This window comes from Nyctibius grandis, chromosome 9 (assembly GCF_013368605.1).
Source record: "Nyctibius grandis isolate bNycGra1 chromosome 9, bNycGra1.pri, whole genome shotgun sequence".
Taxonomy (NCBI): domain Eukaryota; kingdom Metazoa; phylum Chordata; class Aves; order Nyctibiiformes; family Nyctibiidae; genus Nyctibius; species Nyctibius grandis.
Genome location: NC_090666.1, coordinates 34372684 through 34444772, shown reverse-complemented (window position 1 = coordinate 34444772; position 72089 = coordinate 34372684).

The window sequence follows — 72089 nt, the reverse complement described above, 5'->3', positions numbered from 1 at the left end:
ACACTTGCACAGCAAAACCAGTTGCTGCCAGAAAAAAGACATTATCTTTGCTCATCTCTGTGCCATGCCTTTTATCCCCATTATCTGCAATGTAATTAAACAAGGCACAGTGACATTAAATATGACACAGAAAAACTCGGGGATTTCCCCAACATCAGTCATGAAATCTTCAACAGATCTGGCAAGAAAAGGCAGATCCCAGTTTTAGTCTAGTGACAAAACAATCTTTCTAAGATCTGCCAAAACTGATAAGTAGTCTTCTGGTCACCAAATGAGCCCTCAGAAAGAGGTTAGTCTGTATTGCTGTGAATTCCTACATTATTATTTTCTATTTAAGAGAGTCTCATAAAGGTATATTAACTAAGCTTACAACATCCCTCCCCACAGTCAAGTATTCAACCCATCAAGTACTTTGGTTGCAACAGCCTAGGGAAGTATTATACATCAAGAAAATGCCATAAAATTTTTCAAAATATACAAATGACTACTTTCAGTTTTAAGATGAAATCTGTGCAGTGGACATGATCTATCCAGCCTCTCTGGAAATTAATCTTCTTGAAAAACCATAGGAAAAATAATACTTCAAATGTCACTTAACAAGATGTGCCATTACTTTGGTTTGTTTTGTTGACCTTTTTTTTTTTTTTTTTTTTTTTAAGCAAGCAGCCCAAGCCAGCCAAATCTTAGCTTTCAGTCTGAGATTCATTTTGCAGCCCACTGCTAAATCACCCTTTCCACAGCAGAGGCATGTCATACCTTGGGCACAGTGTATCTCCCCTGACAAAAATCAACAGCAGCAGAGATGATCTATCCCAACTGTCAAGTCAGGTAATGCAAGAGAACCCACAGCACTGCAGAGCCACGTATGCACTTACATGCACAGACTATTTTGCAAAGCAGCAAGAAGGCAGGACTGCTCCTTGTGCTCTGTGATCTCAGGCAAATTCTTACATGATGGGACAGTGGAAAGATGAAAAGTTTGAAGACAAATATGTAATCCATGGTATCCCAGTAGGAAATATTCAAAGCAGTTTGATTTGCTGCAGATGCACAGAAACCAAAGTAGTCACCATTTAGTAAAATAACAGAAGAGACTCTCAAACATATACTCAAGAAATCAAAGAATTATTATAATCTTTGTCTGGTTTCATTGTTGTTTTTTTTTCTTCTGAGAGAAATATAGCCTGCAAAACTAATCTGGAATCATATCCCCAATAGGCAAGCATCACAAAATTGCCAACTAAAATGACTTTACATAAACGGTAACACCAATGACTATGTTTTGGAAAAAGATGCAAAAAGTAATTACGAAGCACACTTCTCTTAGAAGTCTGATCTAGTCCAGTAGAAAAATGAGAGTAAAAAAAAAAGATGCAAAACAAATCAATTACAAATCAAATACTCTAAAATGGAAATGACTAATTCCTGCAGTCAGCGCAAAGTAATTGAAATACTTTTTCTACTTGGTTATTTTCAGAATTACTTGGAAATGAAGATGAGCATTCCTTCCTGTCTAACTGCAGTTTGTTCTTTCACTATATATAAAATTGTTGTATTAGATATATAGTAACTAACATGAAATCACAAACTGATTTAGCTGTGTTCTAGATGTTACAATAAAGCTCCCTATTACATCAAACAAGCAGACTGGAATTAATTCATGTACTGATTTTATGATACTACAGTGAACATATCTTAGCAGTAATTGATCCAGCAGCAGGTGTGTGTATAAAATCTAAACACAGGTTTAATAAATTAGACTAGCTTGCTAATTTTCACTTTAGGTGCTCATTTATAACCATAATGTCTCAAACATGCGTCACCACATATCTTGAAAAGCCTATTTCTGGGCTGTCAGCCTGTTCTGCAGAAGTATATCTGCTTGGCATGTACCAGAATGCTTCCATTTGTTATTAGTGAAATAAGTATATGCTCACAAAATTAAGACAAATTAACTGTGTCAGTTTTGTAGAGCAAAACACAGCATTTTCCTGTGGCTTCATTCACAAAGCAGGGCATGCACTGTGCCTGCTCGGTGGGGGAAGCACCAAACTGGGGCAGGAAGGAGCTGGGGAGGGAGCCCAGGAGCACGCAGAAAAGCTAACTTCAGCCTAGCGAGGGTAAGATGAGTTTCTCCAGAGAACAATTCTGATCAGGAGCCTAATGCGGTTGTTTTGAATTGCCTGTCTCTCCCCATTGACTAGAGGAGGAGTCTAAAAAGATCAGTTTTAGTAGAGTTACCCCCAATAGCTGCTAATGGACTAAGACATATGTTGAGAATCATTAAGAGCTTGATTCTCCTTTATTCCGGCAGTATCAGAAAGCCCCAACACCTCCAGATAACACAAGGTTCCTGTTGGGCACATTTAAATTACAACACTAGTTTAAGACAGTCAACACTGGGCAAGCAGTGGGCTGTTGGGTTGCCACAGAAATCTGCTGTACTACTCCTTTTCCCATCTGCTGCATTGCCACCATACGTCCAGTGCCAGGGGAAGAGTTTAAAGCCCAGTTTACAGACTAGATGCACAGGCAGTAAGTTCCTAAAACCTCCAACATGTACACTGTGATGCCATTTGCACTCAAGTGCAAATACAGTCTGGTATCCCACACAGAAAATGCACTGTTCTTTTAGGGATGTACCTGGTGAGAAATGCCAGCAAGCAAACAAAACAGATGACCGTCAAGTCTAAGTTGAGTTCTGTATGCAGAAATGAATATTATAGTTTTTCTGGGTAAAGATATGAAAATATGATCCTCGAAGCTGGATTTGAACTATGGAAAGCATATGTAAACTACATATTCTTACACTACTTGAAGCTGAAATCTGACAGCCTCTGCAACTGCAGCAAAGATGAAGAGAAGCTGCCTTGAGGCAAATAGTGAGAAATTGTTGGCAATGGACCTGCCTGCCAGTTCTAGCACTGGTGTCGCCTCACTTCCTGAGAGGACTAGCAAAGTGCAAGCTTGGCGAATTGCAGGAATAGTGCAAATGCTGGTAGAAAAGCTGCTCTGTGGGTCAGACACTAATTTCCTGTAAATGAGGAATAACTCCAGACACAAATGCCACTCCAAAAGCTTTCATCAACCCAGAATCTTTGGTTTAAAACTCATCATTGTCAGAAACCACTGACCAACAGGGGTCTTCAGGAAGGCTAAACAGGAAAACTGACAACAGAGGAAATACATCAAAAACATTTTTGGAAGAGCTATCTATCCCAAGTAAAACTACACCTTCAACTGCAGTAAACCATTGCAATTGAAAAAGTGGAAAATTCCATTCCTGAAAACTTTTTTTCTGAATTTTCAGAATTATTCATGAAAAGTATCCAATATCTGACAAATCAGAATACATCCTTAACTAGAAACTGATATCACTGAACAGCTGCTGGGACAAGTTTATCTAAAAGCCTAGGAACGGTGTTCTTCCAACTCTTTCATTGCAGTAATGTATTTGGGTTTTGTATCATTGGCTGACAGTAAATGAATCCCATCTGTTCTATATGCCTTTCAGTCATGAATTACCAGCTGTCAGCTTTATTCTTGGTATTTTGGGGCAAACTTAAAAGTTTTTTTAAAAAAATTATTTTAAAAGAATAACAAGTACCTCCATATTTTGTTTCCCTGATGCCTCTGCCTCTGTCTAAGCAAGTAGTCTGAAAACATCTATATTCCTGAACTCAAATAAAACAACCTATGTATAACTGCTAAGGTACTTTTAACATAGCTGGTTAACAAAACATGTTAAATAGCAGCTACTGATGAATAGTTTACGCTGCTCAGGTGTTTAGAAGAGATTCCTAAAACAGATGAGTAGAATAGTGTCCATTTTCACACCATAGCAAGTGCCTGCTGTGATTTCTCAGTGCTCAGTGTGGCATCAAAGCTGCTCGGGAAGCCTGCGAGGATCTTTTGTTATCAGTGCTGTTTACTGAAAGATGTATTACAGAGCACCATGATCTTCTCTCTGACGTCCAGGGAACACAGCACTTTTCAACCAGAGCCACTGTTGTGTTGCAATTGCTAATTCTGTGTCTTTCAGGCAAGGAATAACCTTGTGGTATTGCTAAGGAACAAAAGAATTATATACACTGCTATTCTTCCTTCTGTTTTGCTCTTGCTCTTTTACTGTCATGACAGAAGGGTACTGAACTTTGATGCTGGTTCTTCAGATGCCAGCAAGGTTGGCGTTTCGTAAAGGACATGCAATCAGTCAGCAAGTAACTTCTGTAGTTTTCAAATTATTATTCTTTGTCCCAGTTCATCTGTTGTTTCTTTGGCTCTTTGATACCACTGAAGAAAGGCCAGTTTATGCAGTGTGGATTGCAAAACACAAGTGCAAATTAGAAATCACAGAACTGGGTCTATATAACACAGCAGACTGATCTAAAAGCTTTTCATCTGATGGCCTTGAATCAAATCCTTATGTCAGAGCGACCACTCAATAAGATTGTAGATGTCTCATCCTGTTCTGGGCCTGACATTTCATTAGGGCACTACATGGTTCAGCACACTAGGGTTCCTGTGAGCAGCTGTAGGTTTTGACAGATTTCAGAAGGAAGGTCCAGTATTTACCACCAGAAAGGCAATACTTGCTAAAATACTTAGTTACCCCACTCTCCTCAGTTAAACAGGAAAATGTGGTATTTCACTGCTAAATAGGCCTATTTTCATTTTGGGAGATAAGAGCAAACATGGAACAAGAGTCCCTATCCCTGGTTGCAGGGAAGAGGTTCAGCAGCATGCCAGGAGTAGAACCGGCAGTCTCCCTTCCAGTCCTGGCTGACCCCTGCAATCCTGGGTAAGAACTACTCAAAGGCTCTGGGATCTTCACTCTTACCTCTGGCCAAAAAAAAAAAAAAAAAGTAAAACATTTTGTATCAAAGGCATAAATAAGCCAATACTGTAATTTACGTACATAACTTCATTTATAAGAGGTGCATAAAATGCACATTAAACCTGATATTTAGTGTGATGGCTATATGCCTATCTTTCTGACTGCTTTAGGTGCTTACAAGCCTCTTTTTATTAGAGATTCATAATATTTTATGAATGTATCCTCAGAAAACCTTGATAGTAAGGGTAATGTTATTACCTCCATTTCAAAACTTGTGGAAATGAGGTACAGGCAGACCAATGTTAAGGTTAAATGGATGAATTCAGGAGCTTCACGTGGGATTATCCCAAGACATCAACAAGGAAAATCAGAAGTCCAGATAACATGAGCTTTGTGAGGAAACGTCAATAAAATGAAGTTTGCTTAAGTTTAGGAAGAGACTATTGATTATATATATGAGCTCAAACTTTAAGAAGAATGAGTACTGGAAGAGATGCCTGAATCCTAAAGGCTTTTAAGGTGAGATTAAGGAGACATTAGCCTAGGAAGGCCAATGAAGTTGAAGATGAAGTTGGGTTTACTTTTGTGGAAGAGAGATGGACTTACTGACCTCGGGAGGTGCTCCCTGATGTAAGCTGAAAAACTCTGTGCCTTCAGAGTGATTTGAGTTCAGATCTCGGTGACGTAACACATTAAGGATGATCTCAGTGAGAACTCAACACATCCCAAAGTCATCCTTTTAAACTCAGTACAGCCTACTACAGTAGTCATTGGGGTTGGTAAATCCAGGCTCATCCCATGCAGTCTTTTATAATTCAACAAAGCTCAAAGATGCAGGCCACTGCTGTTGGTAGGTAATGCAGATAGACAACATAATCATGCTGTACAGCATATATTAAAAACAACAGCTGATGCACTGGCTTGTTTTAACATTAGGAAATAACAGTCATTACAGATCTGAATCTCAAAATGCTGAGCATCTGCAGATAGGACTGAATTCTGCTGGAGTTATTATGAGCCCACTGCATCTGTAAATTAGACTTTTACACATCTGGCCACTGTGGTGATTATTATTATTATGAAAAGAGAGTACAGAAGAGCTAAATAAAACACACAATGATGCTCTTGATCATTCACTTATTTCTTTCCTGTAGCAGCCTACTGTATTGTTAAGACAAAATAAAATACAATTATTCATAACACATAACATTTAATTAGCTGTACAAGAAGACACTAAGCAACACACCGGATGCTAATGAAATCCTGAAAGTCCATTTTGTAATGAAGCACATACGTACTAACATATTTTAATGTCAAACTGTTTTAGAGATTACAAAGAGAAATTGGAAGTCTGTCACGGTTTAAAGCTGGGCCAGCTATTAACCAGGTGGCAGATGCTCTCTGTTAACCCTCTCCCCCCCACCTAAGGGAAATGGAAAGGGAAAAGGGAGAGAGACTTATGGGTTGGAAAGTTAAAACAGTTTTAATAAACTATAATAATGAAAAAGAATATAATAACAATAATAATAGAAATAACCAAATATATACAAATATGTACAAAACCAAGATCAAGAGCTTGGAAATCCTCCTCAGGCAGAATTGCTCCCCCCAGTACAGGCAGAGGGGAAAAGGCAGTACCTCCACCCAGCACGGGCAGAGGGGAAAATGCAGTAGCTCCACCCAGCACGGGCAGAGGGCAAAATGCAAAAGCTCCACTGCCATCACACCTGCAGGCTTTTAACTGGAGATTTGGCAAAGCTGGTACCAATCAGTGGGAGACAGGAGGGCCCCTCCCTCCTGGGCCCCACCTCCAGGAGGCAGTGGGTTAGTGATAAACAGGAAAGTGAGAATGACATGTATGGGATGGAATACCTTGCTGGTCAATCCTGGGTCACCTGCCCCGTCCACTACTCCCTGCAGGTACAACCCCCTTCGGCTCTTTACTCGTAAGCAGTGACCTTGGGTTCTCTAAGACTATTTGGCCTGGTTTGAGCCAAACCAGGACATTCCACCCCTTATTCCATACCATTCATGTCATACTCAGATCACCACTACCTTTTCATTTTCAAATATATATATACATATCACTAGTCTATGATTCATCTTTATGCAAAAAGTCCATCAAGTTCATTTGGTTCAGGATTGTGGGTTTGCATCTGGTTAGCAGTCTCTCAGCAGTCTTTCTGGCTAGCAGTCTCTCTTTTGTCATGGTTCGTGCCCACGGGTTGCAGGTTAAAGATGTCAGACTCGAGGAGGTTACTGGACGCCACTTGATGAAGCTAGCTCCGGTCGCATCACCACTGTCTTAACCTAAAAGACACTTATGCAGCAACAACATGCAGTTCAGACTTAAGTAGTCTCACCCATAATCAGATCACCTTCAGGGACACATCGGACTTCACCATCTTGCAACATCACCCACCAAGTACATCCAGGTCCCTGAGCAAAAGCAATCCTACGAATGGGTTTACCTTTGCCCGTTGCAGGAACAATCCAGACAGTTTTTCCCAATAGATTCCTTTCATGCACCACAGGGACTTTATCTCCTTCTACTGTATGTAGAAGGTCTGACTGAGCAGGGCCAGCTCGATTGATAGATCCCCTGGTGTTAACTAACCAGGTAGCTTGTGCCAGATGTTTATCCCAGTTTTTAAAGGTTCCACCCCCCATTGCTTTCAGGGTAGTTTTTAACAGCCCATTATACCGTTCAATTTTCCCAGAGGCTGGTGCATGATAGGGGATGTGATATACCCATTCGATGCCATGCTCTTTGGCCCAGTTGTCTATGAGACTGTTTTTGAAATGAGTCCCATTGTCCGACTCAATTCTCTCTGGCGTGCCATGTCGCCACAAGATTTGCTTTTCGAGGCCCAGGATAGTGTTCCGGGCAGTGGCATGGGGCACAGCGTATGTTTCCAACCATCCGGTGGTCGCCTCCACCATGGTAAGCACATAACGTTTACCCTGGCGGGTTTGAGGGAGTGTGATATAGTCAATTTGCCAGGCCTCCCCATATTTATATTTCAACCACCGCCCCCCATACCACAAAGGTTTTAACCGTTTGGCTTGCTTAATTGCGGCGCATGTTTCACAATCATGGATAACCTGTGCAATAGAGTCCATGGTTAAGTCCACCCCTCGGTCACGAGCCCATCTGTATGTTGCATCTCTCCCTTGATGACCTGAAGTGTCATGAGCCCACCGAGCTAAAAATAGTTCACCTTTGTGTTCCCAGTCCAAATCTATTTGGAACACTTTAGCAGCTTGATCCGCTTGTTGGTTGTTTCGATGTTCCTCAGTTGCCCGACTTTTAGGTACGTGAGCATCTACATGACGTGCCTTCACGACTAGTTTCTCTAGCCGAGCAGCAATATCTTGCCACAATTTAGCAGCCCAAATAGGTTTCCCTTTGCGCTGCCAGTTGCTTTGCTTCCACTGCTTTAACCACCCCCACAAGGCATTTGCCACCATCCATGAGTCAGTATAAAGATACAGCCTTGGCCACTTTTCTCGTTTAGCAATGTCTAAAGCCAGCTGGATGGCTTTTACTTCTGCAAATTGACTTGATTCACCTTGTCCTTCTGTGGCTTCTGTGACTCGTCGTATGGGACTCCATACAGCAGCTTTCCACTTCCGATGCTTTCCTACAAGACGGCAGGATCCATCGGTGAACAGGGCATACTGCTTCTCATCCTCTGGTAGTTCATTATATGGTGGGGCTTCTTCAGCACGTGTCACCTCCTTTTCTGGTGGCATTCCGAAGTCTTTGCCTTCTGGCCAGTCCATGATCACTTCTAAGATTCCTGGGCGATTAGGGTTTCCTATTCGAGCCCTCTGCGTAATTAATGCAATCCATTTACTCCATGTCACATCAGTTGCATGATGGGTAGTGGGAACCTTACCCTTGAACATCCAGCCTAGTACTGGTAGTCGAGGTGCTAGGAGAAGTTGTGCTTCAGTACCAATTACCTCTGAAGCAGCTCTAACTCCTTCATATGCTGCCAGTATCTCTTTTTCAGTTGGAGTGTAATTGGCCTCGGAGCCCTTGTATCCTCGACTCCAAAATCCTAGGGGTCGACCTCGAGTCTCCCCGGGCACTTTCTGCCAGAGGCTCCAGGTAGGACCATTGTCCCCAGCTGAGGTGTAGAGCACATTTTTAACATCTTGTCCCGTACGGACTGGTCCAAGGGCTACTGCATGCACAATCTCTTGTTTAATCTGTTCAAAAGCCTGTCGTTGTTCAGGGCCCCACTGAAAATCATTCTTCTTTCTGGTCACTTGATAAAGAGGGCGTACAATCTGGCTGTAATCTGGAATATGCATTCTCCAGAAACCCACAACGCCTAAGAAGGCTTGTGTTTCCTTTTTGTTAGTTGGTGCGGACATTGCTGTTATTTTGTTGATCACCTCTATCGGGATCTGGCGACGCCCATCTTGCCATTTAATCCCTAAAAACTGGATCTCCCGGGCAGGTCCCTTGACCTTGCCCCTTTTTATGGCAAAACCAGCTTTCAGAAGAATTTGGATTATTTTCTCCCCTTTGTCAAAAACTTCTGCTGATGTATCACCCCACACAATGATGTCATCAATGTATTGCAAATGTTCTGGAGCTCCACCCTTTTCTAGTGCAGTCTGGATCAGTCCATGGCAAATAGTAGGACTGTGTTTCCACCCCTGGGGCAGTCGATTCCAGGTATACTGGATACCTCTCCAGGTAAAAGCAAACTGTGGCCTGCACTTTGGTGCCAAAGGAATAGAGAAAAAGGCATTAGCAATGTCTATGGTGGCGTACCACTTGGCTGCCTTTGACTCCAGTTCGTATTGAAGTTCTAGCATGTCTGGCACAGCAGCACTCAGCGGTGGCGTAACTTCATTTAGGCCACGATAGTCCACAGTTAATCTCCATTCTCCATCAGACTTTCGCACTGGCCATATAGGACTATTAAAGGGTGAGCGAGTCTTGGTAATCACTCCTTGATTTTCTAATTGTCTAATCAGTTTATGAATGGGGATCAGGGAGTCTCGATTGGTGCGATATTGTCGTCGGTGCACCGTGGTAGTAGCAATTGGCACCTGTTGTTCTTCAACCTTCAGCAACCCCACAACAGAAGGATCTTCTGAGAGGCCAGGCAAGGTAGACAGCTGTTTAATGTCCTCAGTCTCTACAGCTGCTATACCAAAGGCCCACCTGTACCCTTTTGGGTCCTTAAAATACCCTCTCTTGAGGTAGTCTATGCCAAGGATGCACGGAGCATCTGGGCCAGTCACAATGGGGTGCTTTTTCCATTCATTTTTAGTTAGGCTCACTTCGGCCTCCAATACAGATAACACTTGAGATCCTCCTGTTACTCCTGAAATACTGATAGATTCTGCCCCTTTATGATCCGATGGCATTAGGGTGCACTGTGCACCAGTGTCTACCAGGGCTCGATACCTTTGTGGTTTTAATGTGCCAGGCCATCGAATCCACACAGTCCAATAAATCCGGTTGTCCCTCTCCTCCACCTGGCTGGAGGCAGGGCCCCCCTAATTAAGAAATGGATTCATGCTGCTCACAGGGACTGGACCTTCATTTCTCCTATTCACACTTGGGAAAAAGTGATTTGAGGCCCATCTCCCCTGACTGGGGTCCTGCTCACTGGTAACTGGAGCAACCATCCTCCTAGAAAAATTCTCTCTGGTATTTCTTTTAGCTTGCAACTCACGTACTCGTGCCTGTAGGGTACTGGTAGGTTGTCCATGCCATCTGCTCATGTCCTCCCCATAACCACGCAGGGCAAACCACAGGATACCTCGTGATGTGTTCCTTTTCCTTTGAGCTGGTCCTGTAGGAGAACGTTTTCTCTTAACAGCTGCAACGCGCACCTGTGTAGGTAGAGAGTCAAGTTTATTCTCTATCATGGACAGTTTGTCTGACAGTTGTTTAAATGAGTCCTTGTTCTCCTTAGTCAGTTTTTCCACAGCCGAGATGCGTGCCTGCAGTGGGGAAGAAATACTATCTTCATACTGTCGCATACAGTTAGCCATTTCGCCCACACTAGATCGTGCCATAGCATCTTCTCCCCATACTAATATTGACAATGTATGGGTATATGTCGGTGGAGCATTCTTCACAACCTTCCGGAACATGGATCGGTTGCATTCCACTTCATCAGGATCTACAGGATCTACAATGTCCCGTGGGTGTCTATAAATGATCTCTTGCACAGCCAGTTCTCTAAGGTAGTTAATACCTTTTTCTATAGTGGTCCATTTGCTTAGGTGGCTCATAACATCATCTTTATAGGGATACCTGCTCTTTACAGCTGACAAGAGTCGCCTCCAGAGACTGACAGTGTTTGACTTTCTTGCGAGCGCTTTATCAATACCACCATCTCTGGACAGGGATCCCAACTGTCTGGCTTCTCTGCCATCCAATTGCATGCTGTCTGCCCCATTATCCCAGCATCGGAGCAACCAGGTAATAATAGGTTCACTGTCATAACGGCTGAAGTCTTTCCTTATATTTCTCAGGCCTTCAGGGATAAGGAGTGGTAGGTTATCTCTACGTCCGAGTCCTCTTGTGATAGTTCTGCTTTAGAAGGGCCTTTCTTCTGTGATGGGTCTGCTTTAAAAGGACGATCGAGGAAACCCCCATCTGTGTCAGGCCCTAACTCTGCCTGAGAAGGGCCCTCACCTGGGTCATATGATGGCTCTGCCTTAGAAGGCTCCGAGTCATCATCCTTCACTTCACGAGCTGATTTCTTTTGGTATTTCTTCCTGGTTACAGGAGCAATTGGTACAGATTCGATAGATGCTGGAGTCTGAGTAGATGCAGTGGCTGTCGTGGGAGTGCTGAGAGTCTGAGTAGCTGCAGTGGCCATCTTGGGGGGTGTAGCAGCTGTGGTACAGGCTGCTGAGGTTTCAGTGGGTTTAGTGGCTGTAGCGGCAGTACACACTGTAGGATCTGAGGTGGCTGCATAACACCTACAACTGTCCCTGCATCGATATTTAATCTTATCCCACATCAGAAACACATTCAGGACAACCAAAAATAAAAACATGCCACCTAGACAGCACCATCCTAATTTCGCAAAATCTAGTGGAATCAGCTTGGCAGAAAAGGAGAAGGTGCTATTTCCCAAAGTAAAACTGGAAGTGTAATCATTAACAGAATCAGCTAAAGGACGCTTGGAGCGTGCAGATGAAGTTGCTGCTACTGATTCGCGATTAAAGCTGCCCATCATTGTGTCATAGAGATAAGAGATCGGAATATTAACTGCCCAGTTTATCACAGCATAAATCAGTATCAAACCCCATACCAAAACAATACATTTCGACCAGCGCCCACTGCTAAACTGCATGTAAACATTCATAAGAAGCAAGCAATAACACAGTGCCCACGGCAGGTAAGGCATCATTGCAATACTCAACTGTGAAAGAAACTCCATAAAAAGATGAGATAACACAGCATTCAAAAATGACATCACCATCTTCACTATCTGTTTTAACTTTCCAACCCCTCGTAAATCTCAAAGGAAGAAATGTGATATTCTCTCAGCTGAGCTCTCTGTGTCTCCTCCCACCAGAGCCAGGATTCAACTTATCAGAGTAACCTGTTGGAGCTTCTCTCGAGCCCCACGTTGGGCGCCAATTAAATCTGTCACGGTTTAAAGCTGGGCCAGCTATTAACCAGGTGGCAGATGCTCTCTGTTAACCCTCTCCCCCCCACCTAAGGGGAAGGGAAAGGGAAAAGGGAGAGAGACTTATGGGTTGGAAAGTTAAAACAGTTTTAATAAACTATAATAATGAAAAAGAATATAATAACAATAATAATAGAAATAACCAAATATATACAAATATGTACAAAACCAAGATCAAGAGCTTGGAAATCCTCCTCAGGCAGAATTGCTCCCCCCAGTACAGGCAGAGGGGAAAAGGCAGTACCTCCACCCAGCACGGGCAGAGGGGAAAATGCAGTAGCTCCACCCAGCACGGGCAGAGGGCAAAATGCAAAAGCTCCACTGCCATCACACCTGCAGGCTTTTAACTGGAGATTTGGCAAAGCTGGTACCAATCAGTGGGAGACAGGAGGGCCCCTCCCTCCTGGGCCCCACCTCCAGGAGGCAGTGGGTTAGTGATAAACAGGAAAGTGAGAATGACATGTATGGGATGGAATACCTTGCTGGTCAATCCTGGGTCACCTGCCCCGTCCACTACTCCCTGCAGGTACAACCCCCTTCGGCTCTTTACTCGTAAGCAGTGACCTTGGGTTCTCTAAGACTATTTGGCCTGGTTTGAGCCAAACCAGGACAAAGTCACAACCTCGAGATGCAGTCTCAAGACTGCATACAGACATGCAAGAAGAAAATTGACATTATTTGGAGTAGTATGTATAGTTTAAATAAAATATCACTATCAACAACAAAGAAAACCTGACACAGCCAGTGCATTTGTCAGATTAAAACAACTATGACAGCTGGCAACACTATTGGTAAATTCCCTGAAGATAAAAAGCAATACTAAGTCAGAAATCATTGGCAGTCTGAAGGTAGTCTAGGAAAGACTAGAAGAAAAAGATGTGTACCTCATTTGATGGAAAGTGAGTGAAGATCTGCAAAGAGGGAGACATGATCAAAGGATTAGGCCAGGAAAAGTATCTGTTTAAAATCCTTTAAAGCTACCAGTGTGAAGCTCCAAGTCTCTGTTTCTGCCCAAATGTAAAGTATGTCTCCAAGGGCCCAGTTCAAAGCCAAAGTCACTGAAAACCATAAATTTCAGATAATGCCTTTATGATCATCCTGAGGATGTCTGTAATAACTATCATTGTGTTGCCCCTTTAGAGGGCAGGCAAAAGCAGTACATGGTCTCCGGCTCTCCTGTGTGCCCAGGGCCCAGAGCAGGGATTTGAGCCAGACCATGCCTTGTCCCAAGGAACCCCTGACTGCTGGACCTCCCAGCAGTAGAGACTCTCTTGCTCCCCCTGTACATGCGTGGAAAGCTCCAAAGTGGTGCTTCTGGTCATATTAAACAGAGGAACCCAAAGAACAAGTTTTCTGACGACCTCACTTCATGTCAAGTAGGGCTACATTGCTGGAGTAGCAAGAGTTTTTGTGCGTCTTTTACTTGCTGTGGTGCTGGAGAACCAGGTACCCAGGTAGAGTCGGATTCCTCTAGTGGTTGGGAGCAGCTGAGTGGACATTTCAAGATTGCTGGTGATGGATTTACACAGCTAAAGCATCTATTTCATATCTCTGAGTGTATCAAAAACTGTAGTTCTACCCAAAACAAATGGAAATGGAATAAATTAAGAATTAGTTTGTTTTTGAAAATCTGATCCTTTAACCACTAGGACAGCATTTTATAAGACACAAACATCTTTGTTGCCATATTGTGGCGCTGCACAGCTGTGCATATTCTGTTAATATTCCTTTACTTTATCACAGTCAGCAAAGTCTCCTTATTCTTAAGAAAAAAAAAACAAAACATAAAATATCTGACCATATTTTACAGCAATCCTCCAGAACACTCCACCTAATCCCAGTGATATTACAAAGACTAGCGCAGTAAATATTTTTAAGGACTGAAGTAATGCAGCAACTCTAGCAACTGAATTGATGCTCAGCAGCCCAATTACTGTTTCTCTCTGGTATTTGAAAGCAACCAGTTTCAAACTCTTTGAATTAACCAGAAAAAGAAACTGCTACAGGAACTCATTCCATGACCACTGTCAAAAATGTTATTGCTAAGAGTAAGATTACTGCAGTGATTCGGACAACTCCCTGTTCTCTATAGAATACTTGACAGTTGTAATACATATTATCTAATAAAACAAGCATTTTTTTCAGGCATAGGTGGAACATAAAAATTAATCTAAGAGCTTTCTGTGAAGCTAAATGAGTGCAAAAATGAGCAAAGTGGACGAGATACAGATTTATTAACATAATGAAAACTAAACCCAGCAAACACTCCCTCATTTTTAAATTAGGAGTTGGATCTATGTTATTATTATGCAGCTCTCCTTCTTCCTTTCCTCTCAATGTATGGATTTTTCTTTTCTGCTAATGAACTAGGCACTCTGGCAAATGTAAACATGCCAGTGTCCAGTAATTTCAATACACAAACCTACTAGGAAGCATTTACTGAGGTCCTGCAGTAGTCACAAAATGCTTATTCTACTAGTCACTTGTTAACACCCGTTGCATAAACATGTATAATTGCTCAAGCGCTCCGTAAGCCACCGTTACCTGGTTGAAGAACTCGGACAAACTGTTTGACTTATTCTGTACTCACATTCTTAGCGCAAGTTGGAAACACGCCAAAGAAATAAACTACCCAACAGATGTTAATTGTGCACTAGACCACACTGCATGCCTCCACATTGTACACGATTTTAAATATTGCAATTACTCAAAGATACAAGGGCAAGCTCTCCAGATAGACTTCTGCACCTTAAAAAATTGCAAAAAATTCTGCACCTTAAAAAAAGCCTCAATAAAAAGACTGAAAAATCTGAAAGAACTAATTTTTTAGGTTCAGATATTTCTCTTCTCAGCCTTGTTTTGGTTGTCAAGGAAATATCAACTTAAAAGAGAAGACATTTTCCAGAGATGTTCATTTGATGAGAAAAGGAATTAATCTTCTTTCAGACACTGCTTTCTAAATATAATTAGATAGGTTTATGAAATATATTTTTTCCATCAAATGGAAATCATATTTTAAAGCAGATTTAAATGTGTAACTTCTAAGCAGAATCAAAGGAGCTCATGAACATACAAGTCTTTTATTGTGTGACAGGCATGGAAATTTTGTCTGAGTAGAGATTGATTTGATGCCAGCTTGCTGCAATTAGAAAGTAATTAGCATTCTTTCAAAGTGAGGACCAGAAGAATGGCCTGAGGATGACATTCAGTTCAGTGAATGAGCAAGAAAATTTGTGTCTCCTGCTTTTGAGTAGGCAATGATAGAATTTGAAAACAGCTGGCTGTGCTGTAAACTTTGCTACCTCTGAGGCCAAGCTCAACACACACAAAACTGAGACCTTTTTAATTAGCGAACACAGTATCATGAATCCTACAAAAAATTCTACCAGTAGGTTTTTCTGACGAGTCAATATTTCCTCTTTGTCTTTTAAGATGCTGCCCTACTGGCTTATTGACTAGGAAAGCTCAGCTCGCTTATGCACTAAGGATGGTAACATTATGAAGGTCATAGAATGGTTTCAGTTGGAAGGGACCTTAAAGATCATCTAGTTCCAATCCCCCTGCCACAGGCAGGGACACCTTCCACTAGACCAGGTTGCTCAAAGCCCCATCCAACCTGACCTTGAACACTGCCAGGGAGGGGGGCAGCCACAACTTCTCTGGGCAACCTGTTCCAGTGTCTCATCACCCACACAGGAAAGAATTTCTTCCTAATATCTAATCTAAATCTCCCCCCTTTCCGTTTAAAACTGTTACCCCTCGTCCTATCACTACATGCCCTTGTAAAAAGCCCCTCTCCAACTTTCCTGTAGGCCCCCTTCAGGTACTGGAAGGCTGCTATGAGGTCTCCCCAGAGCCTTCTCTTCTCCAGGCTGAAGAGCCCCAATTCTCTCAGCCTGTCTTCATAGGAGAGGTGCTCCAGCCCTCTGATCATCTTCGTGGCCCTCCTCTGGACTCGTTCCAACAGCTCCATGTCCTTCTTATGTTGGGGACCCCAGAGCTGGACGCAAGATGACCAGTCCAAAGTCCTCATATATCCTTTAAGTTCTACTTTCTTCATAGGGAGCTTTTTTTTGTCTCTTCTCAAGATTTTTTCATACCTCTATTCAAAGGTATGCAGCAGCCTTGAACATGTAGCAATAGACTTCTAATAAGTCGTAAAATACTATAGATCTTTAAACGCAACTTACTGAATTACTTCTCTTTACACAAATACCAACCTAAAATTTCTTCATGAGCTTTCTTTACTGCAACCAACTGCAGTAAATGCAAATGTATGTAATAACATAACATATAACAATTTCCTCAATTACCATGCTGTTAGGAAACTTTCTGGGAGGTATAGAAACCGAGACTATAGAAATATAGTCCAGAGTATAGAAATCATCCAGTGTTTAAGGCCAGATTGAACGAGACTTTGAGCATCCTGGTCTAGTGGATAGGTGTCCTTGCCTGTGGCAGGGGGGTTGGAACTAGATGATCTTTAAGATCCCTTCCAACCAAAATCATTCTATGATTCTACAAAATATTTGAAGTCTTCAAGAAAAGCCGTTCCATATTAGGAACAAAGAAAAATGCAAACCAATGATCTCTCATGTGCTCTTTGTTGCAAGTTTTATATTTTTATGTCTAAACCAGGAGAAAATGAAGAGATTAGAAGATAAAGGGTCTCTGATTCTCCATTAAAAGTAGCAACTACTAGGCCATCCTTTCTCCCAGCATCATCTTTGAGCAACAATTTCCTGGAACGAGGGGATAAAGACAGTGAATGATAGTATGCAATGTAGGAGAAAGTGATCTAAAGACAGGTCAGGATACAGAAAATGACGCACATTTTTCTCTTTTTCTTTTACTTGCCTGTAAATATCATGTTTCCTAATAATGACACCAATAAACAGGATCTTACTGGAAATAGGCAAGTGAACCAATTGAGGACTTGACTTTTGACACCACTAGATGGACATGGGGCTAGCCACAATTTCATACCCATCATTGATGGCTCTGAATTACTAGTAAAATAGAAACATGAATATTTAACAAAACTTCACAAACAGCAAAAATAAAGGAGAAGAGGAAAGAGCTGAAACCACAAAGTTGAAGGGAGAAGGAGAGAAGGAATTTTTTTCCTGATCAGAAAAACTCAGTTTACAGAGAAGATTAAATTCAATTTTCTAATTAGTACCTTGTTAGGTTTGAATTCTATGCAGCAACGTGGAAAGGAAATCACAGGGGAAATGGTATATAAGCCTATGTTAATGCTCAGCAGCAACCACAATAGACAAGCTGTGACCAAAGGGGCAATTGTACAAGTTCCTATTTCTTTGCTTTAAGGACTGAAAGCAGAAAAACTTTAAGCATTAAAGAAAAAGTAACATCACCAGGAGTGAAAGTTTTAACAAGTCACATGCCAGGAATACACTTGTTCTTACAGACTTAACAAACAATAACTGATCTGAATGTACGTATAAATATAAGTTACTTGTAGTGTGGTTCCCCTTTTCAAAATCCCCCCCAAAAAACTAAACAGCAAATACAACAGCCTAAAGACTCTTATTTTGTCTGAAGATTGATGTTCTGGCAAGATCCCAAAACATAATAAAATCTCACTCTAGGCAAGAAAAATAAAAACAAACAAACAAAAAAAAACAAAAGGAGAAATTAGGAAGGTACTCAGTATAGCAAATGTATTATTCTCTTGGAAAACATGTATTTAGGAAGACGGTAAAGGCTGCTGTAGCCACTGACGGAAGCCAAAATCAGTAACAGCCTTGCTTGACACGGCCATTATGGGGGATGAATCCTTAGAGTGGACACACTTCTGAGAACTGTGCATGGAACCCAAAGGGAAGCAGAAGAGTGAACTAAAGAACAAATGAAAGAAAGAATGAAATGAACCAGCACATAAAAAGGAAAAGTCACTGGTACACCCTCACGTTTATCCTATACCTTGGACAGCTGTGGTAGGGCTCTAGGATTTTACAGAGCAGATTATGCCTAGAGAAATTAAGAAAAGTAAACCTCTGGTTGCTGATTTTTTTCACATGGTACTTCCTTGCTATTTCTATCTCACCTAAAAGCATGGTTTATAATGTCATGTCAAGAAGAGCTTTCTAGCTAAAACTTGGTCAGGATTTGGCCATTGCCCTTCAAGGATGACAAGCAGCTTGGTAAACAATTGCACGTAACCATAAAACAAATTAATGCTGAACCTTCAGTTATCACTCACTGTCACAGGGACATACTGCAACCTCAGCAGTCCTCCACATAAACACTCTCTCGGAAGAGCTCTGGTAGAAAACAGATCTATCAGAAATGGGTAGAAGGAGAAGAATGCAAAGAGGTTTAGCAGTGAGATTGGGGACTAAAGTCTGGGAATCAGCATAAATAAGTTTAAGAAAGAAGACACACATTTGTATTTATATGGATGATTAATTATTGGAGCATGTTACCATAAAAAGCTATGATTATCATACCTTGTTGGCTTCAAATCAAGGCTGAAGACCTCTGTAGAATATATACAGCTGTGGAGCTGAAATCAACAGGTTCAACATAAGATAAAATTCCATGGCCCCTATTACACAAGGTCAGAGATAAATGATCAAATGTCCCAGTTTGTCCTTAAAAGCTATGGTTCCATATAAGAATAATTTCTGAAGCGATGCAATGAGAGAAATACATAAATTTTCTACACTGATGAGGATAAGAGACTCCTTTTCCACTTCTTATACCCAAAGAGATTTGTCTTCTAAACTAACCTTTGAATCATTGTAAATGGCCTCTTTAATGTCAACTCCTTTCCCGATAAAGTAACTATTAGACAGGTAAGAATAAATGTCCCAGAACTAATGGTTTAAAACAAACACACACAATTATTGAATGCTTTGTTACTATAACTGGGTAGTTAATTTTGTGTTTCCCACAAAGGAAAATACTTGTTGCAACTTTGAAAAAAACACTTTGTTGACAGACTTTCATCTCTCTGTGAATGTAGCAAATAAGTTCACTTATAAACGTCATTGACTATCTTACTTAACTTGCATACAGCCTTAAAATAGAAACAAAACAAAACAAAGCTTCATCTTCTGGAATAGATGATTACAGATGATTACACCAGTTTACTAAAATATCATAAAATTTGTTTTAAGGAGAAACCCTGTAACCCCTTCTAGAGTAGATTATTCTATTTTCCACAATTATTAAAGCAACTAAAATGACAGATTATTTTTTTCCACGGCCTCTGTTGTTATCAAAGGGATTGTTGATAGCAGAGTCCCCCTCTGTATCTCATCTTCATTAAGTTTGAATTTCAAATTCACCTGAATTTTCTTCAAATTTATCCATGTGCAAGGGGTGAGACAGAGCCCCCAAGCCATTTAAATCCACAAATTAGCTGTTCTTTGACCCTAATTAGGCAAATCAGCAATCTAATCTCCATATATTTCTGAAAGCTGGCCACATGGTACCACGTTGGGCCAGAGCTCCTCTACCAGTTTCCAACAGCATTTTTTCAGCTTTCACAGGCTCTCCCAGGCAGGCAAAAAACAGAGAGAATAAGATGAGACTGGGGTACACAACCAATGAAGCTTCACTGTCCTTTCCTGAATATTGACGTAGCCAGAAACTAGGTTGAAAGCAGACATTTTTGGGTGCAAGCGAGGGAAATTGCAGGAATGGGGAGAGAGGAAATAAAGAAATCAACTTGCAGGCTGCTCCCACAGCCTTAGGAAACACTGCTGATGTGATAGAAAGATTTGGGGTTTAAATGCAGTTTAAAAGAAGCTGAGAATTTAAAGGGATTAATGTGTCTCCTGTTTGATTCTCCTTGTGTTCAGAAAAACAGGAGGTTTTGCATTTTTTTAATTAAATAAGATTGCATATAAGAAACAACCAACTCCCTTACGAACATAACAGAAAAAAGCGACAAGACCCAGAGATTTTGACTAATTGCCCATGTCAAATGGAGGGGTGGGATAATACCGCTATAAGTTTAAGTTTTAATAATTGCGTATAGTAATAAGACTGACATTTCTGAATGTCCTTGGGATCACAATTTCTTTTGGCAACAAAACATTCAGAATGGTTATGGTGAGCATTATGAATGTTTATTAACATAACAGTACATTCTGGTTCCACAACGTGCAGGATGTGTATAATGGTGCTACATGCATTATTCATATTATGCAAGACCAAAATAATTCCTCGCCTCAGTCTTACGGATTCATAATTTAAGATGAAGAGACAGTCTCTCTCTTACAACAGAGATGTTTATTTTGCTCTTAGTTAGGTTCATACGAGTCTTGCACAGACACAAAGCAGAGAATGTGACCTAACAAATCAATCAATATGAAAAATAGTTGACAGCATTTCCAAGCATCCTGATAATCTCAGAATAAAAAGCAACACCACAGTCCCTTTTTCTCCTGCAAAGTATCATGAGTTAAACATAACAGATGAAAAATAACGTTATATATACTAGCAGGTTAATAAATTCAGAGTAGGAGCACAAAGCCAGAATAGGACCCAGAAACCTGTTATTTCTTATTGTTGTGCTTTTGTGTCCTGCAGCTCTAAATTTGGAAACAAACTAGCTTAAACTATTTTTGTGAGCTGAGAGAACTTAAACAACAAGCACTGGCTGAGGAAGAAATTTCAACTTGGTAGATGTGACTGCCCAAACACCAAGGTTAATAAAGAAAGTGTTGACAGATCCCTACCTACGACATGCTATGATACCAATAAAATGTCATGTTTGCGCAGCACTGTCTCAACAGCTCCCATCTCTTGACCAACTGAAGGGATGACAATTCCCTTCCTATTAGCTTTTCTGGTTTTTTATACAGGGTACTACAAAAGAAATTTCAATACAGACTGTACTGAAATGCTGTTTGCGTACCAGGAATATTTATCAGTTTATATTCTTCTTAAACGCTATAGAACAGTAAATATTTTTGTTGGATATGTATTGATTTATTGCTTAAAAATTCAGTTTTGGATCAAGCATACTATTCAGGAATTCACAGAGAAACTGTCCAAGGCATGCAGCTGAAAAAAAGTTTCAGAAACAAGGTGAGAAATGTTGAAATATTTCATTCTGACATTTTCAGATACAATATTTGAATTTTTATCTTAAAAAAAATGCAAAAATTAAAAAAAAAGAAATCAAATTTATTTCATTTTGGTGGGGTATGAAAAGGTGGGAATATGAAAAAAAAATTTTATCAGCCTAAAAGAATTCATTTGAATAACCAGAGCAATAATAAGAAGATTAGTGGAAGATTGCAGACATTGAAAGAAAAGTCAGAATATGAGCATAGTGAACCCAACCACAACATTCACATGTAGGGCTTGGTGATTCGAGATCAAGGACTTTCCTGAGCCAAATGACATAAAAATAGACCAGGATGTTTTGCAGAAATCCCAAAACTGTGAAATGGTCTAACACTTTTGGCCTAAAAACATCCATTATGAATATCTCATAAAACCTCATTCACAACAATTTTGTAAGATATCTAATTATCCACTAATTTATCCAGTAATATTAAGTACTCATGATGTGGGAATTGACAATCCACACACCCTACAGAGTAAGAGTTTTAAGCAATCAAAGCAATTCTCAGTGCAGTTTTGCTATGTAAAGCCATACACGTCCTTCCCTATAGCTGAGCAACCCTAACCGCTGCACTCTGGCATACCGAGGGTTGCACTATGCGATAATCTACACAGTTGTTGCTTCCAGGAGGCACAAGGCAGATGCCAGTTTAAAACCTCTGTGAACAAACAGTCCTGAAATCACACCCTAATGTGTGCTGTTTATACATCCCTCTCCAGACTTCTAAAATTTACTTTTTAAGCATTCAGTTTGGCAGGTGTTTTGATGTATAAATCATACCCATAAATTATGTCTGAAACTGCTTTGGTGTCTGACAACAAGCAGAGAGTAAGGATGCCACTTATCCAGAACAGCAATGAAAAATGACACGAAAGAGGACCTTGTCTGTCCTTGAATGCAGCACAGGCACGCTTGGAGAGACGGTTGCCCCGCGTGACGCAAAATGAACATATGTGCCCTGGCTTTACCAAGGCAGAGGAGGTCTGTGTCCAGCTGAGTCCATCACCAATTCTCACTCTGACATGGGCTCACTGTTGACAAGCCTCTTCATGTCCCATTTCCAAAAGATGCCTTTAAACATTGTATTATTTTGTTTCCATTAAACAGCTTGTATCTACTTGCACAACATTGCCATTACTCCCATTAAATATCAAGCCTAAATCAGAGAAGAAATTGTGAGTCTTTTGCATTACAAGAGCCAGAATAACTCTGCCCCATACTTTCATTTTATTTCACAATTTAGTCAATGTTTCAATTTTTGGAGCACAGCGGTGGCATTTTTCCAAGTCCAAATCCAATTAGTCTTTTCATTATATGACTGCAATGCAGAATATAACAAAATAATGTATTGGTTTTGGTGCCAGTTATTTAATCTGGGTGTAAGTAAAATTGCTTATTTGATAATTTATCTAGGAATGAATGTTGTGTCACTGATCACACAGTTTGATTTTATTTTCATTTGTTATCAGAGACTCCAAATGGTGGAACAAAAAAGTCTATTTACTACTTCCAGTTAAAACTGAAGAACTGAATTTCCCATCTGAGTCAACAAACCATCCCCAGCAAGCAGTGAGCTTATGTCTATGTTGGTGTCAAGACTATAGTAGAATATAAGCATGTACTTAAAGAGAAAGATATTAAAACTTTGTCCGCAGAAATGCGATCAAGTAAGTACTGTAGTGTCTGAAAGAAAAAAAGCCAAATTCCAGAATTGCAAAGGGAATTTTAGCAGAGAATGACAGCAGAGTTGCCCAAGCACTCAACACAGCACTTCTGATCATTGGGTAAAAATTCTGCAACTGGCTTTGGTAGATATGACATGACTGACGCTGCCTAAGAAAACAATTTATCTGCATGTGTTTATTTTCTTTTGGCTCATAACCTTTTCTAAGAAGTCAAGAAGTTTTATTCTCTCCTGAAATTCATTTTGTTGCACAGAAGGTCTGCTTTAACTGTTAAGACCAACCACTTCCCCAGCTCTTCAGGACAAGGAAAAAGCGCAATCTGCAGTTTTGAACAAAGTTATTGTGCAAGGTGTAAGTTAACTCAACTCAGATCTGCGGCAGCATTACAGTTTTTGCAGCTTAATGTTTAAGTAGTAACACAAATTACCCTTACTCTTAAGAAAGCTGTGTCGTCTTTGAGATTTTTTTAAATGAGGAGCAAAGCACTGTCAGAGAAAAATGCTACCACAGTGCTATATATTTTTATTTTAATAATATTTCACACACTTAAAAAGTTTCTTTATAAGAAAACACATCTTTCTGAAGGGAGTTGCCTCTCCTGCAGAGCTGTACTCTGAAATGTGCTTGCAAAGAAATCAGGACCCACAATCTGTCTATGCAGCCCCACAAGCAGTAAAATTCTTCTCGTACCAACATCATCTGTGGGGTTGGATAATAGTTTGTTTGTCACATATGCTTTCTAAGTGTGAAGTCATTCAAATGAAATGAAAGACAGTCTGGTGTAGCTCATTCATTAATTTTCACAGCAGTTGGTGCCCTGTTGGCATTTCAAATTAACATAAGGAAAAGTTCAAGAGATTTAGCTTCATTTCAAATCATGTCTACTATGATTTTCAAGAAATGTTACAAATAGATTAAATTGCATTAGTAAAAGCTAATTGCAGAGCAAAAGAGAAGAATATTAAATGCTAAGCACCAAACTAATTTCAAAGTAGTGTAATTTTACCAGCTGAATCATCCCCTACGTGAAAGATTGCACTCAAGTAGCTGCAGAGGTGACTGTGCGTCACTGCGCAAGGCTAAAGTCCCTAAAGTAGGGACTTGCAAGTGTTAAATGACAAACTGAAAAGAAAGGATTTCAGTCCTGTTCATTTCACGGCTCCAGGCCCTTCCAGCCTTCTCTGCAATTGGATCTGGGGTCTAAATGAACCTCCCCAGACCTCCAGTTCTTATGCATATAATAAACTCTTTGGGGCTACTGAAAAATGGCAGAGCTTTAAGAACATGTAGAGCTCTTACGATGGGGCTGGAGTTACCTGGCAATTGCCTTTGGCCATTCATTTTCAAAACTCCCAGTAACTTTTTTGTATTAAACTATCCTGATCTGACCAAGAAATAGGGATCTTGCATTAAAAAACTGTAATTGCAGCTCAATATTCATTTCTGCAGTAGTTGGTTTCACTGCCTGTCCTTGTTCTGCTACTTTAAGATCTCAGACACAGAAGACTCAGGAAATACATCAATTCAAGAAAATTGGCTAGTTGCTGGCAGAGAGAATTAAAATACACCAGTTCTTTCTGAATAATGGAATATCCAATGCATTTTATGCCTTGCTTCCTTCCCTGGTGTATGGGGAATTTCTGCAAGAAAACAGTGCACCTTCCAATGAAAAACTTGATAATTCAAAAAAAGAAACAAACAGCAATAATACTGGGGACACTTAACAATTGTAGCCAGACATTATCTAATTACAAATGAGGGAGCTATTAATGAAGTTGGATCAGAGCTGATGAAAGGACTGAGGTCCAATCACCAAATTTAGATATTAGCAGTGCAGATGGTTGCATTTAAGCATTTCCTTTCTATATAATGGAGAGAAATAAGTTCTCCTATGCCGTGGTTTATCTTTCCCTGTGAAGGAAAAAGAAGTGCTTATTTTCCTCACTACCTATTTATTTTCCCATTGTGTGTAGTCCAGATGATATCTGAAGTCAGGTAGGTTGAATCCTACTCCCTGGTATATGGATGCTACTGAGAGCCCAAACTGAGGCACTGGCACCCTCAAGAGAATACACCAAAGGGATATTTATGAGGTAGGAGGAAAGGATGAAATTCATCAAGTTTCCAAAAAGAATTTACCTAAGGGCAGGGCCTACGTTGCAGTGGCACCACATCAGTCAGGTCTGTATGTGTGTTGACAAATAGACAAATTCTCACAGGAATAAAGCATTTCATTGAAATTTTTCTGACCTTATTTTTCTCTAAACAAGCATGACTTCATGCTGAAACAGCAGCAAGAGCTGCAGGATTTCTGTGATCAAGTTAATTCAAAGCTGAGTTAGGTGGAGAAACAATAAATACCCAGTGGTACTTCACAAATACTTCATTCCACAGGAGTGGGAGAAAACATCCGTAAGGAAGCCATTTTATGCTTGTTATATTCAGAGCATAGGAGGAACACGGTGAGTACATTTCTGAGCTTAGCAGACATGGAAGGACTGCTCTGGTTTGTTTTCAAAGTAGAAGCTGTATAAACAGAATTATTATAATAGCTCAGTATTTGCTAAGACTGCAGACTCAAGAAATGAAGCCATAAGCTTAAAAAAAAAAAATAGAGATATGCATTGTAGAGTATTGAATAAATGAGCTAAGAAGCAAAGCTAGGAAACAGAAGGAAAAAGACACAGCTTAGTCTTTGGTTACATTAAAACATTTATGTCCATCCATAGTAAGAGTTGGCCATAAGGTTGCCTTAAATAAGTACAAACCACATAAGCTGCTCCTCCTTTTCTCTAATATAATAATAATAATGTTATGATATACTATAATATAACATATTATAGAGCCTCCACTTCAGCTATCTGCATGTGCTCACTTCCTCAGTGTGACATGGAGATGGCTCCTGTCAGAAGGCACACATTTCTTTGTGCCTTGTGACATAAAACACTTGAAGAAATCAGTCTGTAGACCACTGTCTTTTCCTACTTATGGGCTTCAGAGGAACAGAGTAGAGAGCAGAATGGCCAGAAGTCAGGAAGAATAGAGTGACATAGCTGATCATGGATTCCTTGCCAACAGAGCAAGTCTAAGTTCCTGAAATGGCTCAGAAGCAGAAAAGCTTGGAGGTGATCAGGTACAGGGTCAACTTCAAAGGGTATAATGACATGGTAGGCTGCATCTGCATCAGACCTAAGGTTCAGCCCTAGCTTGGTATGTGTTTTAACTGCTGAAGTTATTTGTTCTTCAGGCCTGGATAACAAAACTCTTCCTTTCCAGATCAGTGGTATCAGATCGATGGAGCAAGCTCTACTTGGAACTTTCTGTACATACACAGGAATAGCTTAAAGGCAGTTCCTTTCCTCTACCTTCCTCTTGAGTCCTTAAAGATGCTTTGAGATGAATTCTCTCTACTTCCTCACCATGCACATTTATCTAGGGGCACTGTCTCATCCACAGGTTCACCAGTGCTCTTCTGACATCCATAAATTATCAAAGCACCAAAAAGCTCTCTATAGAGACTCTATTCAAAGTTTCTGCAAACTTGTAGCTTGAGTGTTTTTACAGGTAGTTGAAACCATGCAGCAATATGCCCCATTCACTGTGCAAAAAGCAGTAATAATTAAGAGTTTATTTAAGGATCTTTCCCTCCTTTGCCTCCTCCAGATCTTTGAACTTGGTCTGTGGTTTGTTCGGAGGCCAAGGGGCTCTGAACAGTAGTTATTATTTACCAGCAGTTTACCTGTGCATAACTACTCATGTTGATAACGATTTTGCAACGTACCTGTAATTTCTTTGATTGAATGCAAACAGACATAGCTACAAATTCTGCCTGGGACACGAAATCATTGGGATCAGTTGATTTGGGAAGCTACAGCCCGTAAGGCAGTGGAGTCATACCCATGCTGCAAATTCAACAGATCTTCCACAGCAGTGGATGTTAGATGCTGCCATCTAACTTTTCATCAGTAGCTTTCAATGCCCTTTTTTGTATTATCCTGCCTGTCTTACAGATGGTGAAACAGAAGCAGTGCAAAGTGAAATGATCCGCCAAAGATATCTAGATTAAAATCTCCTGAAACTCCAGACCATTGCTTTATACCGTCAGAGTACTCAGCACCGCGTGTTGCAATGCAGTGTTGTTCTAACCAAGCTAGAGTCACTGTTCCTCATTAGTTCTCTGCACTACAGAAATCACTGCACCTGTTTACAAAATTATGGCTCCCTATGACTCACACAATCTCTTAAATAACAACATGAGGTATTTCATGGTTCAGATTACTATTTTTGTCACTTCCTTTTCTTCCTCACTTCACGTGGAATAAACAGTAGGGATTTGACATAACCCTGCTCACATGATATTGTCCTTTCTATTTTACCAAATTTCAAGAAACTACAGTCAGAAGAAAAAGCATATATTTTCTTCTCTCTTCCTTAGAAAAATATATGGAAATGTGTTCATTAGATGGTCATAAGATTTACACAGTCAACAGAATTCAATCGTATCACATCTTCTCTTCATTGCAGTGACACTGAAAAGGTAAGTAGAGGCAGTTTGCCCTCAAAAAATGCCAAAGAACTATGTTAATTTCCAATTTACCAGAGAATTTTACAGATGCATGGCTTGGGGACAGTTGTTCTTTTTTTGTCACATGCCCCAACCACACTCTTGACCTACAATTGTATGCTCAAGGCCAGCAATTTTTAAAAGATTGATATAACTAAACCGTGTTGGCAGCAAAAACCAAAACGGGTCCCTGACTTCAGACAGGACAGCTAAAAAAGAGAAACAGAGAGGCAAAGGACGGGGACAGGGATCAAATACCAAGATCACATTTGGCAAACACAAGGACAGATGTGCTAAATTACCAAAAACAAGCTGCCCCAAGATGATGATCAAACAACTCTCACCATGTGATATGGGCAGGAAAGAGCTGGTTCTCATACTACTTACACCTATTTTCATCACCTGGGGAGCCTCCCGAATCCTAGTGTTACCCCTGTTCTGCTCTCCTCTTCCGTTCCGCCTGCTTCCATGCTTCAGTTCTCTTCCCTGCACAAGTCACCCAGGATCTGCACAAAACACACAAAACCCCACACACTCCCCTCACCTTAGCTCCTACCGATAGCATTTTCAGCCCTCTCCCATGTCTCCAGTGGGATCATGGCCTCAGTGTCTTCCAACACCTCCCACATTGACTGGGTCACACAAAGGACAAGACACAGCACACTTGGCTTAAAGGCACTGTTGACCCCACAACCCTCTTGTTGAAATGAACAGTAATTGGTACCTTTCTTGACTTGCTCTCAAGGCTTTATTTGGCCTCACCCACCTGTGCAACCATTAATTTGCTCAGGGTTTGGAAGAATTTAATATTTTTGCAGAAGCTTGGCAAATAGATGATGTTTTCATCCTTGTGAGAAGGTAAGCAGGCAACATGCTGAACGATTAATTTTATATGTTTCCAAGGGTAGCTAGAATCCTTTTCCACTTACTCTCTCATTCTTTGCAGTATGCAAGAAAGCTTGCCATAATCCTACACATCAACATAGCTTATATTTATTGCTTAATTAGGAAAGAGTAATAACGAAAATGAAAAATGACAATATAGATTTTCAGTCATATAATTCCAGTGTTCCACTTTGCTAAAATGATGTAAAACGCCTATCCTTATTAGCCAGGAATGTGCTGAAACAGCATTTAAAAAAAGACAAAACCCACAGCCAGGCAGTAAGTAAAAATGCCATAGACACATTTTACAGTTTCCAATTAGCCATTTCACTGCAAATAAGATATTAAAAATACAGATTTCTATCTTCATAACATTATACAATGCACAAGTGTCTCAGATCAGCACTTGCTATATAGCATCAATCTCAGAGTAGTGTTTTAAGATCTCCAAATAAAAGTACAACTTATGACTGGACAAAAAGTATATTTTGTTTGTTCTTAGATTTGTTATGTATCTTCATTTGTGGTAAAAAGATGCAATTTTCTGTCTTCACAGTTGTAAGAAATACTGTTTACATGAGTCAAGAACCAAGGCATTTCTTGTCACTATGTGAAATTGTAGCATCTAAAATGCTGCAGTCATTTGGTAATCTAAGCATCATACACTACTGTGTTTAATTTACAGCAAATGTTGGCATTTTGATGGAGACAACTACATGCATAAAAATCAAATTAAGACAGCAAACATTAAAGTAGCATTAAGGCTGGGAGTTTAATTAACTTCCCTGAAAGTCAGACCGCTCAATACAGTGGAGATCCTAGGGTGGCTGAACACTTAAGAAGCAGAGAAAGTGAGACAGTGATAAGAGAGAGAGCAAAATTATCTAAATCAAGGTCACAGCACTGTATGGCCACCAGCCTGGGAAAGGGGCTTGCTCAAAGCAGGCAAGAGCTGGAAGCGACTATCAAGCACACACTGGAAATAAAGTTTTCACCGATTTAACATGAAACAGCAGATGAACAAGGGATCTGCTGATTCCTGTTATATTGGGGAGAAACAGCAGCCGGTCTGGGCAGATGCAGGACGGTCAAGGAGCAGCCTCTGGGAACCTGGAAACCACAGCACAAGAAGGCAAGGCAGCTGAAATTTTTAGAAGCAGGTAGTAAAATGGCTTTACAAATATTATTATTACTGTGGCCGTGATGGCGAGTGCTCTCCTCAGCAGTCATCTCTCTGACACACCATCTCTTCGCTTACTTTGAGTATGCCTGTATTCCTCTAGTGCCACTGTCTATACATAATAAAATAACTGCAGAAAAGTCCTTTCTGTTTCTGACATACATTATCACAGATCTCATTTGGACAAAAAGGTGTTTCTGGAGGCTGCAGAACAGGGCAACTGCTGGATTTTAATAGGAAATTTTAATAGAGGGTTGGGAATTTAGAGAGGAAGGGTAAGGTAGCAAAAATTCCCAAATCGTTCTGTTGAGCCAGCGAACAGTTAAGGAAAGGAATGTTTATTACACTGTAAGTACAGGTTTCTCAAAAAAGATTTTGAGATAGAGTCCTCTCCCCTGTCCAAGCCTGATTTTTCTCATATCTCACTTCCCTTTCTTATATTTTAACATCAGAAGAACTTTGTGGTGTCTCAGGTACTGCTGAGCTCTAACAAGAGCCCACACCAGCTCTGCTCACAGATGACAACAGATAATAGAGTTCAGCAGACAAAGTGATAGTATCCTCCTGACACTCATCAATAGATGTAAGGATTTCACAAGGCACACAGCACTCTTCAGGCAACCTGTTGACACTGGGGTCCTCCCCCCACCCACAATATATGGCAGCAAACAGTCATTTGAACTGCTTGGGTCTATAGCCAATCTGGTACATGCACCCAGGAGGACTGCATGTGAAACCACCAAATGCTCTTAACTAGCTGGATAAATTGTTCCATCTTTAGGAACTGCTTCTTTTTCTCTTTCTACCATATGTTTACTTTAAAACAGTGAGATATATGAGGTTGGAGCTCTTGCCTCTGCATATGTCTACCCTGGAGCCAGAGATACAACTGCAACTCCTCCAAGTAGCTTTAAAACATCCAACTTGGGTACCAATAGCAATATATCCACAGCGACACAGAGCTCTCTTGGGCTAGCTGCTTTGAGTATACATCTTAAACCCTACAAAGGTTTCTACAGGTTTTCCTCAACCCCTTGCTTGCTGTACCAGAACAAGCCGCTTTAAACCCTGCTTTGACATGTCATGCTTCTGCTCCGTTGTGGATGGACCCACACTGTCCCATGCCTGGCAGACTGGCCCTCGACCAGAGTGAAGGGCTGGATTTCTCTTCCAATTTCTGTACAGGCAACTGAGTTGTTCCTGACATCAGTTCAGAAACCAATTGCCAGGAAAGTATCTCTTCTGTAAGCCACTGCAGTTCACAAAGCTCTACCTTTTTGTTAGATGGACTAGAGAGATGATAATGAAGAGCAGACAGAAAACAAAGACTTTTTTCTTAATCCTTCTCCATTATTGTCAAAGAGGGTAGCTTCTTAACATTGAAACATTGGATGGGAGATATTTAGAAGTGGTTCTTTGATTAGAAAAATCAATAAAACAATTTCCACTTTACCCCTATAAATATTATCTTCAACAACACACTTAGAGGTGACTAACACAATGCACAATGTTTTATGTACAGCTATACAAGTGACTACAACACACAGCAACTAAGATGTCTGTGGACAGATGAGTTGTTTGGGAGTATATTTTTATCATCTCTATGCTAGCCCTACCTAAAGTTTTTGTCCTTCATCACTTGAAAACAATGACTACATGTGTCAGATTTTTAATGTTCCTTATCACTGCGATATTAACAGGAGCACAAGTAGTATGAATATCTGGGAAAATTATTGCTTACGTTCATTCCCCGGTTTACTCTTTCAGTCTTAATTTAGCAGCAGACATTGTTTATCAATATTTTAGACTCAGATTGGCTACAGTGAAAAGGAAAGGGTATTTGAGCAGATGGCTGTTGCAAGCTGCATACCATGATGCACAGTGCTTTGGTTAATGCACAGATATACCTCTTGATGTACCAATGAACAGACACTTTTGCAAAATTATGTTCTGAAGAAGGCCAAGCTCAGGCTGTGTGATGGAAACTGTGACTCAGGTTCTAATTTAATTTTTCATTCTACACTCTCCAGAGTATTCCATAAATAAAACAAAGGCATGAGCAAAGGCATGATAACCTGTATCTTGTTATGCAAAGACACATTTCAATCCAATGCATTAATTTGCTGGGAAGTTAGTTTGACCTTATGCCTACATAACTGAAATCAGAAAAGTTCCAATGGCTTAAGAGAAAATAATAAAAAAGCCATAGACAGACACACCAGAAACTCTCTCTCTGAGAAGTAGCACTTCTAGTTTACAATAACATAAATTTTTATAAGCAGCTCAAGTAAAAACAATGGCAACAAAGGCAGAACAGAAACATCTCAGTCTCCTTCAGCATCAAGGTGGCTGACTTTAACATCGGGATGGGTCACCTAGGGCCATTTTTTTCTGATGAGGTGCAGCCACTGCAAAAGCGTAGTGTGCTTTTAATCTGTTCCTTAAATAAGCTTAACAAGCCAGGAAAAGGATAATTGTGTTAAAAATGCCCTGGCAAAGGTGAAGGGAGAGGTCAGATGATCTTGGAGCACTCCTTCACCTTGCTCTCAGTGGAGTAAAAAGGTAAGTGCAGCCGTGGTAAGGTTTTAGCACTTCCAGGGTTCCCTGGTGTCTCCAATATTCAAGCCCTGGTTTCAGCTCTCCATAGGCATTTTAGCCCATTTTGAGGTAGAACAGCTCTTGGGCTGCTTTTTTCCAGGCCAAGGGCATTAACTCCACATAGCCACTACTGGCCTCCCACTTCAGTGCAGCTGTGCTATGTGCTCTGCTTGCAGTTGAATGACTGGTATTTTGTGTTTTTTCTTCAAGTCTTTTACTGATTTTTTTTTTTATTTATGGACAAGTATAAGGAATCAGATTGGTTTCCTGTTGGGCCATTCAGAGCCAGAAGTCCCACTAATGGAAGTCCTCAAAGTCAAGAGTATGACAATTACGAGATTGATCCCTGCCTATACTGTAACTACCTGCCTCGTGAATAATTTTATTCACTGGGGCTATCAATCTAACCTCCTCTGTGAACAGTAAATTTATTACAGTAACTTAAAGAAAAAATGATGGGGTTTCAAAGTCATCTCAGAGATGAGTCTTACAAGAAAATGGAAAGGTGAGTGTGAGACACCAAGGACACCCCTGCGCCATGGCCAGCTGAATTACAGCTTTTATACCTCTGTTGCCCTCAGACTGAGGTCAGGATTCTGCACCAAGACACTATCAAAACAAGGGTAGGAGGGCAAAGGCAGACACAGCTGAGAACACTTTTCCAGGCCTCCTGGACAGTCCATGACTGAATCAGTACTAGGACCTACCTGTTTCTCACGCTATACCTACCTACCACAGCTGCATGCCTCTGATTACTCTTACTACATTTGCATTTGGTTTGAATTCCCAAAGCAACTTATAGGGATAGACTGTATAATCCATTCTTACCATAGCCTTTAAAGTATTTTAGTAGTATTATACCAGGATTTCAGTTTTCTTTTGCTGCTTTTTTTTTTTTTAAGTGAGCGCTAGTAAGCTAAAGTCAGACACAAAGAACATGCTCCTTCCATAACATTTGAAATATTTCTAAGAGAGAAAGTTTAGCATATTAAAACACAAGAAGATATCATAATAAACCAGCTATTTTTATACAAGTTCAGAACTCATGCAAATGTAAAATGAATTTCATATTTTCTTAAAACTCCATGTGAAGCATGAATTTACCAAAAATTATCCAAGTGGTATGCAACAGCATGTTGTTTAAAAAGTAGGCCAAATCTATACTTCATACCAAACCACTATGAACCCTGTTCATTCATAAAAAACACCTTTATCTCACATCTTCAGACAGACATGCACTCCCTAGATTTCCATTCCAGCTAGAATTACTTTTTTTTATTAAACAGACATTGTTAAGTGCTTTAAAGGAATGATATATATGGTTAATTCACTTTTTCTTGGAATTGGAGTGGATATTAAATGAAAGTGTTACAGTGTATTGATGCAAATATTTAGACATACAATACTTTTTTTTAACATACACATCTATAGAGCTCTTAAAAAAAGTCTTGTTTAAGAATTCTTTTTACTTGACACAAGTAACATGATGCAAGTTGCAATCCAAGGACAATTTTAGACTGAAGAAAAAGCCACGTAAGATCCTTTATATGTTTACTTTTGAAGGTGCACTCACTTTTGGGGCAGAAGACCAATACACAAACATTTAACAATCCTTTCATCCCTTTTTTAATTTATGTTATTATTTCCCAACAGACATAATTCAAGCTGAAAGGGCACAAGCAAAAGATGTTTTGAGAATGCACAGGGGTAGGAAGGTTTTTTTTGCAATAGCAATCAAAGAACCTAGAACTATAACGAATTGTCAGATTGCTGCAATTGGGAAAGGTGAAAGGTTTGCTTGTCTTATGAGGATGAATTTCTCTAAATTGCTTTCCTATGACTTTTGCTTTGGTGTTACAATGAGTGTAAAAGCCATTCAACTATTCAATAGACATATAATCAAAATGAAAGTATCCTAAAGTACAAGTTTCTATGCAAAAGCAACAAGCAGAAACATCTTCAAAGGAGTGATTCATACCTAGGCTATATTCTTTTCTCACATCTGTCTTTCAGTTTCTGGGACTTACATTATTTGAAGCATCTCCCACTTTTGTGTTCTTTTAACTTTTCAGCAGCTTCAGTAGGATAGTATACTATTATTCATATTTTGCAGATGGAAAACTAAAAGAAATTTGATCTTTAAGATGGGAGCAAGTTAAACAAAACCTGCTTTAATGTGTGTGGGGATTCTTAAATATTTTTGTTGATCTGGAAATAAATTAGTCAGGTGATAAAGGGCACTGGAACAAGGAATTAAGCCTAGGGATCTGCAGTTGCACTGAGCCTAACCACTCCATTTCTTGTCACCAAAGGCAGCCCACCACTTTCTGGAAAAAAGTGTGAAGCTGTTTTTTGAGGTACATAGAATAGACACCATGAGTTATCATCTTCTTCCATCTTCTAGTTCTTTTCCTCTGCATCGCCCAAATTCCTTCCTGCTCCAACCGATATCCACCTCCCAACTTTCTGCTTCTCTAATGACTTTTACATTGTTTGTTTCAATTCATGTTTTACTGCCAAATGAACCAGCCCATCATCTGTCTTGCTACTCATATAGCTATGAGCACAATACAGCCTACAGAAGGTGTTTTTGTAACTAAATCTAAATCTGGCACTATGCCACGTCTCTTCTACCTTTCCACACAGCAAGTTTGCACATCACTACATACATTTGAGTAGGACACTGTATACACAAATATGAAACCACTAACCTTAAACTACAATTAGTACAGAATACAGTAGCCTATCCGTTTCATGAAGCAGGTCACTAGAAGCTCTCACTGACTTACTATAGGTCAGTAACCTTTTTTTGTCAAGATTTCGGTCTCTTATTTTTAAAACCAATGTTGTAACAATTACCAGAGGGACACATACACATTAGGCTGGTCTGATGGACCATCAGAGTGAACTAAATCACTTCCCCAGAGCTTACCTCTACAGGAATGGAACCTTCAAAACAAAAAGCAAAACCTGACAAATCTTAGCAACGACAGTCCAACATAAAACCAGAATATAAATGGAGAGAGGGGGGGGAAAAAAAAAAAAAAAAATAAAGGGTGGGGATAGAGTATCCCTATCCACTTAATAGCTCATGGAAAGTTCTGCAGCCCACCTGCCTTTGATTTGAGGAAATGTCAATTTTTGCATTTTAACAGCCCCAGATTTTTTTATCTGTTCAGCCTGAAACTGAAATAGCTGAGGCTGATAACAAGTCTATTTCAGGTGACTGCTGAAGGATAATTTGATGTAAATGTTCAGATAATAAGTGAGAGCATGCTGGTGAAAAATCACTTCTGCACCTTCAGTTCTGCCACTTCTCCAAAAAAGGAACTTTTTAGAACATTCAAAGTAATACTTTGACTACTATTACTGACTGCTGATGACTAATATAACTCAGGCTCAATTCTTACAGTGAAGCTGCTGAAAACAAACTTGCCAATACGTGAATATAAACATATAAACAGAAACAGAAGTAATTAATCAAATAATATATTTGAACAGGATATGAACTGATTTAGGCAGAAGAAATCTTCAGCTCCTTCCTTATTAGCAGAACTAGATACACTGCACAAGCCCACAGGCCATAAAGAATAGAAAGCAGAGCAAAGGCTGGTTCATTTCTGTCTATATCTGAGATTGCTTCTGAAGTTTCTGTGTAAAGATGAAGAACTGACAGTATGAAGATCTGTGTGTGTACACCAGCGAACAAAACAGATAAGAATAGTCCATATAAGATAATTTTTCTTTTCTCTTCTGGGTAAATCAAACTTTTATAAGCCAAAGCTTAGATTCTTATTTTTAGCTGAACAAAACCCGTCTCTCCTGAACAGCTGCCACAAGTGCACAGCTTTACTGAAGACTAAAGTTGTTTTGTGCCCTAAAAGGTCATACCTTACTCCAACAACAGTCAGAGACCCAAACATCACATCTTTATCATAGCACTGAAAAAGAAGCAACAGCACATCTGATTTTTAGCCAGAGCTGGATGAACACTTTCTATATCAGCACTTGGTCACATCATTTTGCAAATTCTTGAGCTTGCTTAGCATCTAAAAATCCTAGAGGCAAGTCTCTGGGAAAGGTCTGTCCTTAAAGATCCAGCGAGGACAAGACACCAAAGATCCAGATCCAGAGCACAGTGAGATCCAGGAGTGCGACTCATGTGAGTTACGTGCTAATTTTTTTCATTAATGTTTATAAATATGTAAAGGGCAAGTGTCATGAGGATGGAGCCAGGCTCTTCTCAGTGACATCCATTGACAGGACAAGGGGCAACGGGTACAAGCTGGAACACAGGAGGTTCCACATAAATATGAGGAAAAACTTCTTTACGGTGAGAGTAACCAAACACGGGAACAGGCTGCCCAGAGAGGTTGTGGAGTCTCCTTCTCTGGAGACATTCAAAACTCGTCTGGATGCATTGCTGTGTGACATGATCTAGGTAATCCTGCTCTGGCAGGGGCATTGGACTAGATGATATTTCGAGGTCCCTTCCAATCCCTAACATTCTGTGATTCTGTAATTTGGGTTGAGAGTTGAGTCTGGATCAGGATGGGAGACTCTCCAGTAAGGGGACATGCTAGCAGGTATTTAAAGGTTGAGAAGGTTTGAAACCCAGCCAGTTAATCACTCTCATGCAGGAATTACTACATAAATTAAGAAATCAGATAACAGTTTTCAGGTACTTTTCTCATTCACTTTGGGAAACCTTGGATGAAACCACAGCACATATCCATTTAACAGGAGCATACATGACCAAAGAGAAGCAACTCCTGCACACTCAGGTTTCCTTCAGCTTCCTACAAGCATCTCTCACCCCTCTAACTCATCGCACTGCGCCAATGACCCCCTTTCTCTGTGGCCACACCACTAAATATCTCATCCTGGCTCCTTGCCCTGATTTAAGGGCATGAATTTCACAATAGAGATCATCCATTCTTTAAAAGATTTGTTGTTATTGTTTTTCTAAATTATTACAATATTCAGAGAAGAATCCCATGAAGGAAGATACCCTTAGTGTGAAAGACAAGCAGCCATGGTCTGGAAAGCTAAACTGCTGAAAAGAATAGGATCTTTCCAGAAAATTGCTCTGAAGAAGCAAAGCAAGCTGAAAAGTCACTTTGATTTTGATATTTTAGAAACCAAATAAGCATCAGAAAAGGATTCAGGAAAAGTAGTCAAAATGCAACAGAAGAGATCGGGTTGAGTCCTTTTCACTGCTTTCTCTGACCAAAAGGAATCCCAAGGCTAGACAGACTGAAAAATTAAATATTGCTGCCAGCCCAGGTACCAGCAGTATGATTTTCACCTCTGTACCACCTCAGGATGGACTCTTGGACCCATTTTTCTAATGATCTTGAATCGTGTAGGAGCAAGACAGATAAATATTGAATAAACATAGCTTTAAAATCAATATGTGCATAAGGGGAGTGGTATTTTTATCCTAATTGCTTCACAAACACATACCTAAAATCATCTTAAAAGATGACTGGTGGCTTCTATTATAGTATTTATCTTAACAACTGTCCAAAACTCACAAGTCTAGTCTGAAAATCCATTGCCCTTTGGTCCATATAATACGATATCAACAAATTAACACTATTTATTCTCATGTTTTTACCAAACCTGGCATCTTACAAGGGTTCCACGCACAAATGCACAAGGCAGCAGTTGTCACAACAATCCTGTAAAAAAGGTCTACACAACAGAACCTTCGCATTGCATCGCAGCCTCTGAGCACTGGCACCTGTGCAAGCTCTGCTCAAGTTCTGAGGCTTGTACGTGAGTGGGAAAGACTGCATAACAACCTGGCTGAGGGGAGGAAAACCATAATCATCACGTAGCTGCTTATTTTCCTTAGGGATACACTAGCAGTGTAAGGTTAATTATGGTTCAGCTACCATACTGTGTGATGCCCTCATAGCAGCAGGAACATTTAGCTGTGCACCTGGACTGTGCTTTTAACTTACTAAGTTAAAATTCTGTAGAAGATTTTCTGCTGTAAAGACTATTTAGCATTCTATAGCTTAGTGGCTCTTCACTGACTTCCAAACTCCTTTTTTATATCTATGGTGGGAAACAGATATGGACAGATGCAACAGGTGTTTTGACCGAGGCCATCTGCAGACCCTATGCCGTGAGAAGGCATGCGTGCTGCCTGTCCATCCCCAGCCCCAGCAGCTAGGAGTCATAGGGATTACATTTATGAATATAATCAAACACAGAATGAATGAGTACAGTCAAACATGGTTACTTGCTACACTAACACCCTAATTCAAAATCATTCTAAATTAATGACATTGCAATGAGCCATTTCCAAAAATCAACAAAAATAAGACTCCTGGAAAACGGAATCCTTCTGAATTGAGCTTATTGCCTTATGTTTTGCAGGTGCTTGTGCAGAGGGAAAAGGATGCATTGCCTGGCTTTGGAGGGATTTCACCATCCATAGAGGATCTCTTACTGAAGATCTGGTTCATTATGTTGTGTTTTCTTTTTTTCTAAGCTTTTTCTTATGGGATGCTCTTGCTTGTTAGGTATGTCTAATATTATAGTGTCAATTGTCTAATACTATACTGTTAATTAGAGGTTCTCTACCAATGACTGCTTCACCCCTCTCATATGCAGAGCTGGTTAACTTTTAGGTATGCATTATACTGAAAGGTATATTAATTATCATTCTAACAATTTATAATTATATTATGCATTAACAATAATACATTTAATTGCAATAATCATTATGACATTGCATGTGGGTGGCACCACAATTGAATACATTTACATTTTTCAGCCATGAGACTTATGATCTAAAGTTCAGCAAATCCTCTTCAATAATTGATCTAATTTTTGTGCCTTTCTTTAAAGGCAACTGCTAGCTATTCTGCAGAAATTCTTCAATTCACAAATGGAAGCTGCAAGTTTAAACAAAATTTCTTTTTCAGATGAGATTCCTAACACACAGAGATGAGACAGGTCACTGAGTACAAACTGTGCAAGAAAAGGGATAAGAACCCAAAAAACTAAAAACATCCTTGCCTTTTATTGCTAAGTCTACTGTATTTCTTTGATAGATCTTTCATGCAGTAAGTGTTATTGATGTCTAGATATCTTATCTTGTTTCTGGCTTATTGTTACAATCTCTAGTCTTCCTCTGCCTAGCTGCAAAACTATCGCAACCTCCTACTAAAGCCACTCTCCTTTAAGTGTTCGGCTGACCTAACATCAATGCTTTTTGTTTCTGTTCCTCCTCCCACAAGATCTTCCTCTGATACATTATTATTTAGAGACTCGCTGACTCTGTACTCAATCCTAATCCACCCTGTTCAGTCTCTGAATGTAAAATACCACAGGCAGTATCTCAGCAGGCACAAGAACATTAAAGTTTGGTTCTCAGAATCACAAAGTTAGAAGCTAAGCCTGGGGGCAGAACACCAATGTTAGTGCGACAGCGTGCTAGCGAGGTCCTTCAGTCTGACATCTCAGTGGAAGTAGGGGATGGAGAACCATGTGACAGAACAACACAAGAGTTATTGATGGGTTAGAAACCACAGAAACACCTGAGAATGGTCATGTAGGAATTAGGGTTTTCCCCCCAAAAAGGTGGCAGGATCAACAGCCCAACTGAAGTGCATCTACACCAATGCACGCAGCATGGGCAGCAAACAGGAGCTGGAAGCCGTTGTGCAGCACGAAAACTATGATACAGTTGCCGTCACAGAAACATGGTGGGATGACTCAAACTAGTGCAAACATTGTGTCCTGTCTCTCCATTGTACAAGCAGCTGTCCTTTCTAAGGCCCTTTAGTGACTCCACCTTACCTAACACATGTCCAGTCTTATCACTGCTTCGTGTCCCTTTTTGCTTTTTTCCCTGCTGCTTCTCGTACAGTTCACATGCTTCATCATTCACAGATCACTACTGGAATTCAAACATGAACTATTTCTCTATTTTTGTGATGAGGGAAGCATTATTTCAGCCTGAGGGAAGCAGCTGAAGTTACCCAATGTGTCTGAAACAGTTTTCCAAGAAACTTCTTAAAAGCCACGTTAATCCATTTTTTGTTAGAATAGTTAAGTGTTTGTGGCTGCGTTTGCATGCACACACATTTGGTATCTATTCTACTGTCAGTACTGTTCTTTGCATAAAAGGTCACATGCCAAAAAGCCATGATGATAATAGTGCATTACTGTTCCTTTCTGTTTTCACTCCTAAGCAGAGAGAAAGCAATGAGTAACTGTAATTTTTTTCCATTGTTACATAAATCCTGACTGCCTGGAGAAATTCTTGTATAAAGTTCTCTCAGGGAATTCTTGAAACAAGCCCATACAGTTTAATGGATCTTTTCATTGCTGCAAAGAGCTGCAGAAACCCACATGCCCTGCAACAGGGAGGGTGTAATCCCATAGTGGCTCAAAGCTTGCAGCTTTGTCAAGGGATTGAGCCAAGAGCAGGGGCTGCAGGCAGAGCAGACCTTGCTCAGGACTGATAGAAACCATCACTAGTGAATGTCTACAGGATCATACACAGCAGATTTATCACATTGTTAGTTAGCAGCTAAAAACACCATGGGTCCGCTGCAGTGCGGATAGCTCGAGAACAGCCAGGCAATAAATGAGGAGGTCAGGATATAATCATTACCTGCCCACTACAACCTCTGGGCCAGGGAGAAGATAGCATCTCATCTCCCAGGGGCCTGCAGGAGTTGATGGTTATGATACCAGGATCTTACTCATGGATCTGGCCTTGTCAGATTCATCACATTCTTATCCTAAATCAGCATTTCAACCTGACTTTAGAAAAAAAATGTAAAAGCTATTTTTCTTAATGCTTATTCTTTAAATATTCAAATTTTGTGACTAGCAATGAATAGAAGATTAGGTTAAATACCTCATCTGACAAGAAAATTTTCCTGACATTTTTCTACTTAATATAAAAATAAACGTGTAGGTGTTTTTTTGAAAAGGAAAATTACTCAGGTGCCTTAGAAGCCCACTTCTCTGGAAACATGTAAAATGCCTATGTTAGCTTCAGAAATTCAGTTCAATTCTTTAAATCACTTGGGCACATTTGAATATATTACCCTTGATCTAACTCCTGATAGAAAGAGATTGGTGTTTTCATCAAACAACCCTGTTGAAATCAAACTTCTGCCAAGTTCTCCATTTTGATGAAAAAAGCTATTTTTCTATGAAAAAAATATTTCAAATGACAGTTTTCACTTGCTCGATTAAACACGTGTTATGGATTAATGCCAAGACAAAGACAGCTTTAGTTAAGCTTCATGTCTCAAAGTTTTCCATTTTACAGGGTTATTATATACAGCTATTCCCATACATATTAGTCTCATATAGTCATAATAATTGATGCATTTTCTATGTCTAATTTGAAGACTGAGAATTTAGGCAGTTTAAATCTGAAGGTATTAATAGATCCCTATCAAAAAGGTCCCTCTCCATATGAAGAGGTTATTAAGTAATTGGCCATCCCTGTTCAAGTCATTGAAATGATTGTTCTTTACAGTTATTACCCTGTGCTTTCAGTTTACATAATTTTTCCATTTAATACAAGTAGAAGGTTATTTACCAAGTTGGCAAACAGTGTTCTGATTAGCAAAATCATTTTGAGCTAAAACAAACTCAATGCAATTATTAGTTTAATCTTATTACAATGATAAATCTTTAGACAAAGTTCAGACAGGAGCCAGTAGCTTCTATATTTGATAGTAAACTTAATTACACCTAGTTAGACCATTAAATAAGAAAGCCTGGGCTAGGCTCAGAGCTTGTGGATATCTAAGGAATGGCCCAAGAGACATGACAGATATTAATCCTATCCTCCTATTCTTCCTGCATAGGTTTGGCGAATGATGAAAAAGGGTCTTTGAAGGGGACAGAAGGATGAAAGGGATTTATTCCTGCACTGTAATTACAGCTCCCAGAGTATGTCATTCAGCATACTTAGTGTCTGCGATATGGGACCAAAGCCCCCCCCAGGAGGGTGTAACTTGCTGTTGTGGGTCACAGTGAGACACTCCCTGGCACAACCCCATACACCCAAAGCTGCTCCTGAGCCAGTTCTGCACTGTGGCACACGTCACTCAAGACACTGAGGAAAGACTCAAATCAGGCCTAATGTAATCCAAAATCAATTTGTACAGAGTCCTCTGCTGACCAGTTGGGTTGCTAACACTGCTAGCTAAATGAATGTATTTTAAAACACTATGTTGCATACCAGTCACCAGTGCTGTTGCAATCCTTGTCAGCCTTTTCTTGTAGCATGTTGCATTTCTGGTAGTGCAAAACCAGAAAGACACAGCTCAAAGGTCTGCTCCGCCAAAGCAGATGCAAAGTGGTCACCTAACCCCAGGACTTGAGTTACAGACCTTGACACCCTAGTCACCATCTCAGACCTGTTTTCACACGTACACTACTGCCTATGACAGCATACACGTTAAAGTAATAAGCTGATTCTCTCAGATGTTTACATGTTTATTTTAAAAGGCCTTGTGGCAATCAGATTCAGTGGTGACCTGCTCTTGGTTTGCAATCATCTGGCATGGACAGTGATAGCCCTGGCTCACCACAGTGGAGAACTAGGCAGGGTCTCTTTTTTTTCTGCTAATCCAAGTACTGTAGAGGCAAAGAGAACCAAATCCTGCCAGACAGTAGTGGTGACTGTGATTTACTACAATGACAAATTATGACCAAAAATAACGAGGAAAGAATATTGCACATGGCACTCAATACACAGCCTTAAGTAGTTCTGAAGTACAGGAGATATGAATAACTAGGGCACCCACACCCTAAGTAATTGATGGAAGTCAAGGGCAAATATTTGAAATAACACATAGGACTCAAAAATACAAAAGGAAATCCAACCAATTTTTTGAGTTTGCATCTGTGCATATTCAAGCCTTATCTACGATATGTTAGCTATACTGGGAAACTTGAGAACACATTGTATGGACTAAGAAGTTATTTCTGATTGTCTAATGAAATCAGTAGTGTTATACCGTTTCATTTCACTGCTTTCATCATGAGTGCTTTTTTATTTATTAATATACATTGATGGTTTCAAGATACAATATTTTTCAAATAATCCAAAATAACATTTTTTTATTTGTGCATATCTGTAGTTTGCTATTAGTGAAAGTCACTGGGTACAGATCGCATTTGCAAAATTGTTGCCATTCTAACTGCTGCAGAGCATATAAATTATGATACTGTACTCCGAGGGAAATCTGTCACTACTGAAATTAACCACCTTCCTTATCACCTTATGCTTTTAGCTTATCACATCATTAACTAACTGTTTATAATGAGTAACACTCAGGGATTATTGTTACATATACAATTTACAGTAATTATTTGGTCACTGACAACGAAATGACTTATTAAAACTAATAGTGCATCTCTGTTTCTCCAGGTTCAACTTAAGGAACTTTGCCATTCTCACTCCATTTTAAAGTGTCAATAAAGCTGTTTCCAAGTTGAAAATTCATTTTCATTTCCACATAGACTATACATTTCAAAGGACAGAAACCCATTTCTATATTAGTCACAGGAACAAAATGATTTCTCATTCACCCTCAAGTTTATTAAAAATAAAGTGCTTTTAACGTTCAATGAAGATGGATTAAAAACATACATTAGCTTCCGAAATTAAAATTCAGTCATTTCGTTTCTTTATTCCACAGTCTGAGGCAGCACACCATTAGAAGTGTAGAGCTTCAACAGATATTTTTAAATCGCAATTACTGCATTAAGAGGCAAATCTGGACTCTAAGCAATTAATGCATTAAGAGGAGGATATAAGCTATAAAGGTGGATACATGTGAAGTTTTAATTATAGTTTCTTTTTTTTTATAAATATTTTGCAGTATTTATAAATGAAAGTTAACATGCGACAATAAGATTCCAAGTGTCTCATTCTCCAAACCCCTTAGCAGAACTGCCCACCAATAAAAGTGTTCGTTCATGCACATAATTCTCAAAACTCTCAACAGAAGTACTTCTAGGTCTGCTGCCTTTGCTGCTGTCGCTCCCCTCTAAGCATTCCCTCAAGACTTTAGTGACAGGTCCAGGAGAAACCTCAACCACAGCTCCTTCTGCAGAGAATTACGCCCTCACTCCTTGCTCACACCTTAAGAAAGTTAACAGATGAGAGGACACTTCAATGCCTCTGTCTCATCCCGTGCCACCAATCCGCCTCTGGAGAGGCCAGCAAACCAAACCACCCCACTTGCACTCTCTCTTCTTTTCATTTGCCTTTACCTGTAGCTTCTGGAAGTGCACAGATACTTTTCCTTGTCTAAGCTTCAACCAATTTGACAGCCCTTTTGCAACCCAGCAGGTCACCATGGGCTGCCCCAACAGAGAACCTCTGCCAACCACCAGGACAGTTTATCCTGCCACCCATCCTCCCCCTAGAGATCTCTCCAGCTCTCAGGAGACAACAGATAACTGCTCCCTGGCAGCAATTCCCATGAGTTCCCAAGAAGTCCAAGCCAGCTGGCTTCCCCGGAGAAACCATTCACATGAGCTGTGGTTGCCCTTCCTCCTCCTTCTGTCTATTGACTTCTGGTGCCAACCCCTTCTAGGATACGCTGATACATCCCACAGGAGCTAGAATAGTTTTATTTTAAAAAACAGTAATTATTCTGACACTAACAGACTCAATAGACACAGGTGATAATTTTCATGCCTATGTTATTCTTATTTTCTCACACAAAGAATATATAGAATCAGGATCATTATTTCTTGGCTATGGATTGATTATACAGATTAAAATGCAAGATAAGTCTTGCTTTCAAAACATATTATTATTATTTTTAGCCAATTGCATACACAAATTAAAGCAGAAAGAGCACTTTGGTTTTAAACATGCCAAATAGTTTGCATGTTTCAACACTGCATTGGAATGAGCCAGGTAATTTTTTTTCTTCTGCCATGGCCAAATCGCTTCTTCAGACTCAATAAATCAAGTCTGCTGTTTATCTGCAAGATCAGGCTAAGTGACTTTATTTTTGATGCATCAAGGACAATGAAAAAAGAGGAATATAACACAACTATATAAAGTGCAAAGATGAGAACTGGGTCAGAAAGATCTGCTGCGATCAGGGAGACTGCAGTCAGAGCAACACGGTGGAGTAGGGGCATACAGAGAAGGTGGTTCAAGTGGGTGAGGCTGCAGACAGCCATTACCAGACATTGCTAGCCAAAATAGACTACGTCATATTTGCAAGGAATAACACAATGTGCACACAGGCACACGTTCTGCAGGTGCAGAACCCCAAGAAATCTCATATATTAGGTTTCAAAAAAAAAATACATGCCAGCTGAAGATTAATGCAAGTTAGACTCTCTAATAGCAGTCCGGGCAAAACCTCGAAGGCTCTGTGCTCTGGCCCTGAAGAACACTAACTGCCATCCTGGCTGAGACCAAAGTGAACAAGATCCAGACTCGTGTTTCTAATAAGTAATGAACAGAAACTGCTTAGGGGAAGAGTATAAGCAAGAGAGCATGGATAACATCAGCATCCCCCTCACATCCTCTGTCAAAAAAAAGTTAATAGATTTCCTGAATTAGAAATGTAAATAAGACTCATCATTTTAAATAACCATTAATGGACTTATCCCTCATGAATCTATACAGACCTCTTAAATATAACTGTAATTTTGACTTTCAGAACACCTTGTAGTAGCAAGCTTAACAATTATTAATTTTCTAAGAAAATAAAATAATTCCCATTTTTGGTTCTGAATCTGTGACTTAATAATTCCATTTTGTGTCCTTCCAATTACAAATCCATGCCCCAAAAGCATTTATAGACCTATGTATCTTCCACCACCAGTTCTTCTGGATCTGCTACCTGGTAAGGAATGGGAGTAGACAGCCTGCAGTAACCTGACAGTACCACACAAATAATCCTTATCCAGTTCCTTGAGATTACTACAATTATGTTGGTGTAAGAATTTGAATACCGTATCCTGAGAGGTCAACATGAAAGCTACACTTAGGGACAAATTCTGGAGTCAAGTCCTGAGGGCACAAAAATTAAGATGGGGTCATTTGAGCTGCTAAAGCAGTACTCTTGTAAGTGTTCAGAGAATTTAGGAATCTTTTTCCATAAACTGGTTGATGTCAAATTAAAAGCTTTTCTAAAACTTCAGTCACAAATACAGAAGAGAAAAAAAAATGGATTGATGAGTCTAATGCCAGTAAAGTGAGAAGCATATGAATAGCAGCATAAGGCACAGCTTACACTTCTTATAATCCCACAATAACACCAGACTGTTCAAAATGCACTTTTTCAGTAGAACAAAAGCCAGTTCTACTTTTATGAGTGAATATTCATCCTCATCACTAGTCATTTGTAAGTACTCGGAATGAAAACAAACAAAATCCAATTATTTTTTTCTATTATGGTAGCATGTAAGGCCTCCTACCAGGGCTTTAATAGGTGAGCACTCTTCAAACACAAAGGGAAGAGACCTCTTGCTTGAAGTTCTTGCAAAATAAGTCGCTGAGAAAGCTGACATGAAGGAGAGAAACAAAGTGAGACTGCGGTCATCAGTTCTTTTCACAGTTTTGGAAGCTGTTTAGTAACTCACAACCATTCCTGTATATTCAGAACAGTCTCTTCTGCTGCTGCATATCTTAATAGGCAATCATTGGCCCAACTTTATATAGATATCTGTGTGTATATATATGTGTCAGTTCATGCTTTTCCTCTGCTCTACAATTAATTTATTTTGAGTAGTAGTTGTGTAAAACTTATGCTTGCTTGACTGAGACAAATTTCAAGGTATTTCTTAATCAAGTGACCATAAGGACCAAGAGGTACTCTGAATCAGACAAGTGGGACACAAGAAGATCATTCCCAGAGCATGTCCCTGCCCAGGTAGACCAAACATGTGGCCACATTCATCTTTAACTTAAGGATACCATGGTTTTAGAGGCAGCATTCATCGCATCATATGTACTTTTTTAAATATTAAATGAATCTTTCAACATCTGCTGTTTGCATCCAGTATTTAAAAAATGAAATACAAGGCAAACACGATGTATTTGGACATCATAAAGAAAGGTAAAGTCAGATCCAACAGGGAGCTATACAACTTCTAATTAAACTGTCATTTAAGACAGACATTACTAATTTTTCATCTGAGATAGCACTGGCAAATCTAAGTAAATCCACTCAACTAAACTGCAAAAGTACTTTGAAGAGTCAGACTGACTGATAAAATAAAGTGCTGTCAAGTGACCTGAAAAAAGGCAGACAGGAAATACCATTGTAAGACTTTTATTCTGAATTTTTCCATGAAGGCATGTTCAAGGTTGCAATTCCCCCGTGAATCCACTATGCCATTAAGCTACAGGAGCATTACTGGCAAAATACAACAGGAACTACAATTTCAGCAATACGTAAATCAGCAATGCAACATTTGAAGCAAGCAGCTGTCAGAAACCACTTTCAAAGCCTCTTTCAGCCTTCCTGTTATTGACTTAGTAAAACAGGTGACACCAACTAGTAGCCAGAGCACTGTGATGTGCTTGTTTGTGATTGCTCACATTGATTCCACACCATTTAGCACCTCTCTGGACAGGGCATAAATAGACAAAAATATTTATATAGTAATAGGCAGTCTCATGGAAAAATGTGGATAGTGTCTTTTGAGTCATGCAAATTCATTGCAATCAATAGAAGTGAGCCAAACTCCCTTAGGACCCTTCAGTCAATGAACTTGCACCAAGAGCAAGTTTGGGCCAATACCTTTAGGTATATGAATCAATTCTGTTCCTGTCAGGTGTGATTTGAAAAAAAAAAAGTACAGAACCAAAGACCATGGGATCCAACCAGTGTCTTGAAATTCTAATTGCTGTTATTCAAGAAGCTGAGGGAACAGGAAAACTGAACATGGTTTGTACAATTGCCATATGCTGCTTCCATCAGAAGTGACAGAATACTTTGTTTCCCATTTGGCTAGATAAAAGAATTGCAGAAGCTTTAAGAGCAGACAGCTACAGTGGAACCACTAATATTTAATTTCCCCTTCTTGTCTTTTCAGTACAATCAATGGAAAGTTGACTGTTTTGTACTGGGGTCAATAATTAAAGGTATTGAAAGCTTTATTGATTTCTCAACTTAATTTACATTTTGCATCTTCCTAGCTTGCCTTCAGTATCATAAAATGGGTAATATTTTTTTTTCCAAAATGCTTAAATCATGCACTTATTATGTTAGTTGTCTCCTATGCAATCTATGCTTACACTCAAGATTTGGAAAAGTTGGATCACTGCAAGGAAACAGTCAAGCCTTTTATAACCAAAGACTTGTATGTACAACAACAAGCATACTTCGACAAATTCATGGACTGTACACTGACCTCAGACTCTTGGGTTAATATTAGCACCTTCTTAATGGACTACAATAGAAAAATAAGATTTCACAGGCATTACCCATGAGACACCTAATCTTCACATCAAGCAATTACAGCATTATGGCAACTCAACCAAGGGTGAGGGAAGGAGACACAGAACACAATTGACTGTAATTAATATTATGTTAATAACATGCATTTCAGAAACTCACTAAAGCAGGAACTATTACTTTATTCCTGGAATACAATGCAAACTGGGGCATTGTGCATTCCATGCACAGTGGTAGGTATTAGTATGCAGCGCTGCAGTGTTTCAGGAGGTGGGCAATAAAGGGACAGATTACTATGGTCAGGTGAGCAACTCGATCTTGCTCCTATTATAACCATCTCAGTACTACAGTTTCTGATACCAAGTCTAAAGCAACAGTTCTGCTCGTGTTTGCATGGACTGATACTCCCCTCTGTCACTTCCAGATAGCTGTCTGCTTTATTTGAAACAAACAAACATGAATGATTCTATGATGAGTAACACTAACCACTGAAATAACAAATCTGGTCACCAGTAAAGCATGTTGTTCGACACACTATCCTGTTTTTTGGGGGAAATTAGTTCTCTCACACAGGAATACAATTTTCCAATTGGGACTAAGACAGATATACAGGTGGTTTCAATTTGCTTCATTTACATCTATACCATCCTGTAATTCATTAATAAGTATTGCTAAGATAATGAAAGGAAAAAGTTTTATACCTAGTAGAAAATGTGTAATTCTATATTTAGAACTAATGATTGACATGAAGTATCCTCCATTCCCCCTTCTCTGCTGTCTTGTTAATATCTTGCCCAACTCCTTCATTCTTCGTGCCTTTTGGCTTTTCTGTCCTTTAGCAACACTTTTAGAACATTTCATTCTATGTGTTCTTGGAATGTTTCTGCTGGAAGCTGCTTCTAAATATATTTCTTTCAGCATATTCCAGCTAAAATAATAATCCCAGGTAGAATTACAATGCCTTTTTGGAGCCTTACAGATATACTGTTCACAGAAAATTACAAACCTAGAGCTTGTAGACAGGAAAGTCTACACCAAGGACTTTCACTTGAATTTCTAAAATTCTCCTAGAAGACGTAAAATGGAAGATGCCTTCATGAACTAAACAAACAAGTTATGGCCATACATTAGATCCAGTGCAAAAAGGGCAGCAGTCCAACATCAGCAGCAAAAGAGCCATGGCCTCACATCTGCCATGCTCATGCCCAAGAGCTGTATTCAACTTTATTCTATATATATATATACAAGCACGTGCTTGTATATATACGTATATATACAAGCACGTGCTTGTATATATACAAAACAACATAATATAATGTTATTTTTAAAGACATATTACAGATGTTCCTGTGACTTTATCAACGATTTATGAACACATACACTTTTTTCTTTAGATAATTAATAAGGCTCACAGCTGTAAATTGACATAGTTCATTTACTGGTCTGATTCACAGCCAATATTTATCAGACACTTAAATTTCTAAGGTGAATTGAATCGTTTGCTAATCTGTTTGCTGGTAAGTGGGAATTAGACAAGTTTTGATTCAAATGAGGGGTAGGCTGATCAATCACAGGTGAAAATTATATTAAATGTTAATTACTGTAACAAATTGATGTAACAGTTTTCTAAGTCATATATAGGACTGAAGATTTGATTCCTTTTGTGTGCAAGGCTTGAAGACATTAATTAGCTAGCTTGAGAGAACACAGAAACACACACTTCAAAATCTTAATTATAAGCAGCCAATGTTCTTTCTAATGAAAAAACATTATGCCTGATGTAATTCTAATTACAGAATTATTGTATGTTTATATCACTATGCATTTTTACAGTATGCTAACAAAATGCAGTGTGCTATAGACTAGGAGTTTGCCCTGCAAACAATTACACGCTTGAGCAGCTGTCTTCTTAGGAGAAGTTCCACTTCAATAGCTTTAATGAGCCAGGTCATGTGAGCAAAATTCCTCTTACCCACATTAGAAAATTTCTCTCCTTAGTATTTAACCTTTGGGTTTTGGGGGGCTTTTTTGCATTGTTAGCTGTTTTAAATTTGTGTTTGGGGGGTTCCCCCCAAATTTTTTTTTCATTTAGGTTTTCCTATTTTCAGTAAATCAGCACAGACAGCAGATCTGTTTGAAACAGACTGAGAGAAAAAAAATATTTCATTGCCTTTGTGTTTTAAGACAATATCCTATTTTGTAATAAATCGCAATAAAACAAATATTACTTTGGGAAAAAAAAATTGAAAAACAGAAGTCTGAAATATCAAAAGATTATTTTTTAATAATATTTCTTTACATCATTTCTCATTACTAAAATATTTAATATTAAAATTTCAGCTCCTTAACGACTTTTATTAGGTACACGTTTTCCACAAAGCTGAGCAACCTTGTGTTTTAACTATTCAGAACATGCTGATGTCCCAGTTTCCCTATTGGCTTGACATCCAGCAGAGGAATCAAGATCTGGAACACAACAGCTACTTTCCGCTCTCCTCCACACCTTTAATCTATTTACTTCAGTACAGCAAGCATCCAGCAAACTATTAAAATCCAGCTGCTAATCTCAGCATACAACAGAATAAATCTTGAGGCTGCATTGGAACTGACTAGACATCATCCTTGAGTAAGTAAAGATTTATCAGGACACAGCTGGGTATTTCAGCCCTCCTCTATCCTCCCAACATATGATTAAAGAGATGCAGCACAGTCATGAAAGGTGGTTGTGAGCAGAGGCCAGAGTTCAGCCAGAGTCATGTGAAGTCTGCCTTGGTATTTGAGCAAGAGTGCTTCTGTATGAGAACAGGTGTCTCAAACTCTAAAAAAAAAACCAAACTAAGGACATTGCTCATGAAGTACATTTTCAATTTGCACTGGAATATATATCTTCTCTTTAATCAAGATGCTCAAAACCTACCCATAGCCACAGTCCGTAAATTGTTCACCATAACTTTTCCAAAATCCTTTCTGAAAAAGTCCAACCCCAGGTCTGAAATATTCCTGTACCCCTCCAACCCAAATGAGTAGGATTTGAACACTTATGTCTGCAGAGAGTATGACAGTTATATTCTAACTAAATTCAACATTTATAATGACAGGCTATTCATTACTGTTGCCCATAATTTACACTGCTTTAAAGGCGCTGTGTTCTTTACCTTGTATTTCTGATGTCCTCTCCATTATTGCTTATTTATGAAGATAACTTGTGCCATCAAGAATTCTGTCCATCTTTTTTATTAAAGTCAGCAAACTAAAATTACAACTCTAAAGAGAGATCAGACTTGCTGACCTGTGACAGAGTGCACTCATAGGGAAAATAAATACTAGTTTTAAATTATCATGTGTATATACAACACCAGCTAATATTTTTACACAGGCTTGTATATTTATTCTTTTGAGTGAACTTGAGCAGCACTTAGGGGCAGTTTATATTAGCCTCTAAGATAAAACACCTGGGTTATCATTGGCAGAGGACTTGTAATACCATGTGAGGTGTACAACTGAGTCCACACCAGACATTGTGAGGGAAAAAAAAGTATTTTACTCCTTATCTGTCTGCCAAAGAGCAGAATTGATTTAGGAGTTCATGGATGCCAGATGCATCAAACCTAAAGCAGACCTGGAGAGAGCAGGAGCTGGAAATAGCAAAGGCAAATCATGTGTGATTTGGGACTGAGAGGGGAGAGGAATCGACTGGCATTCAAAGCAGAATTACTGAATCCGGAGCCAGGCGCTGCAGCACTCCTCACTGGAGGAACACAGCACAAAGCTTCTGGGGACAAACTCAATGACATATTTAAGAAGGAGCACGCAACTACCCAGTAACCTTTTACAACTACTATAACACACAGCCATTAGCAGAGATGTAAAAACAGGACATACAATCCAGCAAAGGACCAAAAATGCTATACGTTTCCTCTATGCAATGTGCACGTGTAGTGCGGGGGAATTTTTTGAGTGTTCACCAGCAGTGGTGCACAGTGGCACACCTTCAGGATATCACCCAGGCAAGTCACAGAAGACCTTAGGGATCTTCAGCTCGCAGAAGAATTAGCAGCACAACAAATTTGAAATTATTTTCCTAAAGACCATTTCTGAGCAGAACAAAAGCTGGAGGATGGACTATCTTTGTACAAGACTTGCTGGAACTTCCGAGACTGAAAGCTTGAAGTTTTCAAGATGGAATATCAATCCATTTTTCTGGTGAAAAAGAGACCTGAGGGGCCATTATCAACCAGAAAAGGGGTTAATCTCTGCTGTGGACTAACTGGAGCAACAAGGGAGATTTTAAACTATCAATATAAAGGCAAGCTGATGAAATAAACAAGTGAAGCACAGAGAAGTCCAAGATTTCATGAATGAACTCAGCTGAAGTAGGAAGGAAAGACAAGAAACACTTCAGTTACCACAGTATCAGTAACAGGAATCTGCAAAACAAAGAAAGAGGAATTGAAAACTCACTGGTGGGAAAAAAAGTTTCATATAATTAGCATTAGTGAAGCCAGATGGAATGGTTCACAGCACCACTGAAATGTTAAAAATTCTGTTTTATAGCCCGCTTAAGGGCGGAATGGGTGATAGAGGTGGAAGTGTATATTAAAGACATCATTACTTGTTTTACGGTTATTGATTATTGTGGAGTAGAGTGTCTGGAATGAATACGTAGCAGCGTTTCCAGCCGTAACCTCCTGAAAGAGGCACTGGTATAGTAAGTGGGGGAAGAACACGATGAGCATCCTCTTCAGCATCTACCTACAAGACACAGAAGCAAACATCTAATAGGGGGCTTCAGTTTGAGATGCCTGGCAAAAGTTACACGTGCCTTGTAGTTTAAAATTTGTGCAAGTTACTAAAAGTTATGCTCGATGACTGACATTAAAATGAAGCAACCTAGTATTAGTTACCTAATATTAGTTAAATAGCATAAAGAAATATGCCTAATCATGGCATTGAAGTCTGAATTTCCTTGGGGACAAATGATCACAAAATACAATGCTTGATGTGAGCCAACAGAGGAAGGTAGAAAAACATGGCAAAACATTAGTAATTCAGAGAGGTCTGAAATCCAGTTATTCCAAATGAAAGGCATGAAAACTGATGGATTCTTTGCTTCTACACATTATCCTCTCAAGATAGGAATGGTTTCAGAAAACTAGTGGACGCCTACAAGGCACACTCTATCTAAAGTACTGGACATGGAGCAAGATGGGATGGATGACACCACTGTTCTTCCTTTCTGATCTTGGCTTACATCTGTGGAAAATGTCAAAGTTCAGAGAGTTGTATAAAACAGCCATCAGATCCAAGACCCACATGGCAGATACAATGGGTCAAGAAAGGGGACGTGGTACTTTCCAAGTAGTCCCTACAGAAAGCAAGCATGGTGTTCCGAGCCTCAATACTTTCACCATAGTCACTCATATAATCCAGTTGTGCCCAACACAGAGCATCTCAGGGAGTGGTTTTAAAGGCAGAATCTAGATCTGGGAGCAGAGTTCAGAAAAATACTCCATTTATTACCATGACATTGCATAGTCTAGTTTCATATGTTCATACCAGAAAATTTCTGATGTTAATGTAAATAAGAGTTATACAGAATGCATTGACAGCTGCAATGTGTTGAGCCTTTCCAGTGTGTTTAATGACACATGCATTTGTGATTGTAACTGGAAAACTTATTTATCTAGTAGCTTGTTTTAATAAAGATATTCACCTATGGTTATATAGCCTACATAGAATTTATAAGTAGAAAGTGTAGCTGATGAGAAAAGCTATAAGGTCTTACTTATTGTCCTGAATTGTAAAACATCCCAAGGGAACTCACTGTGTAAAGATTACTATGCACTATGAATAAGCACCCAACACAGAACTTACTCTTTGCATTTCATATTTGATAATCATCATCACTGAAAGTCTTAGCTTCACCGTAAAAAAAATACATTGAGTTCTACAGCTCAAAATTCTATGAAATCTGCTTGCTAAAACAAATACATTTTCAGCCTAGTTTTCCAATATAATCCCCACAGTGAAAACTCAAATATAGCATCGCATTAAAATGTATTTTGTGCATATACAGCATGAGTCCTAAAACCTGTTATTATTGATTTCTCTGCTCAATAGAAGGAACTGAGTTACAGGAATGTCTCTTAACTGGAAATCACAATGTTAAGGTCATTACTTTAAAACATCAGGTTTTGCTAAGCAGATATTGCAGCAAAACCAACACAACTCTTGAGCATGTACCAGAAAGTTTATCTCGAAATTAATTTAAAGCAGCTGAAAACACCCTCTTTCAAAGTCAGCAACCATGACTGGGTATTCTGAATGGGAAAAAAAAATTAAAATAAATTTCATTAGAATCTGAGTTGCTCACAAGCATCAGGTTCTAGGGTTATTTTGCTCCTTTGCCAGTCGATCTCTGTTTGTTATCCCTGTAGTGATAACAATAGGAATTACATAAGGTATTTCTGTGGGGTGTTGACTGACAAGACATGCACAGTCTTTCCCTTTGACCACTAACCTTTCTAGGCAGAACACAAAACAATTACAGGGTTGATATAGAATAGAATAGTTCAGTCAGAAGAGTCTTACAACAATCATCTAGTCCAGCTGCCCTCGTTTTAACTCACTGGCTCATGTACTGTCAGCACATAGTTAAGCCTGAGCTGGAAACTATAATTCAGAATATCAAACCATACTGAAGTAGAGCAGCATAGAGCTAGGTTTAGTATCTGTCTCTACGTGGCCTTACAACCACCACTGAGACTGAATGTTGAGGGACACTGTCTCTTCTATGTTTGTACAGCCCCTACCACTACCATCTGCATTATTAGGCTCCTCCTAATACTAGAACAGGTATTTTCACTTCTATCCAAAGCAGAATATCAGCCTCTTAGTTTAATTAAAGTCTGAGCACAGGGTTGTAACACAATATGTAACCCAGTTGTAATAAATAGCATTTTCTTGTTTTTATGAAGAATGTCATTCCATCACTGAAGTCCTTCCATTATTCTATAACAATACTAATATTTTGGCCAAACATTTAGTAAAGTAGCAATAGAGGAACATCTATACACACCTGATATGTCCAGAAAAGCTGTCCTAGGAAGACAGTAACCGTTTGCCAGAGAAAGTCCTAATTCACAGAATCACAGAATCAACCAGGTTGGAAGAGACCTCAGGAATCATCGAGTCCAACCATTGCCCTGACACCACCCTGTTAATTGAAGGAAGGATTCCTTGAACAGACTATCTATTACTATCTCATACAAGTATGATTTTAGGAAGTGAATAGGAAAAATATAATTCAATAGACTGAAAAATCTTAATCTGCTTGAGACAGACTTTTTGTTTTACCCACATTTTTAAATGTTTTAGAAAACAAAGTCCTTGTCCTTGAAGTTGGAACAGAAGAGAGCAAATAAAAGAGTAAGCGTTCTTAACTCAAATTACAAAAAGGGAATTTAGGCAATGAGGAGTTTAAATGACTCAAGATGAGAGAATAGTCTGTGATTTAGTAAGAAACTGCCATTTAAGATTTCCTGGGTCCTAAGCTGATGCTATAACTATATACCATCTGTTGGAGCTTTTTGATAAGTACAGAACTTGAGTGCGGCTTAAATCACTGGAGGTTACACTTAACTAACAAATCTGCTACAGTTTTATATTAGTGCTATTTTAGATTAGGAAAATTAAGTGGAAATATAAGCATATTCAGATTTCCAAAGAGTACTTTGATGAGATTTCACATTCAAGATTGCTTAGGAAATTGGGAACCACCAGATTAATTAGGTCATTTAGCTAGACAGGCGATGGCTCAAGAGCAGGAAGGAATACATTAGCAATTCAGAAAACACTAGAAAGCACAGGAATCTTTTGAAAAAGTCTAGAAAGTAACAAGAAAAAAATACATAACAGGCCACATCAACTTGCGAAGAGAAAAGCATCAAAGAAATATTTGTTTAGGTTTTTGTTTTTTCCCCCCCACACACCCCCCGTTATAGTGTGTAAGGCCACATAGCTAGAGAAGTTGTGTAGCTTCACAGTTAGTGTAGCGGACCTAGTGGTCTCTCCTGTGGCAAAGAGGAATGGGTTGCCCCAGCTATCTCTGTCTCAAATCATAGCAGGAGGAGTAATGGGGCACATCTTGGGGCAGTCACCACTTTCTCTCACCCAGTGCAGTCATCTGAAAGAAATACCCAAATAGGAGTACTAACAAATCCTTTAAGTGTAGATATCACTGGTTCAGCATCAGTCTGAAAAGAGATATTAAGTGGGGTCCTCTGAGACTGGGGTCTGTCCACTGCTTTCATTACCTTGGCAGAGTAAAGAACACAGTTATTAGATTTCCAGATGGCACAAACTCATAAGGGCTGTAAGCATGAAAGGTTGAAGGTAAGGAAAGACAGAAAATTGACATACTGGGGAAGAGGTTGAAAATAAAGTTCACAATTCACCAAAGAAAGGTAAAAAACAACACATTAGAGAAATATGCATCTATGAAGTTGATAGGGAAGAGCTGCTTGATTACAGTGTTTTAGAAAAGGACTAATCATGGATGACAAGAGCATGAGTCACTGATACCATGCCATCATGGAGGGGGGCAGGGGGAAGGATATGCATCATAGGAGGATGCTCTCCATCTTTGCTATGGATTACATAGAAGCAACAGGCTTGAGCTGCAGAAAGGAAATATTCAGGGTGGCCATCAGGACAATGGACAGCATAATTAGGACACAAAAATCAATAGTCTGAGATATAGTCTCGTCATCAGAGGAAACTTAAGAACTAGTTACTCAGCCGTTTCTCAGGAATGGCTGATTCTTCATCCAAGATTTAAGAAGAAAAATTACATGAAAGATCTCCTTTCCAACCTCATTTTCTCTGATTCAGTCAGAATGGCGCACACAACCTACATGAGAAGGTTTCTCGCCCCATTCCCTACATACAGCCAGTGGAGAAAAACAGGCTTCTACAGGGGATGGCTTGCAGCCCTTTTTATGCTTTTACTCTGAAGCACTTTCCAAAAAGACTTTGTCTCTCTTGTGACTTCAAGAAGCCTAGGGAGATGAATTGTCTAATTTAGGATACCTAGGAAATGCTTGAATTCAAGTAGTGTGAATACTGCGCTATGGCTCTACCTGGAGCAAGAGGGCTTGTGTTTGTGGCACAGTAATTAGCCAAGACCTCCATGACTTTTAGTACACTTCTAGACTACAAAATTGACTGAAGTTAACAGGGAAAGATAAGCGTTGTCACAACAAACAGAGGTAAGAAAACATAAGCCTCACTGCTGGAGAGCTCATGCCAAATCCGTGTGAACTACTGAACTCTGCAGACAAAATACTAAGACCCAAACAGATTCTAAGTATCTTAGTAAATTGTTCAACAGAAGGAGAAAGCAGTTCAGCACAAATTAATTTAGAAGCAAACAACCAATCGCCCTATGCACTAATCAAAGAGTGTTTGAAAGATTTTGTGAGAAAATAGTAACTACTGGTAGTTAAACACCCTATTGCAGTTTTGTAGATGTTGCTGTGTTTTTAATAGTAGAAGAGTAGCACAGCTGTCAGATCCATAGCATCCTGGACACAGCACTGTTACTGGCTTAGCACCATATGACATCAAAACTTTACAGCCTCTGAAGAATGTAAAGTGTGAAAGCTGTTTAAAGGAGCTAGAAGTTTTCTTATTGTGGGGGAGAAACTGAGTTGGCCTAACATGAAAGATTATTTAAACAGTAACAAAAAGAAATCATTTAAAATGTTAAAAGAAACAAAGTCAGATCATCAGATGGTGTTAACTGGCAGAACTCCATTGGCTTCAAGTAACTGCACTGACTTATGCTAATTGAGGATTTTTCTGGACCTTAAAAGGCTTCCTTAAGAAGCATCAGTTCTTAAAAAGAAAGAAGGGCAACCTGTTAGAAGTGGTCACTCTATTGCATATATGGAAAACAAAAATTTGGAATACAACTGAAGCAAGAAAAATTCAAGATGTACATGTTTGTTGACAAATACTGTTTAGCTACACTTTGATAACAAGACAAAGGGGAGAAGGAAGAAGAAAAAGACACAGCCAAAAATATCGAGAAAATTTACAATAATAATGCAAAAATCCTACAAATGTTTCTAAACCTAATAGAAGCTAAAATTATTTGTTAAATTTAGATTTAAGTCAGTATGACTCAAACTTCTCCCTGCCTGTTTGCCAGTATTTTCAAATACCCACAGTATCAGTTTTATCTTACTGAATTTTACAGTAAAATTTCTAGTGTCCCTGGTAAGAAGAGCTTATGCTGAACACATCTGAAATGTATTCCCCTGGCAGAAGAAAACCTGTTTCCTAAGGGTATTCCTCATTTAGCATTTGTCATCCTCTTTTTGGAGCTCCATTCTCTTTTCTTCCAGGAAATACTTACTGTAGGCTGAGATCTTACAGTTCATGTTTATTACAAATACCAACAGACTGTTTATTCACTATCGTGGCTCTTCTAAGATAATCCAAAAACAGAGAATAGGTTTTAGAAGGATATATCTCTTTGGTTGCTTGCCTATCAAAGACAATGTTTCCTGAATTATATATAATACCCACTGACACTTATTATGTGCTTTCAACAGATACTACAAGTAGGGCATATTTTAATCTAGCTTTCTGTAATCATTTTGCTCATACTATATTTCCAGTTGAATACCACTAAATAACCATGTTCTTATGGTTCTTACTTTTTTAAAGCTATTTTCAACATTGTACAAATATTATTTATAATTAGATACTAAGAGATCAAATGGAGATATTTTCCTTGATATATATATTTTTTTTTTCCTTGATATTTTCCTTTATTAGTTAAAGGCCTACCAAAAGTGAAGTACAGAGCTGTTTAAAGGAAATTCAGCCTTTTCCTTTTCAAAAGAACCAAGAGCATGCGGACTATGATCAGGAAAACCAATATTGCTAAGCTCCTACCTCGTCTACTTATACTGTACCCTTTTATCCACCACTGAAAAAAGATAGGAAGATATGTGCTATTAGCACCATTTCAGAGATAAATAAACTAAGCAACAAGAGCACAGAAATTATTTACACAAGTAGGGCAGAACCAGACACCGACACCGATTTCTTCACTCCCAGCTTTAAGCTGCATGATACTTCATAGAACGGTTTGGGTTGGAAGGGACCTTAAAGATCATCTAGTTCTAACCCCCCTGCTATGGGCAGGGACACCTTCCACTAGACCAGGTTGCTCAAAGCCCTATCCGATCTGGTCTTATTATTTGAGTTTCCTCTTTATTGTTTATTGCATCCTAAAGCTTCATCACAGCATGCTGGTAAAATTCAGGATATACCACTCCACGCTTATTAGGACTCCTAATGCCATACAAACGGTTAGTAAGTTAGAAAAGACTTTAATCTCCAATTTAATGACTACTAACCAGAGTAGATGGGTAGCTCTGGGACAGATGGACTTCAATCCTTTTAAAAGCCTCTTTCATCCTTTTTTTCTTTTGTCCTTTGTTTCATCACCTCAGCCTGCCTTGGTGGATGGGATGACCCACTATGGCAGGAAAAAGAATGTAATTTTCTTGATCTTGTCTTTTAAAATAGATTAGATTTTTAAAAACTTGAAATACCTCAAACCAGCTACATATAAGTCCCTTCATGTTTGTTCCCCTCACACCTTTTTTAAATGAATCCTGGTAGAAAGCCCTCTCCCCTAGAAAGTCTTTTTGCATAGAGACGCTTTTGTCTTGGCCACTAACAGATATATGCAATGATATTAGGCTTCAAGCCATAGGACATTACAAGCTATACAAGACATTTACTACCCTTTTCATTGAATTTCCATCTAAGCTAAAGATATTATTTGTCTTTCAGAGTAAATTCTATTGAGAAACATCTAGTGCCACCCAAAACAGGACTCCTGAGAGTCCTGTGTATCCGAAAGAAATTAAATAAGGATATTTTTGTGCTTATGCAACCAAAGTGTCAATTCAGCACAACAAAAGCATCTGTCTGTGACAGGAAAGATTCCTATGTCTGATTTTATTCTCTGTGCTCAGGAGTATCTAAAACACTAATCATAACTATCTCTGTATGAGCTGACAGACTGTAACAATACTTGTCTCTGTTGATTACTTATCTTTGCCATGGTTCCTATTACCAGTCTTCCTGGCTCTGTCTGCCTGCCTTTCTTTTGAGAGTTTGACATTTCTTTTTTTTTTTTTTTTCCCTCCAAGATCTACACTCACTATTGGGGTTTTGGTTTGTTTTTTGTTTGTGGGTTTGGTTGGGTTTTTTTGTGTTTTTTTGTTTGGTTGTGTTTTTTTGTTGTTGTGTTTTTTGTTTTTTGTTTTTGTTTTTGGGGTTTTTTTTAAATAAGTCTGTCAGAGCCTGAGAGCAGACATGTCCAAACCAGGCAAAGTGACAATTCAGAGTAACTATGTGGTCCACAGACAGATGAACTAAGATGTGGCTTTGATATGTCAGATATAACCAATGGTTTAAGACTGATAGGAGAATTACTCTGACAACAACCAAAATTCACCAGTCCAATTTCAAGATAAACCACAGTTCACACACAAAACAAATTTGCACATAGTTTTGTGCTCTGTATTTTTTTATTTTCTGCAGAGGAGGACATATACCCAGAGACGATGTTTTTGCTAACATTTGTTTTATTTAGTGCATGGCTTCACCTTCAAAGAGAGAGGGAAATGATACTTTGAATTCAAAAGCCATCCCAAGCATTTTCTGTCTGGTCATGTCAGTGACAACTTGTCCCATGTGAGAAACTGATGTCAACTAGAAGTCAGGTGTGGGTTCTGTGTGGCCCCATGTCAGTTGCTGTTCACCTTCTTCCAGAAGTGGCACCAGTTTCTCTCTGCTGAATCTTTGCATTGCTTCTTACATGTATTTCAAAACATTTTTGTGTATCCTGTGTTATGTATTTGTCTACACCAGGACTGAATGAGTCATTTATAATGAAAATTGCACCAATGGGATTTCAGCTCTTTTTCTGTTTGCAAATTGCCTGTGAACAATCTGCAGAAGCCTCCAACAGATTTATTATTCAGAAGTATTGACAATTTTTCATATGAGTAACTAATTGGATTTGCAAGATGCTCACAAATATTTCACTGTAGTTGTACATTCCTTGCTCTGCTGGTTAGTTTTAAAAGTTATACCATACTGCTTCTACTCTTTTGTTTGCTCTCTGAACTATGGTAGACTCAGCATAATCTAACATGAAAACTATACATCTAGGCATGAAAACAAATTCCAAATTACATACTTGAACATCAAAATTGAAATCCACAGTTCAGAACTGGAATTCTCTTTCCATTTCAGAGCATATTGCAGTATTTGAGCTTAATACTGTATTTCTGCTAATCTTCATGTTGTAACATTTCCACACTGTCTGTCACAGAAGGCAGCTCCCAGAATTACAGGACTGTAGCCAAGTCAAAGTCATCTTAAAGTCAAATGCATATTTGCTATTTCTATCCCGTGTTACCTCTCACCTTTGTTTTCAACACCTAAGCAAGTATGTGGTGAATATGTAATTCATATCATTAAACTGCTTTTCCTCCTCCTGGATGCTTAATTAATATGTTAAAGAGACAATTTCTTTTTCTTAGCATCTTAAAAAAGATTTTAATCTATGTTTCAGTTCTCACAGCTAAGTCAATCCGTTTTTTCCTCTGCTAACATCTTATTGTTCAATGTTCCCTAAAAGAGAATTTTCTCTGTCACATGCCTTAAAAAAATCAGTGATTTTCATAATTTAACTGTAAAAATCATCATGTTGTTTTCAGTGATTTGCTCTTCATAAAAGCTAAGCTTTTCATGAAAATGTCTTTGTAACACTCAAAAGTGACAGCTAAAATGTTAAGAACCCAAACAGTCGTTCTAGCCAAAATGAAGAAGAGATCACGCATCTGAAAATAAGATATAGCTGCTATATCCTCTGACAGAAAGTAAAGTTCTTTTTCCTTTCTCAATAAAAAAAGCCAGCTCACTCCTCACAGTCACAGAGGTGCAAGTTGCAGTGGCTTCAAGCTGCCTGCGTGCTCTTCCAATCTCATCTTATCTAGGTTTCCTCAAATATCCAGATATTTGCCATCAAGTGACCACAATTAAGTTTCATACAAGTGCTGCGTATCTCAGGCAGAAGTAGCCTAGTTATGCTCATATCTAGATATTTTAGTTTAGGAACTGTTGGTCTAATTAATTCATTTATACATTTCCTAAATATTTTTAAACTCTATTGAAGTCACACAATCTGCTTTATGAAAGCCACCTTCATCTGTCCCATGGGGCCAGCTCAGCATCCGCAGCATTCCAAGTACCACTACCAACATCCCTGCAATAGCTTCTCTGAATTTCAAATATCATTGACAGACCCCGTATTTTGGAAATAGAAGATGAATCCCCAGAAGACAACTATACAGCTTTCTCGTGCAGCACCTTAGTTGTGGTGGGAGTCTGAACTAGCAGGATCCTGACCTGTTAGAGCAGGTGTATGCCAGACTATTTTTTAATTTATCTGAAAGAGGTAGAGCAGGAATGCCAGGGGAAGAAGATTAGGTCTAACTCAGAATTAATCCCACTGATAATTTTTGCAGTTCAGAAGAGATATAACAGAGAAGAAAGATCATTTTTCCTTTCACATAAATACTTTTAAAGCCACTGATGTCTGGAAGCATTTCTTGCACATGATTGTAGGCAGTCTGGGGAGCCCATAAAAATAGAAGCTAGTCATGAATAATTTTCCAAATTGTACAAGGACAATGAAGACAGAGAATTAGATTTAATAAGCACTACAATGAGGTTCCTTCATAGAACAATACCTCTACATTATGATTGATAACATCTAATACCAGCAGAACTAATGAAATACAGTTTCTCATGCATTTGAATTCCTCATTGCTACACAACTCCGCATCAGACTCCACACACTCTCCCCCTGGCTGGCACAGCAGTACCCCATTTCCCCCTCCCCCGCCCATATGCCCCCCCTTACATCCTTTCAACACATGCAACCTCCTCTGATTTCACCAACAGACCCTGTTTGCCAGCAGAGTGATGGTAAAGCCGTCTCAGGGCAGTGCAAGAGCCATCGCTGCGCACAGGCACAACCAGACCCCAGCCACAGCCTCACTGCCGGGAGCAGTCCCTTCAAACTCTGTCACTGAATTGCCAAAACCTGGGGGAAATTACCTGCCATTGCGACTCTCCTATGGGTCACAAATGGATGAGTGTTTAAGGGTTACACTCAGGAGGACGGATGGAGTTGGTGATCAAATCCTTGTTGTCTTAGGAAACTATTAAAGAAAAACTGGATATTAGCATAAAAAAGTCTAGATTTTACAGCTCATTTTCCCAAATTTCAAATTGCATTGCTGAACAGTGCAAAGATCAGAAGCATGGGGAAGTGACAACAATTTCAAAGCAGGAAGACCAAAAAAAAAACACAAGAGAAAAAAAAAGAATGAGTTGGCCAAAATCAGAATAGCTATATTGTGGTTGAAATTATCCAACATGTTCATAGCCAGCAGTTATTGGGATGTGGAAGTGAACAAATACATAAGCAAGGAGTTTATGTGTGTCGGTGCCATAGGAAGTTACGCTAGAGAGAAATCTAGTGTTACACTCAGAAGTGGAGCATGAGAAGAGCTTACCAAAGACAACATGTAAAGGATGAACACATCAGACCCCATTAGTTGATAGAGAAATTTCAGCATATTTCTTGTCTTAGAAGAGAGCATAACAAGATAGGATAATTAGAAGCTGGAATTCAGACTGAAAATAAGACATGGGTTTTAAACCACTGGAGCAGTTATATTAAAATATTTCCAGTAGATACAGTAGGTTCTCCACCTTCTGAAATATTTAAATAACCAGTGGATTACTTTCAAACAGGTAATCTCCTATCCAGGAATGAGGTTGTGTGAGCTGGTACAATAGTCATTGGTTGGCTTTATGTGCTCCATGAAGTTGGGATGATCACGGTCTGGCCGTCAGAACTTGAAATTTATTCATTGTATTGGGTTTGTGTGGCAGGGGTTTGGTAGTAGGGGAGGGGCTACAGGGATGGCTCCTGTAAGAGGCTGCTAGAAGCTTCCCCAGCTCCAAGTGAGACATGCCTCTGGGCAAGAGCAAGGCCAAGCCCATCAGTGATGGTGGCAGCACCTCTGGGATAACATAGTTAAGAAGGGGGAAAAGAAACTACTGGAAGACCTGCAGTGGAGAGAGGAGTAAGATGCAAAAGAAACTACTTTGCAGACACCAAGGTCAGTGAAGAAGGAGGGGGAGGAGATGCTCCAGGCACCAGAGCAGAGATACTCCTGCAGCCCATGGTAAAGACTATGGTGAGGCAGGCCATGCCCCTGCAACCCATGGAGGTCTATAGTGGAGGAGATATCCACCTGCAGCCCGTGGAGGAGCCCACACCAGAGCACATGGATGTGCGCAAAGGAGGCTGTGACCCTGTGGGAAGCTCACACTGCAGCAGTCTGTTCCGGAAGGACTGCACCCTATAGAACGGACTCACACTGGAGCAGTTTGTGAAGAACTGCAGCCCATGGAGAGGACCCACATTGGAGAAGTTCATGGAGGACTGTCTCCCATGGGAGGGACCCAATGCTGGAGCAGGGGAAGAGTGTGGGGAGTCCTCTTCCTGAGCAGGAAGGAGCAACAGGGATGACATGATGAACTGACTGCAAACCCCATTCCCCATCTCCCTGAACTGCTGGGAGTGGGGTGAGGTACAGAAAAACAGGAGTGAAGTTAAGACTGGGAAGAAATGGGGGGGGAGGAATGGGGTAAGGTGTTTGAAGATTTGGTTTGATGTCTCAAAAATAAATTATTTTTTCCCCAAGTCAAGTCTGTTTTGCCTGTGACAGTAATTGCTGAGTGATCTCCCTCTCCTTTTCTCAACCCACAAGCCTTTCGTCACATTTTTTCCTCGCCATCCCACTGCAGGGGGAGGAGTGATCGAGCACCCACGTGGTGCTTAGTCACCAGCTGAGCCTAAACCATGATATTCATCTATAAATTTATTGATAGAGACAGACATGAAAAACACTTCTTTTCACATGACTGCTATGACTTTTCAAGTATCATGGAGAGTGACTTGGCAACCACAGACAATTCCCTCAGGACTCTTAGATGGATCTCATCAGGTCCCACAGACTTATATATGTTTAGGTTCCTCAGGTGGTCACAGATCTGATCTTCTCTTACAGTGGGAGGGACTTTGCTCCCCCAGTCCTTGCTTTGCAGTCCAACCACTCAAGAGGTGGGGGAAGAGAGGTTGCCAGGGAAGACAGAGGCAAAAATGTTGAGTACCTCAGCCTTCTCCTTGTCCGTTAATACCAGTTTGCCAGTCCTCCTCATTGGGAGCAGGGGGGTAGGCTTTCTTTGACCTTTTTCTGGCTGACATACCTGTAGAAGCACTCATTATTATTCTTTGCATCCCTTGCCAAGTTCAGCTCCAGCTGCACCTTGGCCTTCCTGACTCCATCCCTACACAACCGGGCAGCATCCGTGTACTCTTCCCAGGATACCTGTCCCTGCTTCCACAGGTTGCACTTTTTCTTCTTGCCCTTTAGTTTGACCATCAGGTCTTGACTCATCCATGTGGGTCTCTTGCCTTCCTTGCCTAATTTCTTATACCTGGGGATCCAGAGCTCTTGTGCTCTGTGGAAAAGATCCTTAAAGATCTGCCAGCTCTTTCTACTCCCTTGTCCCTGAGGGCAGTTTACCAGAGGGTCCTATTCATTAATTCCTTGAACAGCTGGAACTTTGCTTTCCTAAAATTCAGGATCTTGACTTTACTCTTCGCCTGACCCATATTCGTCAGGACTGTGAACTCCACCAGTGCATGATCACTGAAGCCCAGGCTGGCATGGAAAACAGAACTTATCTGAGGCTCAATTCTATTGATAGTTACCCTAACAGAAACACAGAAGGATGCACAGCTTGCCTGGAAAACAGCTGAAATTATTGAACAAGATGAGCAGGAACACGCACAAAGCATATTCTGAAGCTTTTAAGTTTTTTGCATATGCACACCAGGAAAGCCAAACAGGAACTTCAATGAAGAGTAATTTCAACCAAAGCTTTTGAGAAAACGCTTTTTTCTTTTTAATTCAAATTTTGTTGTTTTTTTTTTTGTTGTTGTTGTTTTCTCCCCTTTAAATGGAAACCGGAAAGATTTGACTAAAAAAAGTCCAAAAATTGCATTTGTTACCTTTCATTTTTAGGTCATGGTCTACATATTTACCTTTCCTTTCTGCTACTTGAAGTTATTCAAAATACAGGAGAGGGAAGGGGGAAATTCAGTTTTTGTATGTGTCATTTTTCCAAAAGCAATCAGTTCAAGCAAGTATTAAATGCTGAAGGCTTTATGTTCTCCCTGAAAGTAGTAAGAGGGGTGAGTTCACAGGACTGTGTCAACCCTTCTGCTATGAAATCCAGACCAATGAAACCAGCTCCCTGCAGAGCTCAAGACCACTAGGAGGAACATGCAGGCAACACCCAGACTGCAGCCATAACCCAATTGTGTAATTAGACAGGGGCTGTGTATTCCCCCTCAAATCATGGTGTGGAAATACAGTAAGACTGAATGTAGAAGATTGCTTTGGGCCCCAGTAAGCACCAGTAATTCACTTCTAATGAGGGCCTGGGACCCTCTGCTCCTTCCTTCCCAAGCAAAGGTATTAAGGCATATTAAAGGAGGGTTCTGGGAAAAGAGAGGTGTGAATTTGAATTTGCCCTCTGGATTTGGACCAATGTCTGCCCTTTCAAGATGACACACATGGAATTAATACCTGGTCATTCAGGCTAGGAAATCAAAACCATCACCACATTGGTTTTTGCTGACTTCTGGGAGTGGTGAGGTCCTAATGTGCCAGGACATGCCTTTGACTTGACCATCATTTCCAGGTTAACTCTCTTTCCTCCATACATCATGTTTTCTCCCGATTTCATGTTAATTGTATCTAAAACCATTACATAAAAAGATAATCCAAAAACAAACATACACACACACTACACATAGTGCAGTATTAGAAGATGGCATACAAGCATGAGGAAGAAAAAAAAGCTATTTCTATGAATTAGTATTTCCAGCACTCAGCTAGTTATTTTCTTTGTATGAAAGAAAATAACAGTTGTCCACTTAATTTCTGCGGTAACTATATAGCTAAAAAAAACCCTTTACTTAATGACATTTTTAAATCACTTAAGCCACCATTTTATTACTACCTGACAATTTAATATTAGACTGCTTAGGGAGTATTATTCCAATTTATAGTCAGTATGCTGAATAGATTTTTTAAAAAGCTTTTATTTCCCTATTGGTATTCATATTCTTATGTGTTGATTTTCTTATGTGTTGATTTTTCTCTAATAGAAAATTAATAAAGGATTATTCCTGTTCAATTATAGTCTATATGGTAATGTGAAAATTGTGGGCTTGGCACAAATAAAAAGCCTGCAGTAAAAGAAAGCTAAGTGTTGCAATAGTGGGAGTAGGCAATACACAGTCTTTAGAGGAAAAGGAAGCATCTTATTCAGTTTGGACTTGTTAATAATTACATGTCTTAACGCATTCTCAAGACAAAGTCCCAGTGAAGATCTGCACCAATATTAGGTTAGACAGCAGCATAATAAACATTAGGAAAAATAAACACCTTACAAGCCTAGATAACAATTTTGTAGATAAAAATTTCTGTATGTGTGTATGGCTGCGTATTACTCCTGTTTCGCTAGAAGTATATTACTAACTCTAGCTGTAGGTAAAACAAAATGATTGTATAGTTATATCATTGTAAAGATCAAGGTTTTTTGTGAGATAACACAGAAAGTTTATGTCAAGTAACAACATGCTTTAGAACAGCCATTTGAACAACTGTTAAGGTTTCTAAGATAAGTTATAGAAACATCTCACATTTCTTCCTATCTTTGATAAAAACATTACTTAAAAATACCGTTTTTCATATGTGGTGGGACGTGGGCAGTGAAGACATCTGAAGCACACAGGAATGAAAAGCAAATACAGTACCCAGCCACGTGAGCAGGGTTTCATACCTCTGCCCCAGAGCTTCCAACAGAATTTGGACATCAGGGTTCAGCCAGGCTAATAGTGCCTCCCGTTCCTGTACTGGGAAAGGAGAGTGAACTTCTGCAGCACAGCAGGCAGAACTGATTATTTGCACTGTTATTCCACTGAGAGGAAAAGTCATCGTTGTTCTAGGAAGAACAGAAAAAGTAATTATCAATTAAAATACATATTTATTTATTTATATGAGTGCTAAGACAGCAACTACTTTAGTGTCATTAGAATGCTTTGACTACTCATTGTTTCAGAAAAACAATTAGCCAAGTTAAGTTATCCTATGAAGTGCCAAATAATAACAGAGACTTGTATTAAAATTTTATAATGTTGATTAATTTGCTAGTTCTAATTTCCACAGTCAGGTTCTGTCATATGCAAACATATTATTCCCCTAGACATTAGAAGAGATAGATCCCACACTTATTGATTTCAAATCTGAGGCAAAACTCACAACTAAATTATGTAGAATATTTATTTACATGAACTGAATGAAGTTAATAGCAAATTATATTTCTTTAAAATAGCCGGTTATTACATCAAAATTGTTTCTTACCTCACTTCATATCTATGGGTCAATATTTTAATTTCAAGATTTCCATCTTAATAAGTAGCTATTACTGCATATTACATCGGTATATTTTTTGTACTATAGCAGAATTACAGTAATTAACTTTGTGCATATTAATATTCATATATTTTACAGAAAGAATGATCTTGAAATCTCACAGCAGGGATGGTTAAAATGATTCATTAATGTTCTGCACAGGTTTCTTTTCTAATTCATTAAGAAAATATTAGCATAATCATGTGAAATTAATTTTCTTAAAAAAGTTGATAGAAGTGAGGGATTAAGGGGACTGATGCTAATATAAGAAACATGGCTTGCACCGTGCTCTTGGTCTCTAGAGGCTGACTATCATATTTGAGGTATTACTTGCCACTGCACTTTGATAATGAATAAGAAATCAGAGATAGATGGAGCGAGTTGAGCTGAGGATTTCATTTTCACATAAAAAAGTCTCATGCATCCTGCTCTTATATTTTTCTGTTTTGTGAAAAGATAGAGAAGAAAAACACATTACTCAACATGAACAAGAGGCTGAAAGAAAATAATAAAATGAAGTGATAGGCTACAAGTGAGAAAAGCGTCCAGAGAATGGAATACCTAATGATAATGAAAGGTGAAGAGAAAGTTCAAAGAGAAGGAAAAGTGATCCAAATAGAAAGGACTGGAGACTGAAAGTTAAATAACCTCTCCAAAAAAAGTTTCACATAAAAAGAAAAAGCAATCTCGATAACAAATAGACCTCATTCATAGATTCATGTAAAAAGGTTTTTAAGGTAGGAGGACATTAAGATATCTTGTGCTATAACCCAAAGTGCCTCTTGGTAAATCCAACTCTGGTGCACCCAGTGAAAAAAAAAAAACTGGAAGAAGAAAAAAAAAAAGGAAAAAAGTGAGTTGTGGAGCCTACACTAAGTGAGAACATCACCGAAACAAACCCAGGAAAATGTGTGCTCTGAGCCAAGTCAAGGCTTTTTGTCAATACTACATTAGATCTGGCATTGCTATTCCATTTTCTTCATGGTGACTATTCTTTCAAGTCAGCTTTTAGCTCCATAACAAAACCAAGTTCAAAAACACTCGAATGTGCTTCAGAGACAATAGAGAATTGGTCCTTTGCTAAGAAAGGAAGTGAAAGGTTTTTAATCTTCTTTGCAAGGACCATATCAGAGAGGCGGTTTGTAACTGAAGGGTATTCAAGGACCTCATTATAAAGATATATAATTCGCCCCCTCAGGCTCTGTTCCTCACATCTGATCTCTGTGTGGAATAGGCCCTGGTGGACCACAAGGCAGCTCCTTTCAGGATGGGAAGTCTTGCACAAAGTGACATTTGAAGTTGAATATTACATTGTCATTAATGACTTTTTGGCACTTAAGCCTAAGCTACCCCACCTTCATTCCTGCAAGCTCCTCATGCACAAGGTTTCCTCCTGAATAGTTTTAGGCCTTCAGAAATACATAGGAAATAATAACCCAAGGATATAGAGGGAGTTCAGGTCAGAAAAATATACTGCTGCAAAAGCATGTACACTTTAGGGTCCCACTCCTCTCCAAAATCCAGCATTAAGCCTTTTGTTTCCTTCAGCAAACGATTGCTTGTCTGGACAAGCAGGATTGCACTTGTGGATGTACCCACACAGTTTGAGACCCCTTCAGTACTCTCAGCTGCCTGCTCAGAGTGAGAACTACCAAAACTCCCAGAAACACACACATGCATCTTCATAAGCAAAGCAAAACACAGGTATTGTGTAACACATTGCGTACTGTAGAAAGAAATGCTCACAAAGGAAAACTAGGTCTTTAATCACAGAATCACAGAATGTCAGGGATTGGAAGGGACCTCGAAAGATCATCTAGTCCAATCCCCCTGCCGGGGCAGGATTGCCTAGACCATATCACACAGGAACGCGTCCAGGCGGGTTTTGAATGTCTCCAGAGAAGGAGACTCCACAACCTCTCTGGGCAGCCTGTTCCAGTGTTCAGTCACCCTTACAGTAAAGAAGTTGATAATAATAATAATAATTATTATAATTACATATAATAAAATATAATAAATAAATAATAAATATAATTATAATTATATAATAATAATAATAATTAATAGACCCAACTGGTCTTCAAGACCTGAACGCATGAGCTTGTTCGTCCATTAAGCCTATTACCCAACTTCCAGCTATGCCATCTTCCTTACCCCCTTTCATAAAAGTACCATATTCACTGCTAAACTATTGGAAATAGATACAAAACAATTATTTTTATAATAATTATTTTTATAACCGTGACAGTTACATAGCACTTGGATCTCTGAACCGAAAAAGTGTACTTTTCAGTTCTTAATCGACTTAACTCTTTAGCTTTGACTTCCTGAAAATTAATATTTTCTAGTGTTGTTTTGCATCAGTGATGTAACAGTTAAACCTTTGTACA